We start from the raw sequence: 51,029 nt of genomic DNA, 5'->3' as shown, positions 1-51,029 counted from the left end.
CACGTAGCCTTCAACCATCAGGATCTTATCAAAAGAATTCATCAGGAATTTCAACTAACAAATCCGTGCTCTCTTTTGAGCGTGTTTTGACATAGTACGCCCAACTCATTCTTTCAAACTCTAGGTGAGGGACCCTGCTTCAGGGAAATGGGTTTTGGACTCCGATTGGTACTGAATGGAGGAGCCTTCCCACAGCATGAAATTAAATGAATGACCCTGTGATGGAAGAAGATAAGATTTCAAGCATGACTCTGTTTAGACCTATTGCTTAGCTATGTAGAAGTACCTGCTTGGCCTCTTTTGCCTTACTCACGTTTTTCTTGGCTTGGCCTCTTTTGCCTTACTCACATTTTTCTTGGCTTGCAAAAGGGAATCCAAATCTTTCAGCTCAAGGCTTCAGGACGCAGCATTTACAAAAGACCTACCTTACCTATGTTGTATTTTGGAATTCAATTTCAGATTATCACTAAGCGGGTCCTATTAAACAAATGTTCTTTAGCGGCTGAAGTGCACCTTGCAGTTCTATTTCACATGAAAAGACTCGCATCCATGTGCTCCGAGACAACTCCATGATGCTAAGCAAACCATGGCAGGTAAGACACCAAGTGTCCACGCCAGAACTGCAACCCTGACCTAAACTAAAAAGCTTCAGAGAGACATACTAGAAGTATCCATTAATCTTTTATGCAGGCTGTGAGGCTTTTAAGGCCAAAGGAGTAGAAGATACAAGCTGAATTCTACTGAATGTCAGCAAATTTGCTTTTGCTACTTCCTCCTTCCTTGGTTGGGGTAAGGTTTTTCTTTTCCTTTCTAGTTATATTGCCTCAGCTGAATACTAACTAAGCGTGCATTTTGTTTTCCAATAAAAAGTTACTTTCTTGATATCAGACAGGAAATTATTGCCTTTATTCCCAAAACCTTGGTCCTTTAAAGTCCTTTAAGTCCTTTAAGGCTTTCACCTTAAAATTGGACTGCAAACCATTCCTTATGCAAGCAGCAATTATTTCATATTTTCTTTCAAATTTATTGTTTTCGATGGGCATTGCTTTAAGAATACACCTGGCAGACGCCCTGAGAAATTTCCCCAGTGGATGTTTCCACATTTAAAACCAAGCTCTGATAGGCAACATGTGATCCATGAGATTGCTTGACTTAAGTCAAGAAAAATTGTAGGGAAGAAATCCTTGGGTTTCACACTGACACCTGTTGATTCCTCTGTTTGTTCAGCAGCACATGATTTACAAATGGAAAAGGCTTCTATCAAAAAGATATAATTAAAGCATCTACGATGATGTGGGGAAATACCAAGTGAAAATACCAAGTGAAAATTTCCAAATTTTCTCCACTAGACTGTATAATGAGAGTGAGAAACAGCTTATTTATAATATCCATCCTTTGATTAATGAAGTCCTGTAACAGATGATGAGGTTGATTGTTGGTGAGTCCATCAAAATGCATGAGGAAAGCAGAAATCTGCTGTTTAGAAGTTAAGTGGTTACCGACTTGGTACTATGCACTTGCACTTGGCATCACCAATTAATGCTCAGCAGACAAATTTAGTAACGCACCTGCACCAGAGAGGAAATGAACTGCTCAGCTGGGATACATCCAACTGTCCTGTTGCCACTGGAGGGGTGAAAATCATTCACTGAAGTAACTGTGACTATCGTGTTTGGTATCCCAAGAAGTCTGACCACCCCAGCTTGGGAGAGGAGAGGGGAGCACTGTTGTACAGCAATCCAGAGTGATACAGAGGTTATTTTCATCTCCAGCCAAAGCTTTTACCTCTATTGGCCTTGTCAGAAATGCTGATGTCTTACAAACACTTACTGGAGTCTTGGGCTTTGTTACTGATTGATGAACTTTGCTGCGTTTGCCTTGTGGCTCTTACCCTCTGTGCCCTGCCCCTTCCTTAACTCGAAACCTGCTTTCAGTTCTGCAAGCATGTTTTATGAGAGGCTGCGTGACACTCCAAATATTACACCAATTTAGTTAAATAACTTCTCTGTGAATACGGTGAGAGAATATAAGGAACCCTCAGTTGTTTAGTTCATCATATTGTCCAGCAAAGTTGCATCTCTGCCCTGGGATTATTTTGTTTTCTCAGAGACGAGGTGCCAGCACAGGTAACATGTAACTCGGGGATTCCTATCAGCATGGCGATCTTCTTACAGCCAGCTGAAGCGTATAGGAGAGATCACTGCCAATTCAGCAGAACCCCTGGACTATGGATTTGAAACCTCTGCTTTCTGTCTTTTCTGGTAAAAGCCCAAGGTTTAGAATCCGCCAGTTTGGAAAAATCTGTGTAGAACGTCCAAACAAAGTGTCATTCTGTCAAGGGATTTCAAGAATTTATTTATCTCAGCTTCTAATGATGTTTGCTGTGCAGATGTCTGGTATAAGTGCTATGAGAAAATGTTAAAGTTACATCTGTGGTGAGGTTGCTCTGGAGAATAGAAAAACACCATTCAGTTTGGCTTCACGTAAAAATCAGGCTCTGACAGACCCCTACAATCATTGTATTGCATGGTTCCAAAAGGTGACATTACCAAGCAATAGTTTATAAAGGTATTTTCTTAATAGTGTTTGTGCAATACAAAGCAGTAGGACTATGTATGCAGCGCAAATGTTATGTCACATACTTGACACATTTTGGTCTGGCAGTCAAATATTTCTTTCTCTAGACAAATACAATGGCAAGGAAATATGCTTTACTGAGGTGCTAGTAGGTGGTCTGCTTTTTTGGCATAAATTAATGAAGTGGCAAATGACTTGTCCACTACTGTCAGTATGTCAATATAAAGAGACTCCAGCTGTCTGAGCAAAAATGGAAGCGGATGATGATGCAAAACTGTAAAGAAATTCATATAATGGAGAAGAAAGGCTGGAAATTTTTGTTCTCCTGACTTCAAATGTAAAACCAAGGAGGCTTATAATGAAATTAGAAGATGACAAATTTAAAACTGACACCAAATTGATTTTTTGCACTGTGCATAATTAGATCATGAAATCTACTGTCACAGGATGTCATTGGAGCCAAGAATTTAGTGTGATGGGACAAAAATACCTATTATATGGTAAATAAAGCAATCTAGTTTCCAGTAACTTAAAATGGAAGAAATATTGAACTGTCTACTTCAGATATTATAGCAATATCAAAATTATTTAATATGTAGCTTTGAGATCAGAAGATCTTATTACTGCATTTTTAAATTTTCCCCAGAGCCCTGGCGCTGGATAGTCTTAGAGATGAGATTCTGAGGTAGACTGATATCAGGTCAGATTCAACATGGCAGTTCCCGTTTCCTCACGTCAATTAACTTTTAGTAAATAACCAGTCTGACTACTACTGCCTTTTATGAGATCTTCGAGTTTCTTGCTCAGTACAATACAAGTCTGCCATGTAAAGTTAGAGTTAAAGCTACAGATGACCACTGCTTGTTAAAGTGTTCATTGCTTTGGCACAGTCCTCAACTGGGCTGAGGTAAGTGCTGGATTTCCTAAGTCGGTGCAGGACATGACACTTCATAGCAGAGGCATTTCCGGCTCCCACTTCTTAGCCAGAAATGTACGATGTCTTAAACTTTGCATTCTGATGTTTCCTAGCCTTATATCTTCTTTAGTCCTTTCTTCTTGCTTTCCTTCATTAATTCACTTCCTCCATCTGAGCTTCTCCTGCACTTCTCCCCTTGGTAGGCCTTTCAACATCTCTGCTGGGCAGGCTAGGTTATCTCAACTCTGTTCAGCAACTGATATTTTCTCTGTGTGCTTCTTGAAATATTACACTGATAAAATTCTAAGAATAGCCATACTGGGACAGACCAAAGGGCAAGCACACACAGTGCGTCTGCATGACACTCTCCCAGATTTCAACCGTTGTCAGGTCAGAAACCTCCAGAGCTAGATTTGATTCCTACACAGCTACTTATTTACATGCAATACATTTCTCTCTCTTAAATATAGCTAAATACCATCTGAATCCATTTGAAGTTTTACTGTCTACATCATCCTTTGGCAAGGAGCTCAATAGGTCAACAACCCAGCCATGAAGGGCTACTAACTTTGTTTTGTTCTGACTTCGTTCCTAGTTTCATTAGATGCTCCCCAAACACTTGTATTGGAAGGGAGAATAAACAAAACTGATGCTTTTCCACCCACTCCAGGCTACTAAGGATTACTCAGGCCTTTAATCCTCCCTTACCCCTTGCCATTTCTTTTGTAGAGTGAAGACTCCAACTTCTTAAAGCTGTTCCACACCTTTCATCATCCTTGTTGTCCTTCTCTGACCCCTTCCCAGTTCTACATTCTTTCCGAGATTTCCCACTTCTGGCCTAAATTAAAACAGGTTGCACTTGCTCTATTTCACAGCTGGTGTCCATGAAGTCCTAAGGCAAAATGAAAGTGGCAGGAGAAAAGAGATCCACACAGAGAAATAAGCTGGTGTTATCTATCTACTTTAGGTGCCAGGAACTTCTATGTTCTAAACCGGAATGTTTTTTTGTCTTCTGTCTTTCCTTTGTGTTCCAGGGACTTGAGGAAGGAGAGGAGGCAAGGCTCTGTGCTAGACAGGGAACAGCAAACCTGTTAGAAAAAGTATTTGCTGTGTCAGATGTACAACGCAGGGAACATTTGCTACTATCCTGGAAGCTGGAGAGGCAGATGCCAAATGGCTTCGGGGTACTAATGATCTCTGAGAGCAATTGACTCCAGCACGCTGAAAGTTAATGGGTGAAGCCGCTGGATAAGCATGCCTGTATGGCTATGACAAGAACCCCCTCACCAACAGGTCATTCAGTACCTTCGTCACAAAATTTTACCTGTGTTAACTGTTTCTGTCTGTGCTGAATACGCTAATTTTTGAGTGTTTCAATTTGCTTAGCCATCTTTATGCTTTTATCACAAAATACTAGTCCTCTGACAAAGCAGTGTGGAATTTCCTGGGTAAGAATGAGAGACTTTGTTGTAAAGATATATAGATAAGAACCTATTTTCTTTGTATGTTCTTTCCTTCAACATTTGAGGGTTTCAAGGCATGAAGACTGGAAGAGACTAATTTGTACAGAATAAGAACAGAAATTCTAATGCCATCCAGAACTTGAAATTTTCAGAAGCGTTTTTACTCTGTTGGCTTACAAGAACGGACAAAGCCAGAATTCAACTCAGTGCTAGCATATTCATAATTTATCTTTGAGAACAGGCACTCAAGGGAAACACATTTAAAGATCAGACAGCTTATTTGTTGTGATCTCACATCACAAGTCTGGTTTCCCCAGATCTTTTTGTACAATGTAGCTGAGCATTAGATCTCACACAGTTTCCCACTTCCCAAGCCCTGCCAGTAACCTCAGCCACCCCTACTATGATGCATCTGAGTTACAAAATTTCAGATGCAGAGATTAGCTGACAGACTTGCAGCGAAAACAAAAATATCCACAAAAATGCAAAGAGAATAAATATGGCTGTTTTGAATGTGTCCATCGTAATTCTCAATATGTGAACGGTAATGGGGAGCATATTCTTTTTGATGCACAATTTGTAGGACCAGATCTTCTCCAGTTCTCTTCTCCCCCTGAAGAGATTTCCGTAATGCTTCCTCCCCACCCCGAGCAGTTTTATTTTCCTGCTCTGTTGGGCTTTGTGAGACCAGATGCTGGCAAGGCCCAGCCATGTGCCACTCAGCGCCTTTCCTTGCTTGTTACTCAGGCAGCAGCACCGCCACACCTGGTGAAACAGTGGGGAGGGCTGTGGGGGCACACGTTTGGTTACTTCCTGCTTTCCAAGGGTTTTCAAAACACTGTGCCTTGAATAAACTTGGCCACGCCATGCTGCTTGCCAAAAGGTGCAAGCACCTTTTGGGAGGTACGGGGTTACCCACGGGCCTGCCCAGCGGTGCTGGGTTATGTGCTACGTTGCTGCCCATGTGCTGTCCTTCGCCACTTCTAGGAAATAAAAGATATTTTTACCATCTTCATTTATTTTTCTTTTTTTTTGTCTGTCCTACCACACTCCCCCCCATCCGGGGAAGGTCCTATTGGGCATTTCCCATAGCAGCGTTCCATTATCTGAAGGGGGCCTACAGGAAAGCTGTGGAGGGACTTCTTACGAGTGCATGTAGAGCTAGGATGAGAGGTAATGGCTTCAAACTGGAAGAGGGCAGATGTAGATTACATATCAGGAAGTAATTTTTCATTCTGAGGGTGGTGAGGCACTGGAACAGGTTGCCCAGGGAAGTTGTGGATGCCCCATCCCTGGAAGTGTTCAAGGCCAGGCTGGATGGGGCTGTGAGCAACCTGGTCTAGTGGGAGATGTCCCTGCCCATGGCAGGGGGGTTGGAAATAGATGATCTTTAGAGGTCCCTACCAGCCCAAACCATTCTATGATTCTATGAAAAGCTACGCCCCGGGCGGGGATGAGGCCTGCCTGCTCAACATGGGCCGCTTGTGGCCCTTCAACTTGTGGGCCGTGCTGCTACTGATGATCCCCAGAGGCGATCAGCTTTATCGTACGAAAAAATAGAATAAAACCTGGGAATGGCTTCTAATAGAAGACGGCGGCGGCGTCTTGTATTAGAAGCCTCGAAATGCCTCCATGGCCACAAGCAGAAACTCTGCCTTCCCCCTCTGGACTACAACTCCCATGATGCCTGGCGGCGGCGTTGCGCCCGGGCGGGGCCGCGCACAGCCTGCTGGGTGCCGCGCCGTGCGCGGGGGCTGGCGCCAATGGCGGCAGGCGGAGGGGGTGGTTGAGGGGAGCCCTTGTCCGTTGCGCCCGTTCGCCGCCGCCGCTTTCAACGGCCCTCACTGTCTTCCCCTCCGCCCCCTCCGCTCCCCGGCAGCCATGGAGGCGTTGATCCCGGTGATTAACAAGCTGCAGGATGTCTTCAACACGGTGGGGGCCGACATCATCCAGCTGCCGCAGATCGTGGTGGTGGGCACGCAGGTGAGGCGAGGCAGGGCGGGGCGGGGTGGGGTAGGCCCAGCCGGGGTTTGGTGGTGGGGGGGGCGGGAAGCGGGCGGCGCGGGCCTTCAGCCACCTTGAGGGCAAAGTCGAGGCGCCCATCGCAGCCTCCGGTGCTGCTGACCCGCCGTCGACACCGCCAAGGGCACGGGGGGACGCGGGCGGCCGGGGCGGGTGTCCGCCCGCCCGCCCCGGCCGCCCTAGGCTGCCCGCGTCCCCCCCATCCCCCGCTATTCCCTCCTCTGGCTCCCCACCATTTGCAATGGGAGTGCCTCTTCCACCGCCCCGCACACCCGGGGATGTGTAGGTGGCATCGCCCGCCAAGGGGGGCCCGTTGCCGGCCATCGCTAGTGGGTGGCTTCCCTTCTCTGACAGCCGGCGTGAAGTGTATGGGGGGGTGGGAGGGTGAGTAAAAGGGATGTGGTAACGGAACGGCGTCTTGCAGGCGTGGATCATTTTCCCTTTCTGCCTGTTCTCCGTGCCGTTTGGACCTCTTTGTCTTAGCTTATGAAGGTGTGCGGCGAAGCCAGCCTTTGTTGGCTGTCACAGTTACAAACGTGTGCGTCTCGGCTTGATAATGCAGCTGCTGGGCTCGAAGATAGCTCAAACCTTTTCACATCTATGCAAATGGGATGCTCCTCTCCAGCAAAACTTTTGGCAGCGGAACGCGTGTGACCAGAACTGTAGCAGTCATAAAGGAATTGAAAATGAAATGTTAAGCACAACTAAAACTTGAAGTTAACAGACCTCTCTTTTTATTTCTGTGAAATTAACAGTGTGTACTGAATTTGTGATGTTACTTGACAGTAGCCTGCCTACCTAAGACAGTAATACCAACAACTCTCTAGTTAGGGTTTCATTATATGACTTAAAACACAAGCTGTATGTTTGAAGCTTGCATGTTGCTGAAGCATGGAATAGATTTGCTCAAAGACAACTGCAGTGTCGAACTGGCTGTGAGGTAGCCAGCTGTCATTCTGTTTTACCAATATAAATCAGATAGATTCATTGACTTTATATCAGACACTTCATAAAATAGATCTAAAATACTTGAATTGGGTGGGAGAGACTTTGCACTGGTAAGCTATGTTAGGTACTTGCTATTTTTGTAGCTGACAGGAGTCCATCACTTTAGGAAGACATTTAATCTCCTTCACATTAAAAATCATACAGGCAAGCTGGGTTTTTGTTTGGGTTTTTTGTTCTTCTTTTAGTTTAGTTCTGCAGCAGAAAGTGCAAGGCAGAGGTGTGGCATTTTTCTATGTAAAAATAATAAAGTATTTTTTTTCTCTTTCACTTTATGAAATGCATTGAAGTGGCTTTTTAAAAAAAATTATCATCCTTTTAAACAGTTTTGTCCTAGTTAACTTTTCTTAAGTACAGTAGATAGTGAGAGTTAAGCCAGTGTTGATATGCATTTGATTTAAATGGTCTACCTATCAGTATTAATATCCATTTGGTGCTGTATTCAGTATATTCATAAAAAACCTTGAATCGGTGTGATACTTCTTAGCATGCCAAAACAAAGTCCTTTATATAGACTCCAGGAAAATATATAGCAAAATGTCGAGCAAGCTGTATCTTGTTTTTTTTGTTTTGTTTTTAATCAGGGTTGTTGGAAGAAATAATTGTCTTTATTGACATGGTAATTCTGTGGATGGTTATTTTATGCAATTAGCCTTAAAATAATTTAAATAAAATTTTATTATTTTATTCATTGAACTTAGTTTATTGTAGACCAGTATTCTGGAGATGTCTCAAATACGGCCTCAGAGCTGATGGTTTTGCTGCTGGTAGCTTGCTTCTATGTTTTTTGGTTTTTTTTTATATGTGCCTTGAAACAATCTTTTTTCTTGAGATATTTTTGTTTAAGCCTATGTGGCCTTTGAGTTTGTTCACACAGTTGTTTTGTTTGTAGCCTACTGGCATATGCAGTCTTTACTTTTTCTTCTTTGAATAATATTCAAATACTGTTTTGAATTTTGCATCTCCGTTTTTATTTGTAGGAAATAAAAGCTACCAGTTAAGATTTCTGTAACTCTCTGTTAATTGATTTATGCTTTTTTTTTTTCCTTCCAGTTTGCCTGTTGCTTTCCTTAGATGATCTTTTTACGTATGTAGCAAGGAGAAGAAAAATGCTTTTTTAAAGTAGTTTTTGCTGTTTATTTTTCTCACCTGTCTTCTCTATCTCTTCTTTACTCTTTTATTGTTTTGTGCTTGGGCCTTTCTTCAGTTCTCATTTATTTCTACTTCTGTGGATCAAGTTAATTCTTTCTTTTCTGGAGTATGTAGAACTAGAAACTGCTTATAATCCTTAATTTAGCTTTGAATGTTTTATATTTCCCATGTTCCCTTTGCCCCTCCTATGTTGTTTTGGGATTCATTTCCTATCATCCTTGTGTTCTGAGCAATTGAAGTATCTTAATTTTTTCCTCTTTCTAGGTGGGTTTTGGTACTAATTAGAAAATATTTCTGAGTAATTTTTACACATTTATATGGCCTCTCGCACTTCTTCTAGTGGTGTTCCTGTGACTCAGTCTTATGAGAATTCCTCCTCATTCTCCGCATAAATAGCATGTAAGTTATTTCTGTATTCTAGTACAGAGTCTATTAGGAAAATTGAAGACTGTTTGCTGCTGGCAGAATTCAGAGGACATACTCAGACTGCCAGCTTTTCATCACTATTTCAGGGGGGTTTTGCCATTCCCAGATAGGTGTTCTATGTTTTTTCCCCGAATTCAGTATTTTAGTTCCATTTTTAGAACTGTATTACTGAAGTGCAAAAAAAAATATCCAGGCTGGGAATACTATATAAGCAATATATAATAACACCCAATGTCCTCGTGTGTTTTATACAAATGGTTTGTGATCTGTACTTGTAAGGCATAACAAGGTGTTATTGAAGTATCTCAAGAAAACACATTAAAGCTATAATAAAAGGAGGCAAGGGGAAGGAGGGGAGCTTGGTTAGTTATGGCTTTTTGTATATTAAGGGCACATAGATGCTAGCAAAAAAAATGAAATGCCTGCGCTACAAAAGTGGGCATGAGTTTTAGATTAAATTTAAAAAAAAACCCAAACAACCAAACAACAAAATCTCTGCCTAGAGATGTGTAAAAATGAATTGCCTTTATTTTTTTCAGGTCATTAATTCTTGGAATCTGTTTTGGGTTTCCAGAAGTCATCGACCTAGTTATATACAAACTTTAGTGTCAGTTTTTTAGTGAATTTTTCCAATGCTAACATTATAAAAATAAGTTGTGGGTTTTATTTGCACTTGGTGGTGTTGATTCTAGAAGAGACGTTGTGGTGGAATTGATCTAGCAACTAATGAAATTCATAATGAGATTTTTTAAATGAACTTTCAGGTGTATGTTTAGGTAGTCCTTTTGCTCAGTCTTCAGTCAATGCTATTTTGGGACTTTAAATGGTGAGATGTAGTTTACAATATTTAACATGGACTGTTCTGTTGGATGTTTCCATCTGTAAGAGCTGTTTTGTGAGCCTCAGTGATTGGCTCACAGATGAGTGTTACATTTATTTATTTTTTTGCTGTTTGGTATAAGTACCATGTTTGATATTTCAACGCTAAACCAATTTTTATTGCCACAGAGGAAGGTTTCTTGATCTGAGATAACAGATAGCCTGAGCATTTGAATATGTATAACTGCCTATTCTGTTAGGCTAAACAGTTAGGATGGTAATTTGCCTGTTAAGAAGTTGCTGGCAATGGGAAACTAACGTATGGTCCTGGTTACTGGGGTGACGAGAAGAATCCAGTGGATGTTGTGTCGAAGCATCCAATTTGAGAGTGAATGGCATTGTGGTCTTAAACTTCAGGTGCTCTACAGAGCTTCTGTGACCCTGTCAGGGAAGGTCAGGGTAACAGAAATTTAAGCCACTTTGGCTTTTTCAGTTTCAATGTATCCTACATTGTGTTGGCAAAAAGCCAGTTTTAGGTAAAGGAAACTCCACCTTGTACCAAGCAACCAGGAAATCCCCATGCCAAGCTCAACTCGGGAATGTCTTCCTCCCTCCTCTCTTGGTTGTTTTTTTGTTGGTTTTTTTTGTGTGTGTGTTTTTCTCCAGGGATCTTTCCTGTGATTTCAAGCAGATGAAAAAAGGCATCTGTATCTGCATTTGTAAAAGGGGCTGTAACTAGAACATAGCTTCAGTGCTGGCTGTGGTGGCTATGTTGGCTGGGGAGAGCTTGTTGGTGGTTTTTTTTTCCAAATGTTTTGCAAGCTTCCTGTTTTGTTTTTTTTGTTTGTTTTGATATCTGACATTCACTGTATCTGGCTTTGGGCATAACTGGTTTCCTTTTTGCCATCTCTTCCTCCTGTCAAATCATGCCCTGACTGTTCTGGTGTCTGTTTCAGAGAAGCAGCAAAGTGAGGTGGACATTAATTAGCTGTTTACCTTTACCAGACATAATACAAATTTTGCTGCTAAAGTTATATAGTGCAAAAAACATTTGTCATTGTGCAGTTTCTTTTCTCTGATGGGCCCTCTCAGTTTCTGAACAGCTATACTTTTTAGGTCCTGAAGGCTTCTGTGATTGGAACGGTGGCATTTTTACTGTGTTTATGTGCAGACTTTATATGAATTAAAATAAAATTATACGTCTAGTGGCTGTGATCCCACCTTTAGTCTCTACAGATTTTTAATATGAAAGCAATATTAAGCATCTTAAATTAAGGCACTGGTTCTATTGTTTGCAAATGCCCAGTTATTTTGGAAGTGTGGAGAGAATATACAGTTATAGAAGGATGTGAATGAAATAGGTTTTATTGTTTTGGTTTTGGGATTTTTTTCCCCCCCACTAGTTTTGTATGCTTGCTGCCGTGCATTGTGTTCACTTGTGATTGGCAATTGTTTTTCTTGGAAAACCTGTATTTGAATTAGAATGGAGGTGGATCTTTTATCTTGTCCACAGGGGACAGTGAAAGGAAACACGTTTTCAGGAAAATTAAGGGGAAGAGTATTTAAGCAGAATTTGAAGAGCAAATGGCTGTATAGTTCTTGGGAAAGATTTGTTCATATAGTAGCCAGAAGGTTGAGTGGCTTTCTCTCTATAAAAAAACCACAAACCACCCCAAAACTCTGTTGTTTAGAACTTTTTTTTAAATTGAAGATACAAATTGGCTTTGTTTTGATTCATTTTACTGCCACAATAATGAACATAATAGTATAAGTAATGTTATGTAAGGTCAGTCTATATGGCTTTGAAATGTGCAGCTTCAAATACCACAGTTCCATGATGTAACTTAGAGAAGTTCTGTACTTGTTGTTTCAAATGACGTGAGGTATTTTTTCTTAAGTGAATTATTGGAGGACTTTGGGAATTGATGTATTGAGAAAGAATACATTTGCAAATCTTTTATCTATTTGCTGTTGTTTGATATGTATCTACATTTAAATATGGTGTAAATACAGGATTCCTGAAGAATTTTGACTGAGCTGTGCAAATTCTGGCTTTCCTTACTACTGGTATATAAGCTGTCTTTTGTGGGGGGAGTTCCTGTGGATTCCAGTTTCTTCCTGACTTATTCAGGAAAGCTCTCTATTCAAGTGAATGGGGAATGGCCTGCAGGAACAACAGTCTTGTAATCCAGACAAGATCTTTCGCAGAGAAAATGCACTTTTGCAGCAGCCAACAGTGCATTATGCTGGTTTCACTGCTTTCTCAAATTTGGATCAGCCTGTTGGCTCTTCTTTGTCTTTCTAGAAGTATAATTTTGTTTCAAAGAATGCCTTACAATAATTCATTGGGCCTGCTTATAACTTCAAAATTCTCTTCTGATTAGTAAATACATTTTTAAATTTGTTGGCTGTTTAGAACCAGCCTAGCTTGGGATGTCCTTAGTTCATATAGGAAAATTTTGCCACAATAGTTATTCCAATCAAAGCAGTTCCTTTGTGGAACTACTCTGGAATTGCATGTGTGCTGACATTATTTCAGAATAATTCATGTTTGCAAAACAAGGAAAGAAAAAAAAAGTATCTTGCTGCTCTTTAGTTATAGCATGCTGAACTCTTCCGGGATAACTACTGCAGAGAACTTCTTTTCAAAGCATCTGTCTGAGTAATATTACTGTGGATGAGATCCCAGAAAAAATGCATTAGCTTATATTTCCCAATTTTAGAATTAAAACTTAGTAAAAAGTGTATGTATGTATTGCTAAGAGCATGATTTAGCCAGCAGGACTTTTGTGATTCTTGCATGAGAGAAACTGCAAAATTGCTACCATTCTGCCTCAGGTGTCAAAGTAGATGCATTGCTTTTCTTAAGAGAATTCTTCAGGAATTGTTATGTCTTGCTGAGAAATCTTTCTACTTACTTACTGTCATTCTCAAATGTCTCCTATTGTTGTGCCACTGAAAAGGTCATAGGGAATACTGATACCACTGCCTCTTTATTTTCTTGTGCTGTCCTGCAGTAAATCTGTATTGTGTTACAGGAGTTCTTCGCAGTTTTCTTGTCTTTGATCAGATAATAAAAAAATTATCAGTTTGTCCTATCAAAAGCCATTAAGAAAGTTTACACTTCTTTCAACCTATTTTCTTGCTGGAGGTTCCCCAGTAGTTTATTGGATGTACTTCCTTATAAAGGTTTTTTCCACAGGTAATTTATTTTACATTGGCTCCACAAAGCGATTATGAAGTCTAAAGATAGACAGAAGGAAGGCAGCAGATTCTTATAAGATGACTTGAAATTTGTTGCAACTGATGCAAGTCCCTTGTCATTTTAATGCTTGAAATACGCAACAGTCTGAGCAAATGACTGTAAAATAAGTCTCATGGTTCTTGTGCATCAGGGAACCTCCAGGTGTGTTGTGCCTTCTTGCTGCATGGGCTTCACAAGAGTAACAGCAGACTTTGGCTTATTTATGGAGCTAATTGGTGGGATCCAGTGAGCTATAGGACAAGAGACCTGGCATGCCTTTAAGGAACCTCATTGGAGCACAAAAGAGTAGTCCGTACAAATGCTCATCAAAATGAGCAGAGATGTAAGGAAAGCAGCGTGGAGGGAACTCATGACGGAGCCTCAATGCAGAAGACTCAGGCAGGAGGTAGAAGTGAGGACAAGCTCGCTCAAGCATATTAAAAATACTGCCTGCATATGCAGAGATGGTATTAAGAAAGCCAACGTTCCACTAGAGTTGAAGCTGGTAAGGGACATCAAAGGCAACAAGAAGAACTTCCAGAACTGCATCAGCAGTTAAAGACAAAAAAAAAAAAAAAAAGAGAGAAATGAGGGAAATACAGCTTGCTGCTGACTGTGACTGGTCATATAGAGACAGTGACTATTATCAAGGCTGAGGCACTTTGCGCTTTCTTTGCCTTGGTCTTCACCAGCAGGTCTTTTAGGCCTTTGTACCTATAGATGGGGCTCAAAGTGGAGGGTAACTGTCAGTAGTGGAAGAGGATTGGGTCAGGGTTTTCTTTTGGATATGGAGACGGCATCTTTGCACGCTGTTGAGTGTAGGGCGCAAGTCTTCTAAAATTGGGAATGCTAATGAGAACTCAGAAAAAGAATAAGAATGCCAGTGAAGTAAATGTTTGCGATGAATGTGAATGGTTGGTCATAGTGTTACTTCAAAATTTTCAATACAGTCTCTTCTATTTGGCTTGTCAACAACCCTGCAGTGTTTTTGAAGGTAACATCTCTTGCTGTTAATGAAGCTGGACTATTATAAAGTCATGCAATGCTGTCTGCTGCTTCTGAATTCCTGAAAAATGTGGTTAGTAATACAGCAGGTTGCAAACCAAGTGTTCTCATAAGAATTAGCGTAATGGATGGGAGTAAATGCCGTTTGATACTTAAGAAGTGCACGCAGTTGAAATATGCAGGACAAGTGAAGAAATGAAGGATAGGGAGGCAGAAGCAAGATCATTAGGACTGTTAAACAGTAGAGATGCTGGCTTTTTGGAATGGATCATAGTTCTTACAGATTTCAGCTTTTAATTTTTGACAGTAAGTACATAATCGTTTTCTTGTTATTCTGCTCTTCATCCGTGATTGTTTTATTTAGATTAACCTGAAGATGATGTTGACGATGATGAAAATAGAACTGTTAAGGAAGCAGTGAGAAAGCTGATAAGATTTACATCATATATACTGTCAGTGTGTATTGAAATAAAATATTTAAGTCCCTGTGTGCATCATCTCTTCTTATCTTAGTACTTCTGGGAAAAATGGTTTTACCATCCATCAGACTCGGGCATTTATCTGTGAGACTGATGATGTTTAACAAAGCAGAGTGCTAAACACTCAGCAATGGAAGTTTGACACAACGGTTAAAAAAGCAACCGACAGCAAGATGTTCTTGTATTTACCCTTTTTTTGTTTTCTGACCAATCTATGTAAAGTTCCTCGAGATATCACAGCTTACAGATATTTCAAATTGGTGTCAGGTATTAGGGTCCAGAGGAAAACCTGACTGATCTGCCACAAAAGGTTAGAATTTGTTAATTCTTTTCTGAACCTGTCATGAAATGAGTTTATGGATTTCAGTTTGTGTTTAAAGTCGTGACGAGCATTCCAGTGAGATGACAAAAAAAGCGTGATGCTGCTGTAGACTTATTTTTAAAAATTCTGTCGTACCTTTGGTCATCAGTATTAGTCTCTGTCTACATCTGTTGTATGAAGGACTGGCTGAACTGAATTTGTATTCTGAAGAGGCCCATATCCCGCACTTCCCCTCGCTGGCAAAAAAAGGTCAGCTTTGTGTTTACTGCTTTCCTTACCATCTTCCCAGACAGTTCTTGGTAATGGATGTGTATGGGGCCCAGATTAAGGAGTGCGTCATTAGATACTGTATTATGTTCCAAGAACAGATTGCTTTAATAAGGGAACGTAATGCAATTTGAAACAAATTTCCTGATGTGTGGAGTACTGTAGAGTCTCGTCTAATGTATGACTTCACATTTGCAAAGGATCCAGATTGTTCCTTCTACATCCACAGATAACTGTGGGAGTGGTGTAAGACATAGTGTTTTAGTTCCATACATAGCTCGGTGTGTGCCCATTCCAGCTTCCTGCAATACCACTCTTTTGGAAAGACCAAACAATGAGCAGTAGTTCGGAGCGACTTCTTGCATGGACTTTGGTTTCCTGTCTTGATGAAGTTCTTGGTAAGGACTTCATCTACTTATTCCTTTTTTACTTGGGTTATATGTTCAGGAGAAGCCACTTCATGTAAGTCTCACCTCCAGCCCTTTGAGACTGAGTGATCATTCTAGCCACATGTAAGAAATCTTGCTCAAGAGATGTTCAAAAGATTTTAAATAAATGAAGCCCTGGTGGTTTTGTTGTGTTTTTCCCAGTGCAGCTGATGAACCTTTATCATGTCTCATCTTTTTGAGGAGGCATTCCACTTATTTTAAGTTATGAAGTTTGTTAAGAAGTAGTTTACTGTTTGTCACTCTGATATTTATGTTTTTTCACATTCTGTAGTATCAGTAATTCTTCAGAAGTGTGGTACAATGGGAGCTCTCTCAGGGAGGTTTCCAGACCTACTTTGAGCTTTGGCCAGATTGTTCTTCAGTTACTCTTGGTATGATTTCAGTGCCAATGTCTTGTCATAAGCTCCCTGCATGGAAGGAGCCCAAAGTTGATTGGAGCAGGTCAGTTGAAGAAGAAAATTACTAGGTGCTTTCTCGACGTGTATTTTGAAGCAAAAAAATCTTAATAAAGCTATTTTTTGATTTCCTGTGACCATGTCTTACCCCCTGTTTTTTCTAGACAGTTGACATTACTGCTGTCAAATTTGACTTAGGTTACTTTGAAAAATATACATAATCTGCATTGGTTTGTTATTCAGCTATTGAGACAAATGACATTGTTGATAAAACAACATTTTTTTCTGTGCCATAAAGCATAATTATACAGTAAAGTGTTAGAAGAAAAGAAGGCTTTCATTTGTTGTCGTTCAAGCTTTCTAGGGGTTTGTCCTTGTGTTTTAATATTTATTTTGTGCTTTTGCATACAATATTTTAATAGGTTCTAATGCTTTCATATAATTTGTTCCTGTCTTGTCTTACTGTACTAGGAGAAATGTGCTGATAGTGCTGTGTTGCTTGATCTCTGCTGATCAATTTTTCACTTTTAGAAAAGCTACCTAGATCATTTAGATGTCACTAAATGTGTATTTAAAAGATATTCAACACTGCTTTTATTTCATGTTATGCTAGGTTATGTACTCGTTTTATGATGTACTTGAAATCTTGAATCTGTTCTTTCAGAACTGGCAAGCTGAATTGCGGTTGTGTAGCAGTAATGCATATTCTAGCTGTCAGAGCCATCTGTTGTGTGTTGTTGTTTTTTTTTTTTTTTTTAAGAGAATTGTTTGACAGTAGCATTAACATAGAAACATTTCCTAGCTGACAGCAGTGATTGTCAGAGCATGTTTTCTCGTGCCATGCCCATGTTGACTTTCTGGCTACAGAAAACTGGAAGAGTTTAATACAGTTCTATTAAAAAGACAAAATCTTATTGGTTAGACTTTCAAAATATATGTTGACATCTCTGGGACTATTGATTATTGTTAGTTTTAACATGGTAGTAGTCTTGAATCACTCTTAAAACCCATGTGTTCACAGATACTTATTGGGCCACATAGCCTGATTCTGCGTTTTATCCAGAAGTGCTACAGGAGAACATTTTTAAATGTAAACTCTAAAGCGAATTTGTAATTTCACAGTCTTTAAGTATTTCACAACTTCTTACAGTTTGTTATTACATAGACAGGCATTTGCAGTCAATTCAGTTGTAAATACTTACAAATATATAGATAATTACAAACAGAGTGTGAGAGACAGTATAAAACAATGTTTATATATTTAGATTATAAAACAATGTTTGCACTTAAGAAGCTGGCATGATACATTATACAAAAAAACCCAACAAACCAACCAACCAAAAAAAAAAAAAAAAAACCAAAACAAAAGGAATGTAAGATTGTAATAGCTTAATGTACTCAGCTGTATGTTAACATGGCCAGGCCATGTTAATACTAACAGCCCATGTTAATACTAACTTAGTCTACAGAGTGAAGTGTTACTGCAAGATGTTAGAAAATGACATAGTAGAAGACGTAGAATTTCCTTCTGAGTACTATAAAGAAAAATGATTTTTTCATTTCCAAAAATGTTTCTGGAAAGATTAATATTTGGAGTAGAAAATGTTAAATAGAATATTATTTTTTCTGAAACATATTACATGTTTAATTTAGCCTTAAGAGATAGAAAATATATCTATCTATGTGCCTTTTAAGTGTCCCAAGCAGGTTTAGACAGGGAGTGGTTTAAAGCAGATTTGAGTCTTTTAGTGTCTATGCAGTGTGATACCGCTGTGTTAGATGCAGTGAGTCTATCAGATGCTCCTTTGGGCACTGTATAGCACAGTAGAGAATAGAGTACTGTTTGCGGGAGTGATGAAAGCAAGCTAAAACTAAAATACGACAGCATTTTGATGTTTAAGAAAATCATGCAGCTCTATTCCAATTTTCAGAGCAGTGGAAAGAGTTCTGTGTTGGAAAGTCTTGTGGGGAGGGATCTGCTCCCACGAGGTACTGGAGTTGTCACCCGGAGACCCCTTATTCTGCAGCTGGTGCATGTTTCCCCAGAGGATGGTCGGAAAACAGCTGGAGATGAAAATGGTAAGTGTGATCCAAGAGTGTGTTTGCCTAGTAGGAGATAAACTTACAATCTTTCTTGTTCATTTGACTGAAAAATCGGTTGTTGTAATCTTAAAACTCAAGTGTGCTTTTTAAAATTTTCTTGGAAGAAAACACAGCTGTTGTCACATATGTTCTGTCCATTTAACAAATGTCACGAAGTCAAGATCTTTTGGATAGTCAAAGTATCTTTAATGTTTTAAGCTCTCCTGTTTGTTTTTAGGAAATGCTTTTGAGATAAGCAGGCCAAAGAAAGCATTTCAGTTACGGTGATGATTGTCTAGAGTATAGAGAACATGATTTTCTTGTGTGTGTTTTTCTTCTCCTCTTTTGCTGTATAAATAAGGTTTTTCCTTGAGAGGATGAGTATATGACTTTTTAGAAGGAACTTAGGAAATAGATAAATTCTGAATAGAGCAGAAGAAAAAGAAATGAAAACAAATTTGTAGTAGACACAAACAGAATTTAACAGGCATGTTCTGTAGCTCACAGATGCTACTTTATTGGCCTGCACTGAGGTCAAGAACAACACTTCAAATATTCTGAAGCTGTCTAGTTTGAAACTAGCGTCTTCTGTAGTGTTTCTATGTTTATCCTTCAGCAGATGAAGAAAGTAATTGCAGTTATCCCTTGGGAATTTAATCGCTTATTCTATACTAACTAGTGCTCTTGATCTTGTGAAAGAGCAGTAGGGGCATATCCACCTTCTGATCGTAAGATAAATTTTAGCTTTTTGATGTAGAAAGTAAAAAGTACACAGGCTTTTGATGGCTTGATAAACTTGGGACTATAATTATTAATTCTCATTGTGTTCAAACTTTTTGGAATCTATTTCTAGCAATAGTAAGTCAAGGTATCCGAAGTTGTTTATAGTATTTGTTTTATGTAGTATTTATAGCCTTTGGTTCCTGAAGAACAGTTACTACTATTGTGCAGTTTAAAAGGTTTAAGCTCCGATTTTCATTATTGATGTAAGCAGAGAGCATGGTTTGGGTACATAACAATTAAGATCTTTTAGTGTGCAATCTGGGGTGTGCTGGGTTGTGAGGGTGTTGTCCCATCAAGATCCCATCAAGATGTCCCATCTTGTCCCATCAAGAGATTGTAGGACAATTCAGGTTGGAAATGATCTCAGGAGGTCTCTAGTCCAGTCTCCTCCTCAAAAAAGGGCCAACTCTGAACTCAAGACGAGGTTGCTCAGGGCTTTATCCAGTTTGGTCTTGAAGATCTCCAAGGCTGAAGAATTCAGAGAGTCTCTGGGCAACCTTTTAGAAATGGCACGTTTGATCTCTTTAAATATGGTTTTATATTACATGAATTGTGCAGTGTGTAGTTTGTAGTACTTTTCAGAATGCTTTGATTCTGAGACACAGGATAAAATACAATTTTGTTCTGCTCTGCAACTTTACAGGTATAAAAGATGGTTTTGTGGTTGCACTATTCTGAGTCAATGCAGAGCCTCTCTGCTGTAGGTTGCATTTGATCTGGGGATCCATATTTTAAATTTAAAATGGGATAATGATGATATTATATTATAAGGATGTTGGACTAAATTAATATTCATAAGGCCCATTTAGATCTTTGCCGGGGGGGCAAGGGGGAATATCAGTGCGTAAGATGTACATGTTATAATCTCTTTGAGAGAGATGTGGGCTTGTTTGGTAAGAACAGACAAACCTTTATGACTTAACAGCTGCATTTGAAATGTCTCTTTTCTCACACCAAAATTCATGCAAATCATGGTCTAAATGGCTTTCTCACTGGTCTGGTTTAGTATATGTACAGATTGTGGTGTTATATCTGTGAAGATGGAAACAAGTAGCTTGGAAAGAAAAAAGTTGGCAATCTCTTATTCTGGCTATGCTGTCTGACATTGTAATAAGTCACTGCACTATTACAGGTCATAGTTTTGGTTGTTAGGAGGTGGGTGTTGAGGTAGGGTTGAATATGTGTTTGGGATTCCCTAGAGGGAAGTCTATCCATAGTCTCGCAGAGAGGGATTTTCTCCAGATGAGGGGTTTCTTCTTTACAAATTGAATATTGGACAAGAGAATATCAGTCTTGCAGTGCTGCTTTCTGAATGTGCTGGTAATGAACTCTCTGCGTGCACAATACTTTTATGAAACTGCCTCTTTGTTTTGTGACTTCTGTTTTGTAATTTGTCACCTTTTTCCATCCTAATGCTTGTTGCAGATAATGTACTAGAATTACATATAAATGCATCCATTTAAAAGTAGTACTAGTCTGTGGTTCTTACAAGCTTAAATTTCACCTCTGAGTGTTTGCATCCAGAAAGCTTCCCTGTTTTTAACACAAAGCAGTTTAGATTCCTGTGGTATTTGTTTAAGCATGGACAATTCCCTCGTCTTTATGACTATGAAGGAAAGAATTGTGTCTCTTCAATAGCTTAATCTTGACATCATCTGATGCATGTGAGCTGCCAAAAAATAGCAGTTCATAATAATATTGGGTTTTTGTTTGTTGATTTGGGTTTTTTGGTTTTGTTTTTTGGATTTTTAAAAAAAATTTTTATTTGATTCTTAGGAGCACATTGGGAAAGATCATTGAGAAAGAATTGTAGCTAGACATTTGAACTTTTGATTTTCTAATGTGCAACATTAAAGATCATCTCTGCTGTTCCCCAAAGTCAATTTGCACTGTGTGATACCCTTGTACGATAGTTGCTGCAATAAATCAAGATAGTCAGAAAATAGCAGAGATATGAATTTTCCGTGAAACATGAAGAAGTGCTTGTGTTTTCACAACATTTCAGACCAATACATATATTGTACAGACGCGTGTGATTTGGTGTGAAGGAAATGTTCTCATTATGCTTTTGCTGTTTATTGTTAGCCTCTAGTGACTCAGCACATAGGGTGTGTTTGAGGTGGTGATACCACACTGTGGTGTTCTCTTATCAAATTACAAGTGAAGCAGTGGGTCTGATGTCCTGAATTATTAAATTGGTTTTGTAGCTAAAACCTATTCTGGTAGCTTATCCATTTGTTAGGAAATGGAAAAGAGGAGGGAACATACGAATGGGCAATTAGTAAATATTTATAGGTTCTTTTTTTTGTCCAAGATAGGAAGCTGAACATTGTTCAAATTCGGAACAGGTAGAATTGATACGAAATGCAGGAATAATTAATGCAGATCTGTTGCTTGCTAAATCTTGCTGTTTTGTCAGCTTTTTGCTCTCTACTTCAAACAGGAATCCCTTATCCCTAGCTCCCAAACGGCAGGGACTGCTTCATTCTACTTAACTTTGTAGAAGCGAAAGAGAAAAAGGGCTTTCATTCAAAAGTGCTTGCCATCTTGTTAGTGTCAGGGATGGAAAAAATGGTGCAACATACAGAAGGTGTTGGAAGATGCGCACATGTTTTTTTCACAAGTTGAATTTTTTTTTTTTTTAAATTAGAGAAAGAGCGCTAGGAAAGGATAAGGTGATGGGGCGGGTGGGGCGCGGTGGAGAGAGCTCAGATGATAGTCTGCTGGGTCCAAGACTGTGAAGGCATGGGAACTAGAAAACTAGGAAAACAGTTAAGATTCTCCATGCTTTGCTGATATTTTGTCCTTTTTAGTATTTGGGAAGTTCTCGTTGCCATGCTGCAAGAAATCCTATATGGTGGTGGCCTTTTATGACTCTGAACAGCTTCTTGGGGCTTCCACTGTGTATGAAGAACATTTCTACTGCTTTATGAAGGGAAAAGAGATACATGAATAAATGAACTCAGTTAGCATTGTACTGTGTTTGAGCTTCTTAAAGGAGCATTGCAGTACAGGAGATAACAACAATTTAGCGGAAGGCAGTCCTGAGAAAAATACCATAATCATGTCTAGTTTTCCAGTATATTAATTAAAGTTTTCAGTCTCACTCCAAGATATGAAAAGCCAGAAAAGCAAACAGACTGTTGCTTTATTCAGGAGATACTGTTTTGAAAGGCAGAATCTGTTTGTTATTAATAGCTTCTGTTTAAATAATTTCTTATAATCTGTAATACTTAATGATAGAATGTAATTTCTGCATGCTTTTATCTAGCATTGAATCTTGAATGTAATCGGGTGATAATTCACCTGGAAGTTTTGCCTGAAAAACTTCCAGGAAGTAATATAACTGAGAGAAGACTGATTTACCAGTGAAACTAGTGATAAAAAAACCCCAAACTTCTACATTTAAGCCAGAACATTGGGCTGCTTAATGTAGGCTGATGAAAATATTTTCTCCGTACCTTGAACATCCTTGCATTTTGAGTTATACATATCTTTTCTCCTTTCCTAAAACCTCCTTTGCGTTAAATTAGAGCTATTGGGAAGTTTTTCTCAAATGTTAAAAGGGTGTCAGTATAGACTTCCTCAGAAGAGCAGGGCAAGAGTTTCCCTGCTGTATAAAATGAAACTTCAAAAAGATTATACTTGGACCAGATGAGATTTTCCATAAACCTCAGGAGACTGCATTTCTATCTCTTTTTTTTTTTTTTTCTTCTTCTTCTTTTATGTGCCCCAAGACTGAGGTTAGGACTAAGCCATTTATCATGGCTTCAATCTTCTCTTGTGTTATAGATAGCAAGGAAACTTGCAGCTTGTTAAAGCTTAAAAAATTTTCATTCTCCTTTGATCTATAGATGTTAAGAAGTTAAAATGCAATGCCTCTGACTAGAATGCATCTTTTTTTTTTTACATATATTTTAAAAAGTTAATAGATTATACTAAGCCAAAACATTTATTTATACATAGAATTAAGCCGAGTGCCTAGCTGCAAATTCCTATGCCACCACAAAACCAGTAATTTAAGACTAAAACAGTGTGTCCTAGGAGGACATCATCTCCCCAGGAGGAAAATAACAGAAGAGGGTTTGGTCCATGTCTTTCAAATGTAATCTTGCTATATCTTGCTATATCTCTTTCTTCCTGGCTTTACGCCTGTCTTTGCTTTCTTAGATTCAATTTTTAAGAGGAGATGAGCAACACAATCTTGAAGATACATACTTCCTGTATGTGCATTTTCCTTTATTTCTTCTGAACTGTAAATAAACTAAACCTGTTTAATAACCTGGAATTAATGAGCCCTTTCATTTTGCACTTATTTTGGAGACTGGTGTGTAATTTTGCCTATTTATCAACTGAGACAAACAAAAATTGCCTCCTAACAATGGTTTCTTCATAGCTCATGTGCCTGCAGAACAGTAAGGATAAAAGCAGTTTGGTTTTTAAATTTTTTTCCTTAATGGGTCCAGTCCATCTAAATCAGCATAGTTCCATTGATGATAAACCTTTGACTTGCCCAGCTCAGCAAGACATTAAAATAACTTCCCAGATGTACTAGGCTTTCCAAACTGATGAATTGATTGTTGCCGTGCTTCTTGTATTTTGTGCCAAACAGGCATGTGCAAAAAATGTCTTCACCAGTGTGTTTTGATTCTTGCACTTCCACGGTGCTCTACTGGCATCACATAAAAATACAGAGTGTAAACTCATCAACCCTTCAATAAAAAGTTGGGTTTTTTTTGTAGTGGGATTTCCATAAATATTTAGGGAAAATTAAAGGTTGAGAGGGGTGATAACTAATGTTGTCTCTTCTTAAATCTGTCTCAGAACTGCTGTAATTGTTTTTTTAATTGAGCTTTGAAAGATTGATGCAAACCTCAGATTTCTTTCCCATACAGTAATATTATTTCTAGTGACATTAAAAATGTTTCCTTACTTTTTCTTGCCATGAGTAAATGATGAGAAACGTTTCGACAAAGAAGTTCAGCTTTGTGGAACTTAATGTTTTTCTGTGCTGAAATAAAAATACTGTGAGCTGTTGGAATTAGATGAACAGCAATAATAAAGTCATCATCGAGTAAACTTTGTTGTGTAGAATATCTGATTAATATGCATCATTTGTCAGTGTTTAGTTAAGATCTTCTGTGTGTATTGTTAATATGTTACACATTCTCATCAATAGTAGAACAGCATGCACATCTGTCTGCATGCATTTGTGATCTTTGTAATATAATCTGGTACAGAAAGTTAATAAAATGCTATACTAAATATGGTTAAAAATTTTAAACATCATTCAATGCTGTTTCTCTTTAACTGCAGACCCTGCTACATGGAAAAATCCAAGACACCTTTCTAAAGGTTGCCTTTATCCACTTGCTTTTTCTCCCTATGCATAAAGTGCATGCTTATATACACTAACCACATACATTTCATGCAGCTTTGTTGTTGATTACACTTTTACTTTTACACTTTGGCTATTGTGTTGATTGATTATTTTGCCGAGTCTTGTGATCTGGTTGATTTTTAGTTTTCCAACCTTGTTGTATTAGAATGAGATGATTTTTTGTTTTTCTTCTGTGCCGTTGCTGCTTCATAGAATTTCCTGCACTTTTAATTCCCAAATCCTTTAAAAAATCTCTATTGATCAGTATCTTGAAATTCAACTTGAGTGGAAAAAATGTTTTGAAAGATGGCTTGATTGTAGGTAAGCTAAGTGTTTGCCGAATGGCCAGATTTCTTGCAGACTATTCTTCTAGAGCAGATTGCTATATCGGGGAGCAGAGGGGAAATGACCACAAAACAAAAATTTGAAGTGGAATTTATCACTAGTGCTTGGAAACCTCGTTGTGGAAGTGTGAGTAACTTGCAGTGTGACTCAAACTGCTGCCTGCACTACGAAGAAGCAGGAATTGACAGAACCTCCTTTGCTGTTTCTGGGACTGCTCTTGAATAGCCCCCAAGTAATTCCAGACATCAGTGGTGACTGACAAAAGAGTTAAGATGTTTGATCCTCGACAGATTTGGGAAGAGACATGTTCTCCTAAGACTTCATTGTGACACAGTATTCTTACCTATTTTCTGTTTGCTTGGTTTTGGTTCTACAGGTTTTCCTAACTTTTTCTTTCAGCTGTAATTTGATCTCACTTGCATGGTAAATGAAAAGATGCTAAAAGCTGGTATATTTTCAGATTTTTTTAAGCTCTTGCTAATAATTCTTTTGTTTTCTGTTGCAAGCTGATATTTAATGGACTAGACCATTTCTGAAAAATGGTAGGATAGCTGATTGTCTTAGTCACAATTAATAATGTGGACCTTGTGGAAGGGAGACAAATTATAAATTTGTCTCTTAAAAATTCTCTTAAATAAGGAGAATCATAAACAGAATCATAATTTGTACTGAGCTATTTAACATGTAGCAGTAGAAAGACTAATTTTCCTCTTGCTGCTTGGTAAAAAGAAAATAATGTTGTAGTTTTCAGCAAACAGGTTCTTGGATAAATGTCTTTGAAACATCTGCTCCTTCTTCCTCATGTATCAATTCTTTGTTTTCAGAGATAGATGCTGAAGAGTGGGGTAAATTTCTTCACACCAAAAATAAGGTATGCTTACTTTAATTAATGATGGAGGAGCAGTGTCATAAATATGTGATCATATACGTATTTAATTCTATATCTCTTCCCTTGACTTTCCCAAAAAGATTATTCTACCTCCTGTGTCAGAGTATTGAGGATTTTCCGTTTCACTTTTTATGAGTAGAAAACTTCTGCAAACATTCTTTCAAACTCAAGACAGAAAGTTTATCAATGGTTGTCTGTTATGTGGGTCATTGATTCTGCAGAGTATCTTGATCCTTTTTGTTCTTTTGTTGATTTTTTTGGGGTTTTTTTGTGCATTGGCAAAATTAGAATGGTAGTTGCAAAGACAAGGAAGTGTATAATCACAAGTCATTTCAGGCCACTGAAGAATTGGCTACTTCAGAGATTTATTAGAAAGCTATGAAGAGGACAGAAGAGCCTAATGCTCGTCCAGGAGGAGAAGCAGAAACTGAGATGACCTAGGACTTCAATAAGAGTCAAAGCTTAATTCTTTGCTGGAAAACAGTCATCTTTTTGTTGTCAGACAAATTATTTAAGTGTCTAAACTTATTTCCTCATCTTCTAAGCAGTGCTAGAAATTGAAAGAAACCTAGAGAGGAAAGCAGAAGGAACCCATGCAAGGGTAGCTCTGTGCTAAGTTATTTTGGATTGGTGGAAGGAGTATAGATTTGACAAGAGTGGAAAAATTTTGAAATGAAACTCTGTCCTTGTTCTTTGTCATCTTTGAGATGAGAAGGGGTTCTGACTGCATGTTGTTTATTAACCTCTAAGAATTGCAACTATATTAGAAATGGAATTAAGTGTTTGAAATTGACATTAGGTGAATGCGGTTTTACACCTTGTCTGACACTGATGGGGTAGTAAGTGTTAATAACAGCAATTTCGCAGTATTAATCAACAAATTACGTACCAAGATTCCAATTTCTGTAATTCTTAGCACTGCTGATTGCTGTTAGCATTCTCTGAACGGCTAGTAGTCATTCTTCCTTTTTCCTCACCTTCTGTATACTTAGTTACAGAGTTCTTTGCTGTCTCTTGAAGAAGAGAGCATTATTTTGCAATTATCTAAGTGTATGCTGCCTTTGGTTTTTAAAAAATTTTTTTCTTCCCTACTTCAGATCTATACAGATTTTGATGAAATTCGTCAGGAAATAGAAAATGAAACAGAGAGGATTTCTGGAAATAATAAGGTAAATGTCGCACTGTCTGTCTTTATCTTTCCATAGATTCTCTTGCTGCTGAAACGTTCCTTAAACAGTTTTGGCAGCTAGAAGCAAAAAGCTTCATTGAACTATTCTAATGAAGAATACACTAGTGCTGCTTGCTGTCTTGAGATTTTTTTACTGGGTTTGCGAGATAACAGCTAAAAAAAAATGCAGAGAATTGCTGTTTACTTCAAAGCTTCTATAATAATAGTGAAAAAAATGAACATAGAGTTAAACTTGTTTCCATTTTTCCAAATACATGCCTTTATGTGTAATTATAAAATCAAGTATAATTACTGAAATATAAAAGCTTTTATGCATTATACTGAGAGGGGGAAGCAGGGCTGCTTCCAAAGACAAAGGAGTTGGTTGACAGGTGTGGCTGCCTTTTTTTCCTCACCAAGTAGTTGTAAGGTGTATGGTGGAAGAAAGTTTTTCTAGTATGAAACTACAGCTTTTGGCTTTCTAAAGGGTACGTTTAAATAATCCAGTACAGTGATTAATTTTTATTATTAATATATTTTTAGGGGATCAGTCCTGAACCTATTCATCTTAAGATTTTTTCATCTAATGTTGTAAATCTGACTCTTGTGGATTTACCTGGAATGACAAAGGTAAGATGCAGATGCTTCTCTTCTGACTCATTGTGAATGGTGTCTTTTGAAACAAGGAGTCTATGTTCACTCTTTGGCATTATTCTGCATTGTTAGATAAACAGCTTTCATCAGGTTAAGTAGCTGGTTATATACATTTGAGATGTCACCATCTTCTGGTGTAAGATTTGGGTTTCTGGTGCTTTTCACTGTTGTAAGAGGTAGGTCTACTTAAGTTCTTCCTCTTCCTATATACAACCAAGGCATTGGAAGCATTGTGCGGGCTGCATGTTCTTTTTAATAGAAGAGGTAGCCCTTGCAGTTTCAAAGTTGTACCTGCAGATAGATGGGTAGTTGACAAATTTGAAAAAGTTTTCCCCATTGCTTCTCAAGAAGTTGCTATATGTGTTTTGTGTAAGAAGTTGTATAAAGTAAGGATACACTAGAAGAATTGTTCAGGTCCTGTTTCTTGAGGTTTTGTACTAAATAATTTTCTGTGGCATGAAGATGACAAGGTGACTTCTTTTCCTGCCTGTGCACACATACATACTTCACTCTGCTAGTTGTGCAGGTGGTTCTTCAATACCAAGTCTCCTTGACAACAGTATCCAATAATTTGAATTGATTCTTATCTCTCTAAGAATGTTTTTAAATTTTATACTTTTCAAGATCTTCCTTATCTTTCATGTCTGTTTGTGAAAGGGGAAGGAAAGGGCTGGAAAACTTTATCTTATACCATGGTATAGGGTATGAACTTTCAATGAGTGGTCTCATACAGGTGTGAATATACCATTTTGAACAGTTCTGTGTTGTTTTTTCAATAGGTCCCTGTTGGTGATCAGCCTAAGGACATTGAACTTCAAATAAGAGAGCTAATCCTTCAATTCATCAGCAATCCAAATTCAATTATTCTGGCAGTCACAGCTGCTAACACAGACATGGCCACTTCAGAAGCACTTAAAATTGCACGGGAGGTGGATCCAGATGGTAAGCAGCCAGAAAAATTGGATCCTGTAATTCAACTTCTTTTTTTAAATTAATTCCTAAAATAAAACTTAACTCATTTGGACAAAAAGTAGTAAGAAAAGCAAATGTTACTGACTTTCCTAGAAAATACAATTGTTATATTTGCTTAAAGGCTTCCTGCTGCAGTCTCTGCAACTCAGAGAAAGCTGTGAAGAATTAATATCCATGGATTTCTGGATTACGAACAGACAGACAACTATTTTGGTAGTCATAGGAGCTACTTCTGTTTACAGAACAGCAAAATGGCATTACACAATGTTGGGGGGTTTGAGATTTTTAGTAGTTTACAGCGGTCTTTTAGGATTGCTTTATGCTTTATTGTCCAATGTTGTTTATTTTAGTAGAGAAAATATGCCATCCTGCAGCTAGTGATTGACTGTCTAGCTAGTTTAGTGACTTTTAGTAAGAATAAAATTAATAGATAATGGCAGTATCCATTTTGCTGCCCTGCATTTATGTGACAGAACTGACTGATTTGATATAATCTAAAAAGAGGATTTTCATTTTATATTTTCCTAATGACTTTGAAACAGATCCAAAACTACTAGGTACCTGCTTCTTGTGTGTAGAAAGTGCTCTCAGTACCATTGATTAATAAATGTCACTGTGTTATTTGAAAGAATATGGAAAAGTATGCTCTAAACATAGGTATGCTGAAATTAGACTAAAAATTGGTGTTGCTATGCTTTGCCCTCAATTTTTTCTTCCCACAGAGTGTAACATTTCTTGCTTGTTTTCAAACTGTCACGTCTGCTTTGGCCTGTCTGCCTAAGCCTTTATGGGTTCCACAGCCACGTAACCTTGAGGGAGAACCTCCTCATGGCAGTCTTCTCAGCCAGATAGTCCTGGTTCGAGGCTGCAGACCCTTTTCTTTTAGTTTACTTTACCCCTGTAAAAATGATCAGCTGTGATTTTTGGATCAATTATTTCCAAAATTCTAAATCTTAAGGCTTGAGTTGTAGCTTATGTTGCAAGTCCTGTAGGAATAATGGTATGTAATGAGAACTTGATGTACTAAAGTATATGTAGACTCTCACTTGCATTCATCTGAAAGTTTCAGAAGCTAAGAACCTACTGATTTTGCTGAGTTATTGGTTTATTTTTAGACTTGAAAAGTGTGTTATATTTTAAAGAAAAAGTTCTTGCCATGTTTATTTCAGACCCAAGAGCCTGGGAAATATTAAGGTCCCAGACAAATCCTGTGCATGCTAGCCTACCTGTTTAGATGTGCAATATTTAATGAATTTATGTCGCTTTTTCCTCCACAGTGTCCAATATGAAGTTTAGTTTTAATTTGAAAAACGTTGTCACAAATTCAATAAAAAACTGCTTTGTTAGTAAAATTAAATCCCCTAATTCTTGTTCAATGGGTAGATTCCAAGCTATTCAGTCTCCCTGGGGCTTTCAGCTATGTATTTGATGCACTGTGCTGGAAGTGGGCTTGTTGCCTCCTTTAGCAGCTTCTTCAGTGGGTAGTGGTATTTCAAATATAGTTCCAAACAGATTGCCATTATGCCTGGTCCTACATATATGCTAGAAATATGTTCAGTTCACTCACACGTGCAGCTCCCTTGCTTGCCTTACTTAGTCTTCTCCACAAGTGCTTAGTAATGCCTCTAACCTTATGTAGTATGCAAAAATGTTTGTTGTAATCAGTAATGATTATGATTTCAAACTGCATGGTGCCTAAACCTTTTTTCTTTAACCAGATCTGTGTGGGGAGCAGTACATGCCAAATACTTTCTTATAGTCCTGTTAGTAAAGGGCTCCAGATAGACTAACACTATGTGTTCTTGTGCTAGTCTTTGCTGATTTGCAGTATTAAACTTCATGCAGATGTATGAGGATCTCTTTAAATTATGAGGTTTTGCTACCCTGATCAAGACAAAACATCCCTGTGAGTGAGTTTTCCTTTTGGTAGGTCGAAGGACCCTTGCTGTTATCACAAAGCTGGATCTCATGGATGCTGGCACTGACGCTATGGACGTGCTCATGGGAAGAGTGATTCCAGTTAAACTTGGCATCATTGGAGTAGTGAACAGGTCTGTCTGGGCACATTGATGATATTCTTAAAACTGTGTTAATAATATGGAGTAAGGCTTTTGGCTTTTTAACCATGAATATGACTTGAAGAGTAAGGTAACTTGAAATAAACTTTTGAATAAGCAAATGAGAAGCTTGTTGCTCACTTCTCAAAAGTTTGTCTGTTCTTCTTCCACTCAGCCAACTACTAACTTTGAAAACAGTAGGGACATTCCTTCTAAAAGACCTGTAGTGTCACTTCTTCTTTCTGCTATTGTTTTTTAGCTTGAGGGATGCTTCTGTTCAGCTGTTCACATTAGCACTGATCCGGTACAGATCTTGTATGTTAGTGCTAATCTACTGCTAACTACATACGGCTATAGTACTGTTCACTTTATTTTTTGCATATTAGCTAGGTCAAATCTCATGCAGTTTTGATAAAAGCTTTGCTTAATCTATGTACAGCAGCTACCCATACTAATTTGTTGACTGTGCTGTGTGGAACAAGAAATAAAATCCTTTATTGTGTAAAGAAGATTAGTTATGCGTGTAAAGCAAAAATCAGCTGTTCCGATGTCCTGTCCAGAAAATCAGAAGGTAAATTATTTTTACTTTTCATCTATTAACTAGCGTGTAACTCCGCCTTTTAACTTCAGGAGTCAGTTGGATATTAACAATAAGAAGAGCGTAGCTGATTCCATTCGTGATGAGTATGGTTTTCTTCAAAAGAAGTATCCTTCCCTAGCCAATCGAAATGGAACCAAGTATCTTGCTAGAACACTGAACAGGTACTACATATTATGTAAAATAAAGTAAATATGTGCTTTTAAGGATACTCTAAGATATAAAGTGGTGTATTAGAAATATGTATAAACATTTATTTTTACCTTTTCTTTCTCTTTTGGTGCTGTATAGTGATGCATTGAGGAAGGCTCTGTTTGGTTACGAATTCAGTTTCTGAGTTTACTGTAATTTTCCTGAGTAAATGTTTACCTTTGGTGATTGGTTTCTGTCTCTTCTCTGTTTTGATGGAGATGATAAAGTTGAAACTTCTTCTCCCTTCTAATGAGGGACTGTTTTCTATTTTTAGACTACTGATGCATCATATCAGAGATTGCTTGCCAGAACTGAAAACCAGAATCAATGTTTTAGCTGCTCAGTACCAGTCTCTATTAAACAGCTATGGGGAACCTGTTGAGGACAAAAGCGCCACTTTATTGCAGCTTATTACCAAATTTGCCACAGAATATTGTAACACTATTGAAGGAACAGCAAAATACATAGAGACTTCGGAGCTGTAAGTACCAAATGGTTTTCTAGAATATTGTCTGAGCAGTTAGATCAACCCAGTGGCTCTTGCTGGCTTTCGTTAGCAATAGCATAACATATTCAAAAATGTTTGAATCTGTAAGTAACTGTAAAAAATGTTTGCAGTGAAAGCTTTTTTCTTGTTTGCTACTTAAGTTGTTATTTTATTCTTTCAGATGCGGTGGAGCCAGAATCTGTTACATTTTTCATGAGACCTTTGGAAGAACTTTAGAATCTGTTGACCCATTGGGTGGCCTTAACACAATTGATATCCTGACTGCCATTAGAAATGCTACTGTGAGTGTTCTGTATTTCTAAGTGTTGTTACTATATATCAAATTTGAAGATCAGGTTTCAACAAATTTGTGCTCCTTCAGTCCTGTGAATTAATAATCTCAGCTGGATGAGTTAATATGGAGAGGCTAAATCCTGCTTTTTTGGTATTTTACGTGAAAAAAATACAATATCCAAATTTACAGCCATTATCTGATAAGGAATGAGTTTAAGGTGAATGCTTATATCTCATTACTGTTATTTACAGTGTGAAGTAAAGCTCAGGCCCAACTTTGGCAACTCTATGCTGAAGCTATTCTATATTACAGAAATGGTGATGGAAGACTGCCTCTGCATTTATTTTGCATTAAGCACTTCTGTTAGTCGTGAAGACTCAGTCTGAGATGTATGGGCTAGGACGCATTCAGATATTTTAATTCTGCATAAGGGACACAACTCTTCAGTGGTTCAGTGTTTATGTGACAGATTTGGTTTCTTGCGACTATGGGAATTGGGGTTGCTAATAATTAGCAGAGTAAGTTCACTTATAAATTTTGCAGTAGATAGAATGTTCACTCCTTAGAGCTTAACTTTGGATGTCAAACACGTAAGTCTGCTTTTGTACTGTGTTCTGTTGGGTATGGACAGTCAGGTTTCTGTATGGTCAATAATTACTCAAATTTGGAGTGCATTAGGTAGTCTGCAGCAGATCTGTGTGTGTGCTCTTATGCTTCTGTAAATGTAAAATGTAAAACAGCATTTAGTATTGGAGAGATGTCTTGTTTTTATGTGACATATGACATCTTTGTGTTTCTAAAGCTCATTTAATTAAAAATAAAAGGAAATTTCAGGTAAAAAATGTTTTCTGTATGGTCATAAATGAAATTATCGCAAACACTGTAAATCAGTGACACTGTATTGTGATTTTACTTAACAGAAAACCCACCTATCTTGCGGTAAGAATTGCATGCCTAGGACTGTCAAATAAATAATGGTTACTTTTCTCTCTGAAGTTCAGAAGAAAATGTGTTTGCCTTTATAGTAAATTTCATTTAAACTCATATCCACAAATGTAAAAAGAACTGTTCATCGTTGTAAGCGTAGAGTGATATTAGTAGGTAGAAATCTTCAAGTTTCTATAAGGATGCTGGTTACTCATTATTTAACAGACTTTGTCTTAAAGGTAATAACATTATATTTTATAGCTTTTATATTGAAATATTCCTGGAACATATTTTACTCTTAAGACCTGTTCTGAGTGTTCTTTTGGGTGCAAGCACTGTGACTTGATTTATTCTGGGCTTCATCAGATACTGCTTCTTAGAAACGTGTATTGTTTTAATACACGATTTAGCAGCTTTTTCCCTCCTTTTGAACTAGGGTCCCCGTCCTGCCTTGTTTGTTCCTGAAGTTTCATTTGAATTGCTGGTAAAAAGGCAAATCAAACGTTTAGAAGAACCTAGCCTGCGCTGTGTGGAGCTGGTTCATGAAGAAATGCAGAGGATTATCCAGCACTGTAGTAATTACAGTACACAGGTAAAAATGCATGCTTTAGAATTATGTTTGTAATTATTGGGCTTTTTTTCTTTCCTCCCCCTTCCCTAAAAAAAATCTGGAAGTCTCATCAGTAAATTTTTGTTTTATTTTTAGGAATTATTGAGGTTTCCTAAATTGCACGATGCCATAGTTGAAGTAGTAACCTGTCTTCTGCGTAGAAGACTTCCTGTCACAAATGAAATGGTAAGTTTCCATCTACTATGATTTTGTTAGAAAAAGTGTGTTTTTTCTGGAGTCTTTCTTGGTACTTCTGTTTGCTCTGTAATGTCAGGAACACAAAATATTAAAGGAATCTTAACTTTCATTTGTTAAATAGCTAGTTATTTAATATCTACATAGTTTGAAACTTTTTCTATATTAGAAGATAAATACATAAAACTCAAAGGGGGTAATGGGGGTAACCATCTTCAGCTTATTGTCCCCTATGTTTCGAATTCCCAAGAAGAATTTTACTAAAACTTTTATTTAACATCTCCTAGTCTTCCTGGTATAGGTATATTTCCTTCCCTTGAAACAGAAGCTGTGCATTTACTGTAGAGTTAGGGATGCAATGATGAAAATTAAATTGTAGTCCTTATTCTGTGTGTTTCAGAGATAAAATCAACACAAAATGTTGGTCTTGCTTGTAATACCCTTTAGCTAGCAAGAACTAAATATTCAGCTTCTAGATTTGAGTAAATATATTTTAATAGAAAAGTCTGCTTTGGTCTGCTTATTGAGGAGGAAACTGTTTCGGTTACTGAGTGTATGTGTATGACTGATGTGAAAAGGAAAAATTCTTCTGTATGCTCACTATCCCCTGTACTGAGACATCTCTCATTGATTCAAATGTTGTATGTGGCTTGTGGCTGAAGGGTGACTATATAGCTCACTTCATTACTATATATATATTACAATCATTTATTACTAAGTTTTGCTTGTTTATTGCTAGAGAGGGGTTAGCTTGATGAAGCTAACAAATTAAACTGATGTAACATCCAAAATGTCTGAAGGTCTGAATGTGTTGCAATGAATGAATGAATTCCCTTCTTCCCTTCTGGATCAGAACGTTAATGTCTTTGGGGCAGTAAGAATGGTCTTTTGCTTTCTAGCTTTGTAGGTCATTGCTCTTCACTAGTGTTAGAGTTACTCACTGAATTTTTCAACTGCGAATGGCATTGCGTTACAGGTTCATAATCTAGTGGCCATTGAGTTAGCTTATATCAATACCAAACATCCAGACTTTGCCGATGCCTGTGGTTTAATGAATAACAACATAGAGGTAAGAAAATACGTTCTCTTTAAAAGTCTTTTGACTCCTTTGAGAGCCTAAATAATTGGTAAAAGAATGCTTCAGTTTCTTTCACTGAAGCACGGTTCTACGTTTTGAAGTATAAAAATGTGATACATTACAAATATGGTGTATACCCTTATCTTGAGATCTGTTGATTTGTTAGATTTATATTGCATATTACATTCAGGAACAGTGGTTGATATTTCACTGAAAATAATTCTGCCTGTATTTCTGTCTGGAAAATAAGATGAGCACCTAATTGACTATTGGCTATTAAATGAAATTTGTGGAAGAGAAACTTTAAATAGGTAGTTGTGAAATACTTTCTAATGTTGGAGTAATTGCATTTTGTCTCTGTCAGTGTATTGATAGCTATAACGTTACTTTCATTCATGAAAGGATAATACAAGTATTGTTTCCTCTATTCAGGTCCTAATTTCTGCTTCCTTTCGGCATTGTTCTTGAATCTCTGTATTACCGCACTTCAGTCTCCCTAAGACAATTTTCTCCATTAATCTCCCATAAGCCTTTTACAATTTCAGTAGCCTTTCTGTTTTTCAAGTCCAGCTTTGATTGGTAATACTTGTTGTTGTCATCATCCTATAGAAGCAGTTGTTCTACAACTGGCCTGATCAAGTCTGTCTTGCAGTCTGATTTTGTTGCAGTGCTTCATTCATCTGGCTAAGAGCTCACTAATATTCTTGTGTTACCTTGCTTATCCAACACATTGTATCATAGTAGTGTTCTTTTTTTAAATGCTTATGTTATAATTTCTGCTCCTTAGTTCTAAACTTTTACTTTCTTTTATACTGAAATTTTTTATTGACTGGCTGTGCAATTGGGTTTGCCTTGGTGCAGACTGCTCTTGAATCTAGTTCAGAAACAATGTCTGTGCAAACTGCCATGAGTACAAAAATTAGGACTTGGTGAAGTTGAACACAGGAGATCATTGTATTATTGTGTGTTACTTAAATTAGTCTTTCCCAACATTTTCCTGAACAGGACATTGAAATTTTTGAAGAAGCAAAGCACGTAAAACATCTTACCCTTATTCAGTGGATAATCAATTTTTAATTTCAAGAAAAATCAGATTTTTGTTTGTCCTGATTGCTTCAGACTGTTTTGCTATAGAGTGAATGCTGCCGCCTCCTTCTTCCTTTTGGGCTAATCATAGTTAACCCTGCTGGCCTTTTAGATTACTTTGAAGATTTAAAGCTTAATGAGGGATGTAGGGTATATATGCTGAGCCAAACTGTGTAGCTTTGATCTTGTTTTTCAAAGGCTCTAGCTTTGATTATGGAGTGTGTTACAAAAGTTTTTATATTGAGAATTTCCTATTGACCAGGTAATCAGAGTAGTTTTATCCAAATAATTGAGGTTTTGATAAGATCATAGTATGACTGCATGACACTGGATGAGATGAAATTGCTGGTGTTTGTCTCTAAAATGTAAGTAATCTGTAAAATATAAATCTTGCATATGTGTTGATACGGAGTAATACATAATTGAGGTCTTACTGGATTGTTTTTAAAGGAACAAAGGCGTAACAGGTTAGCCCGGGAATTGCCTTCTGCTGTGCCACGAGACAAGGTAAATGTTAACTTTTTCTTTATTTATTCATTTAAAGTTTAATGCATTCTCCTTTGATCCAATCTAAGATTGGAAATGTTGATCTGCTACCTTAGTAACAGTGTTGAGAGTTTCCAGGTATTGACTTTTCTTTCAATTTCATAAGATAGAAGTGGAATGTTATTTTCATCTTCCAAAGATGCACTTTTTGTCAGGTTTTAAATCTGGTGTTTCCGAGGACTTGCGTATAAATTTACATTAATATTTCACTTAGTACCTGAGTATCATCTGAGGTAAGGCTTAAAATGCCTGCAGATATCAAGAGATTGACTCAGAACTTTTGTGTTTAAATTTATGGCTGAGACAGACTGATTTCAAAAGATAAGGGATTTAAAGTATTCAGTGTGCCAACACAGTGACTTGGTTGTTTGGGTTGTTTTTTTTTTTAAAGTCACTCTTAAAACTGCAATTTATTGCAGTCTTTTTGTGGGAGAAGATGGTGGAGGCGACATTTTCATTTGATTATCATAATCCAGTTATGTATTCTGTCTCTGGAGCTTACTTAGTTTTACCAGATTTTGGGTTTAATTCAATGACAAGTGAGTACATGGGTGAAAGAACCAAGTGTCATGAAAAACATTCCCTGGCTGTAGAAATGAATGGTCTGACAGTCCGCTGGAGTTTTAGACAGTTATATATTTAATATTACGTGAAGTATTTGGAATCCAAATGTACAGAATACAGTTTAAACTCATCAGAGGTTGTAACAGGAGTTACTACAGCTGATAGAAATCAGTTCATTAAGTTAGGTTAAAAAAGTGAGACAAAGTCCCAGAATGGATTTATATTACTGCCTTTAATCAGTAGAAGACAACTGATGGATGAACTGGGAATTTAAAGTGGCTACCTAGAGATTGCTTTCAGTGCTGTTTGATCCTTCTTTCTATTGATCATATATATATCATCAGTGTAGGAGCTGAAGTGAAATTGAAGGCCAGATAAGCCAAAAGTCTCGTAATCATCTTGGAGATGCTGTTTTTCTTCTTTTCTGCTTACATAACTGTGTTGCTTGCAAATTGAAAATATTTTCTTTTCTGGATTTTTTTTAAAGATGCTAGTAGGTAAAAGTGTATGAAATTTGCTAGGTAGATTTGGTGGTCTTCAGTTGAATTTTTTTTTTCCCCCCCTCCCTGCATTTTTTACCTTCCTTAGTCTACTAAAGCTCCAGGTGCATTGACACCTGCTTCCCAGGAGACTGTTACTGCTGCTTCTGCTGAGGCCGATGGCAAGGTCTGTCTTGATTTTTCCTATAAGCACTGCATGCACGTTTCCGTTGTGGTGCACCGCAGGTAGTACGGAAAGCAGTTTGTATTTAGTGCTCTGTCACTGACACCGTACGCCCTACAGAGTATAGACTACTCGGCATTACTGATGGTAGTATGTGCAGTGGCAGGTAAAGATGTGCCATTAGGTGGCAAAGTCAATGCTTTCTGTTTGAACTCTTGGTCTCAATATATTGTGGCACAAGTATGTGGCATAATTTGCCTCAAACTGTAGTCAATAGATTGGTGCAACAGTATTGTAATGAAAAGTGTTCAGCATGGTTGTTAAATTGCATGTTTTTAATGTGTTGACAGTTAAAGAAGGAGGACAGAAGATAAGCTAAAAATGTGAGTTTCCTGCTTCCTGCAGGGAATCTTTATAGGCTTTGTTCAAACTGACCCTCCTTTTGTTGTTTCACATAATCGTTCAATTCCTGGTTTACTTATATTTGTGTAATGTGTTCTGCAGTGTTGTTTTAGACTTTAGGTGTGCTGTCTCTCATGTTAAAATAACAGCTTGTTACTGTAAAGACTTTTTTGGTAATTGCTTTCACTTGGAGTCAGAAAAGATGAGTAGTCACAAGTTTGTGTATAAGGAGTACCAAGAGGACTCAGGCTTTCTGCTTCTTTGTATATGCACATTCAGCTTCTAGTGCAAAGCTGCCATTTCTGTCCTGAACAAAGTAGTCAAAGTCAAAATCTAGTCAGTAGTAGAATTTTAACTATGATTTTCCTCAGAGTTTTAGAGGTTCTGATAACCTGCAAACATCTACAAAGAAATCAAGAGCTACTGTGAGGATACTGCTGTGTCTTAAGAAGTTGCAGGAAGCTGCCAAATTTGGTTTGTGTTTCCCACAAAACCTGTACTTTATTAGGTGGTGCATATTCATCCTCTCTCTTGTGAAAAATGTAGCTTCATTTCTGAAACTACTTTGGAGATAGAGCAGGCTCCACAGTAATACTAAATGAGAGTGGCATAAGGATTTTTGCCATTTTTAATAGCTGTTCTGCTATCAGAAATAATGTAATGGAGCTGTCCTCATCAATGGCTCTCTTATTAGTAGAGGTAGATTTGAATTCTTACAGCATATTTTTTTTTTTACAGCGCCTCTGAGCAGTTGTGCAATTTTAATAAAATTTATGATGTGCACAGTTTCTGTGTTTCTTCCCTGGTATGCAGCTGTGGGTATTCTATCTGCCATGCTTTATTTCTCACTCTTTAATTTTTTTTTTAGACTCAAGATCAGCCTGTGGTGGTTTAATTGTAAACGAAATAGATAAATTTAACTTATTTCTTCCTATATGTGAAACAAGACATAAGTAGTAGTAGTAGTTAGAGCCTCGAATGACCTCGAATGTTTTTTAAACAGCAATAGATTTTAAAGCACAGTAGTAAATAGAGCGGATACCAGGTTTATGGAAAGGTACAAAATAAAAATTACCACTGTTCCACATCAAAATGAACTGTCTTTTTAAAAATACTATTTTAATATGTAGTGGATACCATTTACTAATACTTCTTTTGTCCAATGATTCCTACTGTTTAAGAGTTGGGTGTTATGTCCTTTTCTCAGGAGATCAGTGAGTCATTCTTTGTCTGGAACTTCCCAGAAACTCTGATCTTCACTTCCAGAGGATGGAGATTTTTGTTTCGTTTTGATTTGGTACCAAAAAAGCCTTCTATAAATTGAGGTCTGGCAGCACAAATACATTAGGAGCTTTGGTACCCGGAAGTAACAAATGTGCATACTTTCTAGCTACTATTGTAAGAAACTTCAGTTTATAGTAAATAAAATACCAAAGAATTTAAGTTTGAGTCTTCCAAGGGCTGTGGTGATCTTTAAAACATACTTGCATAATGATCCTGATGGTATAGGTTGTATTCCTCCAAGGATGTATGGTAAAAATGGTAAAAGCTAAATGATTTAGGAAGACCATTCCGTATTTCAGAAGTGATTTGTAGACCCTTAAAAAGCTGGGGAGCCTCTTTGTGAGGCATTTTCATACCATTATTAGGAATAATATGAGTTTTAAAAGCTTTCATTTACTGGTACTGTGTGTCAGCTGTAAGCAGCAAAGGAAGAAGAAAGGTGGGGAACGTGAAGAATAGAATGAAGGGGATACACACATGAGAATCATTTTTAGTGAGTCTTACCTATAGCTCAGTAATAGTAGATTTGATCAGACGCTGCTTCGCAGTGCCCAGGTTCTAACTCTCCAATGTTTCTTCATTGTGCTGTTTGTGCAGGCTGCTCCTGGAGCTGGAGATACGTCTCAGGAGCCTGGAACAGGCAACTGGAGAGGAATGCTGAAAACCTCAAAAGCAGAAGAGGTATCAGCAGAGGAAAAATCCAAGCCAGCTGCAGCCCTACCTGCTAGTCCTCAAAAAGGACATGCTGTAAACCTATTAGATGTGGTGAGTCATGAAAAACAACTATCTCCTCTTCATAGTTCAGGCTCAGGAAAGAAAACATCTGAATTACAGATCTTGTAACTTTGCTATTAATATATGATATCTTTCTAAATATTTACCACAATAGGGACAATATACCACAATATTTACCCCCTTCCAGTTCAAGCCTTTGATTTGGGATAACTGGCTTCCTTTCACAAATTCCTGCGCAAGTGAACTCTTTGTCTAGATCGCTCTTCCTACAGAAACAAATCCCAGGTGATGTCTGAAGTCAAATGCCTATTCTTTTTTTGCTGAAGTTAGCATTTTTATATTAGAGGAAAAGAAACGTTAAAAACAAAACCCACAAGTTAAAAATAGATGGAGATCCCCTAAGTGTTTGGAGAGCTTAGTTCCTTTATTGTCTTTTAAAAAAAAATTAGTGGTGCCCTCTGACCTTTGTTTCACAGATCTGGATTTTTGACATGCCTCTAATTTTACTTCTGAAGAATTAGAGGTTTGTTGCAAGGCAGGCTGCATCTATCAGACTAAAAGAGCAATTAGACTCCACAGTTTGAGTAAACTGAGGCTTTTATTTTTTTACATAGCCTGTACCTGTTGCACGCAAACTTTCTGCCCGTGAGCAACGAGATTGCGAAGTGATTGAACGACTTATTAAATCTTACTTCCTTATTGTCAGGAAGAACATTCAGGACAGGTAAAACCAAACTTCCTAGAAATGTTTAAGCCATACAAATGTTGTGATTATCTCATGAGTCATGTATATAATCTTGTTATTTTATCATGTTCTTATGTTTGTAAACAGAGAGAAAACATGATTATTTTCTTTTAGAAGGGGGGGGGAGCAGCAGTAAAACTTGAACCTTCACAGAATTAAGAAGCCTGAAGAAGCACTTGTTTTCTCTAATGGTTCGAGTTCTGTATTATATTAAGTAAAAGGTTTAATTAATTATTTAGGAGATACCTGCTTTTCTGGAGGATAATGCAATTCAGATGGATGATGTGCAGCAAATAACCGGCATGAACTCTAGGTGCTGTGTAGTCCTGACAGAATTTACGTTTGCCATCCTATTATTTCAGATGGGAAGGTCGAATAGGAACTGCTGCGGCTAAGTTTTCTAGTACTTAGCCATAAGGATGGAAATAGCATAAAAGTGATGTTTCTGCTGCATGCAACTATGGAAAATGTCTTTAAAGTTTTGCTTTAAAATTGTCATACTTTTTTTTTTTTTGATAATGAAGAACCATGTAAAACTTTGCTTTGCTTAAGTCTTTGTGGAAATACCTAAATAAGAGCAATAATTTGCTCTTATTTAACTCGTGTGTGTGTGCGCATATATATCTATATATGAGAAATTTTGCAGGAAATACGGGAATCTAGAAACCAGATTTTAGAGTGGATTAGTGAGGTCATAGCAGTTTTATTATATCCAGTAAACTAATACTGTCCTGCAGTGTTTGTACTAGTAGTGTTACCTCCTTGCATACTCAGACCTTCACATTCTTTGCAGTAAATGTGCATATGTAAAAAAAAAAAAAATTAAAATGCTATCTCAAGCATTATAGATTTGATATATTAGGACATCCTCACCTAATTCAGAAATATTTATAGGAAATACCTCTCAAAGACGGTATGCATGTCCATCCCATATCATACTTGTAGAACCAATTCAGGCTCTTACTTGGATGGTTTGGATGGTGTCGGTACCCACACAGCTTTGAACCTGAGTTTGAGGTTGCTTTTACTCTTAGCCAGGTGACTTCCAAAATATTCTAGGCTTCTTAAGCTCTTCTTCTAGTAGAACTTGCAATATATTGGCTTGAAAGGAGGATGCAAACTGAATTAGTTGATTACTAATACATCTATATGGTCTCATCATGATTTCCCAGAAGTCTTCCTACAACTGGCTAGTGAAGAACCATAAGGCAGCAGAAGAATGTAATGGGAAAATTCCTAGCCACACTTGGGAGTATGATCTCAAATGCTCAGATGTGTTGATGGATCTTGGTTGATCTTGGGTCTGGCTGTTTAGACTTGCATGGTCCTTGTCAAGTTACATCTGTGATGACAATTGCAGCGCACTCAGAATGAACAAAAACTCACGATCAGCCCATGAAAATTATTTTGATATAGATTTAGGGCTATGGGCACATGAGAGGAGTGATGCGGTCACTACTTAATGAGTCAGTACAGATCATACATCAACTCCCAGTCCGCTCTAATTGCAAAATACTGCTGCTAAGAATTACACCAAGGTCATCTAAACTAACATTTCTCAGTTGGGAACAACCATCAGTATTTTTATGGTCACTTACTGTCACTGATGAAATAACCTGAGTTGCACTAATTCAATTTTTGATCCTGTGTTTATATCCCCAGATTTTGATTCTGCGTTAGTGTGATGATTTGATTTTGTCAGTACTCACATAAATATTTCCGACCACTTTTTCAGGAGAGTACTGACGCACTACACATATCCTGAGGCCCAAAGAAAATCAGGTTCAGATAGATTCAATACGTGGAATTTTTTTCAGGAAGCTTAGTGGCTTGGAAATTGGAGCTAAGACAGTGGTTTCTTTCAGGTGTTTTAGCCTGATGCAGAACTGAAAAATGTTGCTTTACAGATTTTGTAGTGTCTTCTGATGGATTGTTCTTGAATCTTACTGGTTGCTGCCTGCCTCTATGCCGAACAAATACATTTTTCAAACTTACTGTGGCTTAACCCCAGCTGGCAACCAAACATGCAGTCGCTTGCTCACTCCCCTTCCCACTGTGGGATGGGGGAGAGAATTGAAAGAGTAAAAGTGAGAAAACTCGTGGGTTGAGGTAAAGACAGTTAATTAAGTAAGGGAAAAGCTGTGCACACAAGCAAAGCAAAACAAGGAAATCATTCACCACTTCCCACAGGCAGGCAGGTGTTCAGCCATCTCCAGGAAAGCAGGGCTCCATCATGCGTAATGGCTACTTGGGAAGACAAAACGCCATCACTCCAAATGTTCCCCCTGTTTCTTTTTTTCCCCCCAGCTTTATATACTGAGCATGACGTCACATGGTATGGAATATCCGTTTGGTCAGATGGGGTCAGCTGTCCTAGCTGTTTTGCCGCCCAACTCTTTACGCACCCCCGGCCTACTTGCTGGTGGGGTGGGTGAGGAGCAGAAAAGGCCTCGACTGCTTAGCAACAACTGAAAACTAGTGTGCTACCAACAGTATTCCCATCCCAAACCCAAAACATAGGACTATACCAGGTGCTAGCAAGAAAGTCAACTCCATCCCAGCCAAAACCATGACAACGCTTTGCAACTCCATTTGCAGTTTTAAATTGCCCTCACATTATGCTGTCTGGTATCCTGAGATAATGTAGCCCAGTTTTTGAACAGTCATCCTGTTTTCATTTCATCTGCTAAGTAAGATCAGATACATGAATTCTTTCTTTGCCTCTTTCTTTCTCATTCACACATTAAGATTGATTCTAGGGTTGAAATACTTAGCTTTTTGTTATGCCTACAGTGGAAACTCAGGTTGGTCTCTAGTGAGTAAAGTAATTTACTCTTTTATTTCTTACACTATATATGTTCATGTTCTTTAGAATGCAGCTGTCCTATTTGGAGGAAATTCAACAGCTCTTAAATTGCACAAGATAAGATAACTGCATTTACTTAAGAGAGTTTTTATTTATGGTAGTGGTAGATTCCTGGTGGTTTGAGCCAAGGTTGTGTGTAGCTGCTTGCTCACACTGTGCATTCTTCAATCTAGAGCAGGCCTGGTTTTGAATACTTCTTTCTGAAGAAATACTGTTTCTGTGCTTGCAGTGTGCCAAAGGCAGTGATGCATTTTCTGGTGAACCACGTGAAGGACACTCTTCAGAGTGAGCTGGTAGGCCAGCTGTACAAATCCTTGTTGTTGGATGACCTTCTGACGGAATCCGAGGACATGGCACAGCGCAGAAAAGAGGCAGCTGACATGCTAAAGGTATTAAAAAGATCAGGAGCTCATTAAATTGAAAGCATGAATTAAATTGAAAGATGTGAGATTTCTTGGAAGACTTGCTTTCCTTTTTTCTTTGCTGCTTTTTTAAGAGTATGTCAGCATATTATTTCTCTCTGCTTGAGGAATTAGAAGAAATATGCGACCAGAAAGTATTATGTAGATTGAGTACTTGAGGTGTCTTAAACTGTATTTTGGGCATAAATCAGAAGCCCTAATCTAGTGTTATTTTCACTTACACATTTGGTTTTAATAATTTGCTCTTACTTAACTTCATAGTGTTCAACAGTTCTCCTTTGGGGGATTAAGCTTACAGTGTTTTAAGTGCTGTTCACGCATATGCTTCACACAGAACCTACCGGCCAGTGTCTGGTGTACTTAGTACCCCATAATATGAACAGCGGGAACGCTGGGACTCACTTATGATGACCCCTGTGTACATCTGTGTGACCGTGCCTTTGTGACACATCCGTGTTACAGAACTCTTAATTTCTTCTTTGTTCAATTATGTGGTGTATCAGAGTCTGATAACACCCGCAGCAGAAATCTGCTGCTTTGCACAGAAAGAGCCCCTCTGCCAGTTCAGCTCACGGAAGGAGGAGTGAGAGCTGCTTCTCTCTCATATGCAGCGTGGTCAGACAGCGCGTGTTTGAGAGACTGGATACCCTGAGACACGGCTTGTCCAAGACCACCTGCAGCACGTTTAATCTGTGCCATTATATGATCAACGCTTGAGTGAGGGGAACCGTCTGTTAACAGTCTCTTAAACTGTAAACTCTGTAAGGCCAAACTCATAGCTCAGATTTCTCCAACTGGAGTAATACTTAAAATAACGTTAGCATTAGTTGGTATTCTGAGCTTCTAAATTTGCAAAGTTTAGCAGGCTAGACTGTAATGAATGCATCAGAATGCTAAAAGTGATATAAAATAGATGCGGCTTCCGTTTTATTTTAAGGAAGCTTTAAACTGTTACAGCTGCGTGTGGTGAAAAAGTCTGCCCTTCTTGAGAAGTTATTTATAAATAGAAAATGTTAAGACAAACATAGGTGTTATTGTGAGCACTAAGTACGTAAAAGTTGCTCAAAATGACAATAAGCTCCTTTTGCTTCTGACTGAAGTTCAGTTTTCAATTAAATTTTAACTTTTCTCTCTAGAGGAATGATTTAATGACACCTGTGCTGTTTTACCATTACCTTTTGCTTTGTAGTATTTCCGCTTGCATAATCTTTTGCAGATGGAAGGCTGCAGAGTTGTTAATCAGTCTTGTTGTGGGTTGTTTCCACTCATTTCATAATGAAGCAGATTGCCTTTAATTTTTTTTAACATCACGCTTACTAGACTGTTGCTGTTATTTCTCTGAGAAATCTCTCAGAAAAACTATATAACTTTGGCTTTTCTGTCTTTCTGTGCGCAGGCCCTGCAGCGAGCCAGTCAGATCATTGCAGAGATTCGTGAGACACATCTTTGGTGAAGACTGTATCAGCCACACTATTTATATGCATTGGAGGTTACGTTGACTTGAAAATTGCTAGGCATGGTATACGGAGTAGAATTTTTATTTATGAACTCTTATCTGTGTACTGCAACTGTGTAAATCTGCTCATGTAAAGACAGTTGGTTTGATTTGCAGACAAAAAAATATGCTGTATTTTGCAAAATAAGTCATATTTAATCCACATAATAAATGGCTCTAAATGTTTCCTTACCAGCTTTCTGGTGCAAATTAAAGCAGACCAAGTCTACTGTCTCCGTGACAGTCTCATTTGAACTTGGGGAAAAAACATTAAAGTTCCAGTGCCTGACTTGCTAAACAGGTTGCCTGTTGTCAAGATGGACGGTGTAGTCTTGTGGCATAGTTTTAAGCTGCTTTTACAATAGAAGTTTAAATACTGTGAAGAGAAGAGAGCACCGAGTATTTTCTTTCATGAATATATTGCATGCACTATGACAGATGGAGGTATATCAGTTTTATAGCACACTAGAGATGTCTACCGTATTACTATGTATGTGTGTCCCCATTTTTCTCCCCAAATGTTAAAACTGCAGACAAAACTTTGAACTTCATTTAATGGAGTATCGTGTAGGAAGAATTAGCCTGGAGCTTGCGAACAATAACGGCCTACTAAAAAGTGGGTGCAGAGTTTTTCATGTGCACTGGAGCTTGTGTATGAATGTTGGGGATTATAACCAGGTACAAGAACACCTTCCCCTTCCTCCCCCTTGGGACCAAGCCCCTGGACCATCCGGTAGTACATTTGTTCTGGCAGAATTGAAAAATAAAAATGGATTTCAAAACTGTTACCGGGATAGTAAGTGTTTCTTTTAAAAACAGATTAAGTTGGCCAGGGAAAAGGGGATCCCCACAACTTCTTCCAGATTTTGGAATGTATGACAGTATGAAAGAAAGTCTGTGGGATGGGAATATTTATACCAGAGATTACAGTTACTTTGAGGAAATTTTATTGTGCTGTAAGTAGTGCTGCCTTTTCTTTTTTTTTTTTTGAGGACAATCCTAAAGTTAGGGAATTTTAGGTTGAAAGTTACGTTGATGAGTTATTTTCTTCTGATTATAATTCATACATATAAATATCGATCGCACTAGCCTTTAAGAAGTAAACATTTTAATTTTTATGAATAAAAATTTATTTAAACTCCAGCCAGCACACTTGCATGTACTTTTCAAGCAGATTCACTCTTTTGTATAAAGTAAAAATGTCTACTATGGTGTTGCTGATATTTTAACACAACTTGCATGAAAAATAGGACACTGCTGTTTGTTAACATCCATGGCTTGCTTTTACAATATTGGGCCAACATAGTGAGGTTTTTAGTACCATATTCAGTTCCTTCCCCATTTCATCAGTTAACAGAAATGAAATTCCTTTTGTAAGCTGCTAAAGATTGAAAATTTAAAAACTGTTGAGACCTCAGTTTACAAGAATGTCTGTTTAAAACTGTATTTTACTTATGGTAATCTTCAGTTTGGCACCAATACAAGCACAAGGAAGTTAAGTCTGATCGATGCAACTTTTGGATACTTTATGCATGATCTGAAATAATTCATGCAGAACACAGAAATATATTCTGTATTTTTAAACAGCTATTATGTATGCATAACATGTAACGAATACAAAAGAAGTCATTTTAACTTCTTGCATTGTGTCCAGGGATGGTAGTTCTCAGATTTAAGAAATGTGACTATAGTGAAGTTGTTAAGTGCAAGCCGCTTTTCAAATCAGCTTTGGTGAACAGTGAAAGCTTCTAATACTTTTGTCAAAAGCATTACATTTCTGTTTGAATTCACCTGACACCTCTCTCCCTTTTACTGTCGACATCCAAGAAGTATGTTTTTAACAAGGTAGAGCCGTCCATAAGTGAACTGCTGCCTAAGCTTTCACTCCCACAGTTCAGTCAACAGTCTCTTGTGATGAAATATTCTGACTTGTAGAGTTCTGAAATGCTGCAGAAAGCAAATGAATTCCATTAATTTAAGAAACTTCTGCAAGTGATAACTGGCTCTGTAATGTCATGTGAAATTTCCAGTGTGTTGATTTGTTTTTTGAAATGGTATGACCTTTTTTTGTTGAAGTCTCACAAAAATTTTCAATTTGGTAATGTTTGAGTGCCAAGAAATGAACTTGATTTGTAAACCTTAATGCAAGTCTTTAAAAATCCATGCTGTAACAATCCTGTTGTTAAATAAACAAATAATACACAAAAGTAATTATCCCAGAAATTAAGTTTTGAACTGACTGGTACTTCAGGTGGCAGGACTTCCATGCTTCAAGTTAGTAGCATAGCTACCTCTGTTTCTACAGCCTTACGTATGTTTGCATTTGCCCTCATGCAGTTCTGCGTTGTTAGTTCTTGTCTAGTTGCATAAGTAATAGCGTAGACAGGCTGCTAGTGGCTATTAATGGTTTTTAAGCAATCTGTTGTCTGGAATTGAACTAAACCACTTAATGCTACTGTTACTGCCCCCATTAAAAGAAATTATGGGGAAACTGTGGAAAAAACCTAATGATACCTAATGAAAGCCAACTGAAAAATTCCCAGGTTAGACTGGTGGTTTACAAATGCATTCTAGTTCACCTTATTTAATGTAAGCTAGACATACTTGTCTTCAATGCACAAATTTCAGCTAACTTAAAATAACTTGCTATCCAGTGAAACACACAATCATGGGGGAGAACAAGCACTGTAGCTAAGTTTAGATTAGTAAACATTTGACATTAATACTTGACCTATGTGTGGTACTACTGTAAATAAAACATAGTATCCCTATGTGAACAGAATTTGTCAATAAATTACTTGGGTTTTTGAGGAGTCAGTTTCAAATTTCACTTAGTGGAATAGATGGGTGAGGGGGGTGTGTCTGTGTGCTTCAAGCTGTGTTCTGAAGTAAACATAACAAGCTTACATAAAACTTGCCTTTACTCTATGCTTTATGGAGGCCTGACTCTGAAAGATGCCAGATTGGATACTGCAAACTCAGGTCCCTGCTTTAGGGAATACAGCAGGGGAAACAGCTTGCCAGTCTGTTGTACCCCTGTTGGTAACTTGAATTAAATTATCTTATAAGGTGGTGGCTTTTTTTTTTTTTTTCAGTTAAATCGTTTAGCTATGAGTGTGATGGCTAACTAGTGTTTCTTTAGATACTGAAGATCTCAACTGCACCTGCTTTTCACTTGTTGCTAGTTAAACACTGTGCTTTGAGGTGAGGGCTAGATGGTTAATACTTCAAAGTTTAAGAGAAAAAACAGAGTAGACCACCTGAATATGGTTTTATACACAGTGACACTGTTGAAACTAGTGAAGGTGTTTCCATGCTCTGATAGCTTGCTTTAAATCTACTTGCTGTACACCCTTTCACCCTTTACCTCTTCATTGCTAGCTGCTGCAATGGTGTTAAAATCGAGTCCTCCAGTGTTTGCTGTCCCTAGATGCTGTACAAATGGCTTTGTTGGTGTTGTGGTGGGTTTTTTTGGTTTTGGTGGTGGTTTTTTTTTTTTAACTTCTTGCACTTCTCAAATCACACATTTGTGGACATGTTAAATACTTTAATATTAGTTACTGCTTGTTTACATTTGAACAAACTGTCTCTGATTACCTGAACATACCTGTTTTGGGGTACATGAGAAACAAGAGCAGGCTAAGAAAGAATACTCGATTTTTCAGTCATCCTTGATTCTCGGCCTAAGTGTTCAAATGCTCAGTTGTGATAACTCTGTGCAGTCATGAAAAGTAGTGGTTGTGCCCAGCTGTTTCTTTGGAAAGAGTCTGGATTTCTAGGAACTGGTCAAAAGGAAGCACCAACTATATTTCTTAGAGTTTATGGCTCTTATTAAAAACCTTGTATGCAAAGAATTTTAATTCCCTTTTTTATTTTGTATTTGTAAAAATAAATAAAATCATTTTAATACTTGATCAAAGTGGGTACTAATGCTTTTTAAAAAAAGCTGAAATTTGTGGATATGCGTGTATTTACACCATTTGGAGATGAAGGAAAAAAGGCAGGAGAGAGATAAGATACGAAACGTGACTTACTATACTCCTAGTTTATTTCCTGCAACCAGAAAGTAACTGTCAAATCTGATGTGTTTCTCTAGAGGCTAACAAACATGGGTGTGAACTGGCATGTTTTGTTCCCAGGTGCACGTTCATTGCTATAATGCTTCTGCTGTTTAAGGAACAACACAGTGATATTAAGTGGATGAACTTAACTTTCCTTTCCCTGCCCTTCTTCTACCCTTTCCACATCAAAGTTGTGATTTTTTCCTCCGTATGCTTTCTGTAGGATAGCGCTCATCACTACTGCAGCGTAAGACAAAGTAACAAGCAACATAAACTGATCCCGAGAGCCAACAGGCTGGGTAGAGCCTTTTTTTAAGGTAGGAATGACTCAACTTTTTTTATTTTTCTCTATGTAACAGAGATTAGCATAGAGAAATCTCATTGTTGGGCAGGTAAGTGGGGTCTAGAAATTAAGATTAATACTTGTAACTCCACGTGGTGAGCTACTGAAAGTACTACTATTACAGTTTAATAATCTGAAGAAACTGCGATGTATAAGCAGCAAGCCACTAAAATTTAGTACTATTGAAATCTTGATTGACAGTGCCAGTAAAGGCAACGTGAAGTTGGATCACATCAAGTTAAAAAAACAAAAAACCAAAACCAACCCGTCTAAACAAACCAACAGAAACTCCCCACCCAACTATAGAATATCTGGATTCTTGAGACTTACTAACGTTTCTTATCATTTCCCCTTACTTCTTATAGGCTGGGTGGTTTTAAACCACATGAAATACCATGACTTATTCTAACAACATAAGAGATGGTGATGAGTTACCACGTGCACGTAGCTAAGATTAAGGCCTCTCCCCTTGTGACTGCAAAAATGTATTGTCTAGGAGTTTCATGGACTAGGAAATGAGTGAGGATTACCCTAAACCTCAAAAACAACACTGCAGCCAAGGCC

The 51,029-nt window shown here is 37.8% G+C and overlaps 1 protein-coding gene across 6 annotated transcripts; it reads left to right on the top strand.

The window, feature by feature from the left end:
* The first annotated feature begins 6,688 nt into the window (after positions 1–6,688).
* Positions 6,689–49,973, top strand: DNM1L (dynamin 1 like). Of its 6 annotated transcripts, XM_074582962.1 has the most exons (20): positions 6,698–6,939; positions 18,473–18,620; positions 24,723–24,761; positions 25,956–26,002; positions 27,118–27,189; positions 27,732–27,818; positions 28,622–28,784; positions 30,745–30,865; positions 31,502–31,633; positions 31,936–32,142; positions 32,330–32,450; positions 33,807–33,962; positions 34,077–34,166; positions 35,152–35,244; positions 36,790–36,846; positions 38,038–38,115; positions 40,396–40,563; positions 41,148–41,257; positions 44,374–44,533; positions 45,963–49,973. In XM_074582962.1, exons 1-20 carry the CDS (start codon positions 6,838–6,840, stop codon positions 46,017–46,019), a joined length of 2,208 nt encoding a protein of 735 aa, XP_074439063.1. In that variant the 5' UTR covers positions 6,698–6,837; the 3' UTR covers positions 46,020–49,973. The 6 variants fall into 6 exon arrangements, with proteins under 6 accessions (XP_074439024.1, XP_074439030.1, XP_074439040.1 ...); XM_074582923.1 differs by lacking the exon at positions 24,723–24,761 and having other exon boundaries at positions 6,689–6,939; positions 45,963–49,972; XM_074582929.1 differs by lacking the exon at positions 38,038–38,115 and having other exon boundaries at positions 6,689–6,939; positions 45,963–48,873.
* The last annotated feature ends 1,056 nt before the right edge of the window (positions 49,974–51,029 follow it).

Source organism: Larus michahellis, chromosome 1 (assembly GCF_964199755.1).
Source record: "Larus michahellis chromosome 1, bLarMic1.1, whole genome shotgun sequence".
NCBI lineage: Eukaryota > Metazoa > Chordata > Aves > Charadriiformes > Laridae > Larus > Larus michahellis.
This window is presented reverse-complemented; position numbering and strand designations above follow the sequence as displayed.

Excerpts from the sequence above, each read along its gene's own strand:
- DNM1L (XM_074582962.1), top strand. The coding sequence starts at position 6,838 with ATGGAGGCGTTGATCCCGGTGATTAACAAGCTGCAGGATGTCTTCAAC. Across the intron at positions 26,003-27,117 it reads TTCTTCACACCAAAAATAAG|ATCTATACAGATTTTGATGA; the intron begins GTATGCTTACTT and ends TCCCTACTTCAG. Across the intron at positions 34,167-35,151 it reads TTCCTGTCACAAATGAAATG|GTTCATAATCTAGTGGCCAT; the intron begins GTAAGTTTCCAT and ends ATTGCGTTACAG.